General features: G+C 39.4%; 1 protein-coding gene and 1 pseudogene across 1 annotated transcript; one reads left to right on the plus strand and one right to left on the minus strand.

Moving 5' to 3' along the window:
* Positions 1–1,472: 1,472 nt before the first annotated feature.
* On the minus strand, positions 1,473–36,958 carry TMEM144 (transmembrane protein 144). Its single transcript, XM_052654824.1, has 11 exons — positions 36,850–36,958; positions 33,891–34,013; positions 30,894–30,993; positions 28,794–28,874; positions 21,546–21,627; positions 19,225–19,307; positions 17,097–17,215; positions 14,145–14,264; positions 11,918–12,015; positions 7,221–7,274; positions 1,473–1,556 (listed from the first exon to the last, which is right to left on the minus strand). Exons 1-11 carry the CDS (start codon positions 36,956–36,958, stop codon positions 1,473–1,475), a joined length of 1,053 nt encoding a protein of 350 aa, XP_052510784.1.
* Positions 23,716–24,184, plus strand: LOC128062369 (ubiquitin-40S ribosomal protein S27a-like; annotated as a pseudogene).
* Positions 36,959–72,089: the final 35,131 nt, after the last annotated feature.

The following is a 72,089-nucleotide window of genomic DNA, read 5'->3' on the forward strand; positions in this document are numbered from 1 at the left end:
GTAAGGGAAGCATTTCTTACAATGTATTCTCTGATCTATAGACACAGGCTTTTTCCCTGAAACAAGATGTAGTAATAATAGCTGAGAATTATACCATGTTTGCCAAGTGCCAGACAATCATGAAAATATAGATTTTCACTAATTTGAACTTCCTGATAACCATGTGAGACAGATACTAGCAATAGCCCCAGTTTACAGATGAGGAATCTGACTCAGAACATTGATCCCAAGTCACACAATTAAGATGAAGCAGAGGTGAGATTTAAACCCACACAGATCAGCTAGAGAGTCACACACATCTTGCCCCTCCAAGTAGCAAAGTAATGTGATATCATCAAGTGGGAGCGGGTGAAACTTACACTGCACTATTCCAGTTTTTTTCATACTATTATTTTAAGGGTTTGGGAACCACTGTAATAAACATTGTAATAGCAGTTCCATTTCAGTTTTCTTAAAGACAACTACCATGTTCTGTGATTTTCTTTGACCTAGCGTAAACCACCATTTAAAAATTGAAGAAAACCACTGGTTACAAGAGGGGTTTTAGAAAAAATATATTTCAGAAAAAAATTAAATTGTACATCTAATGGAGTGTATCGGTTCCTTAAAATTCTCACTGAAAAGCTAGAACCCTGCTTTAGCAATTCTAGAATTTCTCCACAAGTTAGAGTACATACATATATGTGTGTGTATTCATAGGTGTGTAATAAGCTAGAATCTTGCTTCAGCAATTCTAGATTTTACCCCCAATTTATAGTAGAACATTCATATATGCATGTGTATTTACAGGTGTATACTTGTAAACATATGTATATGTGTTACACACATATTCTCAACAGTGGGAAGTTTTTGTTCTCGAAGGATAGATTTTATCTGGAGATATCAAAGGCATTTTGAGCTAACTGGGTGGGTGATGGAGAATCGGGCAACGTTAATTTGAAGTAAAAGTAAGTCTGGGCTGAAAATAATGAAATGGCTTTTTTAACACTCACTTGTCAACTCTGACATTTACTTTTTCTCACAAAGGCTCCAGATATCTTTGGATCCTAATTCCATCATAATGTGTCTTCTTCCTGCTCCATCCCCCACGTTTTCATGCCTGTCTTCATCAGTGAGGCTCATATTTTGGAAATGTGGACACATACAAAATTCTTGACATATGAATGCCGCACTGTTTGCTAAATTATGCACCAGTAAACACATATTGTGGTCAAAGCAGCATCTTCAGATACAATGAGGTCAAGTCCTACCTTCATAAACAGTTCATTAGAAGAACTTCTCATGTTTACGCTTGACTGAAAGCTGGTTTTCCTTCAATGTCACATTTGTGGGAAAGAAAATCATTTACCCTAATCCAGGACGGATGAAGATCCACTTGCTGTGTGAACACAAACTCTGTTCTCAGCACAACCTCTTGTGTCCAGGAGAGAAGTGTTCTCAAGTGCTGCTGCCATCTGCTGGCCTCGTGGTTGTCAAATTTTAGAAAAAGCTGTGCATAAGGCTCCAGTCAAGATGATGCAAAATGCAAGCATCATCAGCAGGTAGTTTTTTCGACCCTGAGTAATAAAAAGAACAACTGTCATTAAGAAGACCTGAATCAAATATGTGAAAAGCACAAACTCTCAAGATTTCTGTGGACCTTACTAACCATCTGGTCTACCTCCTGTATGCTTTTCCATTATCCCTCTGTATGAATCTTCCAGATTCTCAGGCCCTCTGCCATTACCCATTCAATAAATACATGTGCACTCCCACTATCCATCCCCATGTTCTGGGATTAAAATGGAAAGCAAAACGTGCCCCTATTCAGCGACTTATGTAATGCGGGAGATGGGAATGAGTACCATGTAAACAGCGGTGGCTGTTGCGAGCGCATCACGTAGAAATCTTAAGAGGCAGATCTAGAGTTGAGTTGAGCTCCTAAGTATCAGTGAATTGGGGGAAGAGGAGGGCAGCAGATACAGATTTTGAGTAGAAGGAATGTGTGTGCAAAGCTCTGTAGTAAGAGAAACATGGTACTTTCCAGGGACTAAAAGGTCTGAGAGGGTGCAGCAGTGAATTAAGTGCAGCTCAATGAGGCTGGAGGCTATGCATGTGCCTGAGCAGGCGGTATCTTAGAGGCCATGTTATACTTTGGATTTACTTTTCAAGCAATGGGAAGACATGAGAGGAACAGGCAGAGCCAAGTATGTTGAAAAGACAGGCTTGCATTTTGTAAAGTCCACACTTCTGCAGATTAAAAACAGATTGGAGGGGGCCAGAATGGATGTGAGGGGACCAATGAGGAGGTGACCGCAGTCCTCCTGGGAAGAGAGGATGAAGTGCAGATGCAGAGACAGAGATCAAGCTAAAGGGCAAGGGAGAAATAGAAACAAAGATGACTCCCTCAGCTACATGTGGATGCAGAGACAGAGATCAAGCTAAAGGGCAAGGGAGAAATAGAAACAAAGATGACTCCCTCAGCTACATGTGGATGCACTGGTCTTAAAGGTGGAACCACGGAGGATGCCAGCCAATCTTCATATACCACTCTGTGTTCAATAGAAATACTGTATTTCTCACAAGTTCCATCTCTAAGAGTACAGATAGATAGATTCTAATCTCTCTCCCACAAGATAAACCCCCAGACACTGGAAAATAAGTGTGCTGTATCCCTGAAGCATCTTTTCCCTTGGTCAATATTTTAGCTCCCCTGACCATCTTTCATAGGGAACAATTTCAAGCTCCCACATAGTCCTAGCTGACTAGTTCTCCTCTGAATGATTGCCAGGCTAAACAGTCTATATGACTGTTTAAATGTAGACCCAATACTCTGAGGCAAGTGGAACAGGATCTCAATTACACTGAGATCTCCTGGTAGTCAAATCATATGATACTATTATCAGCTTTCAGTAAAACTAATGGCAATTAATATATAACCAAAATGTCAAAAATGTATATCCCCATTTTTCATCTGAATAAAGAACTGGGTTAGAGTAGGTGATTCTGCATCTATCTGATGACCAGAGGGGTCTTTTAAAGTTGGATTTGGCTGGCTGAATTGTCTGATTCACTGCCAGCACAAACGCTATGAAAGTCACTCTGGTATAAGTTCTACAAGTGAAAGACAGCATAAAACCTTGCCAAGCACAGGGCAGCTAATTTACTCACACCCACATACAACACACACAGACACATAAACACACACGCACACTCCTGAAGGCTTTAAGGTTTCCTGACAACTTTTTCTTAATGGCTGCAGCCTTTGCCTAGATACCAGAACTGGTGCAGAGTAGGCACTCAATAAATATTTGTTCCAAGAGTCAATACACTCAATTTCCAAATGTGCTGTGTGAATTAAACAACTGATGAGATCATTGACATAAGGAAAAACAATATACGGGGTCTCAATTATCAGCACTTTACAACCAAATTATGTGAATATGTTGTAAGCTCTCTGTTTTATTGTCTTTGGAGACACAAGAACAATGTTCTCAGAGACTAAAATTTTTTCCCTTTTAAGGTTAAGAATCTGAGCAAACTTCCTAGTCTCCTAGAGAAAAAGACCAATTATATTTGGGCAAAAGCAGTAGTTTTACTTTGTCAAAGGTGAATGCTAACTCTTAGAAAGAGCATGCTAACATTCTCCCCAAAGCAAAAAGTGTTTAACGTGGATTTCTGAGACAGGTACTAAGATAACAAATCATCTCATTTTTTATCTGGGAGTCGATATTGACTTGTATATTGTGGTAACAATTCCCTGCTTTGGGATTACTGTGGACATTCTGACTGAAGTGTGTTGCTAAAAATATACTGGCGGTCTAGCTTAAAATAGCTAAATATGAGATTCTAAAACAAACTTTCCAAAGAGGAACAGATATTAGATATAAAAGAATGTCACAAGGGAAAAGCATCCAACCAGAACACTAATGGCATTGAAATGAAATAAAATCTTTAAACTCTTCCACACAGTGCTCGGATCTCCGATTAAGTCCTCACTGTTGTAGGTTGTGGACTTTTAAATATGTGTCTTCAAGGACTGCTTTAAGACATAGCTGACAGGACCTACAAGTCACAAACATAAAATGTTTTGCTAATAAGGACCTACTGTATAGCACGGGGAACTCCGCTCAGTACGCAATGACCTATATGGGAAAAGAATCTAAAACAGGGTCGATACATGTAGATGCATAGCTGATTTAATTTGTTGCACAGCAAAAACTAATAGAACATTGTAAATTAACTATACCTTAATAAAAACTTTTTAAAAAATTGCTTTTTTTCCCCTCTAGGGTTTTGTTTTTAAGAAAAATAATTTTAAAAATTCAAATAGGATTTTGGTTTCAGTGTCTAGTTAAACTCTTAAACTCATTGGCATATAAAGCATTTAAAACTGTCCCTTAGGTCATCTGTCAAGAGGCAGTTAGGCATCTGCTTTGAATGATAAGTACTGCGGACACTCCTTCAGTTCTGCTTGGAGACAGATTTGTAAGGTGTTTGAACTAGAGATAAAAGGTCAACAAAACTCATTGAGCTTTCAGCTGTAGCCCTCTAGGCTCCTCTGTCCATGGGATTTCCCAGGCAAGAATACTGGAGTGGGTTGCCACTTCCCTCTCCAGGGATCTTCCCAACCCAGGGACTGAACCCATGTCTCCTGCTTGGCAGGCAGATTCTTTATGACTGAGCTATCAGGGAAGCGCAAAAGGTCAACAAAATTTGCTGTGCTTTCAGCTTGCCTTCCCTCTCTCTATTTGGATATATACTTGGCCAAACTCAGGCACTCACCTGCACATCTATAGATGGAACACCCTGGGATTTTATTGGAATTACACTGATGGTGAATGCAGATGCTGCCCAGTAACAACAGGGAGCTGTTCTATCAGGGATATGGTGATTGCTCATTTGTTATGACAATCTTTGATGTTCTGTAGTAAGCTTCTGCAGTGTAGGAAATTATTTCATAAATCCAGCACATTTCTTGCTATTTTCTTACATTTTTATCATTTTTGTTGGCATTAATAGCATTTATTTTTTTTCTTTTTAATTGGTTCTTGATGGCATATTGGAAAGTTACTAATTTAATATTTATATGTCAGTGCCTTACAAAGTGATCTTATTGGTTCTCCAGATTTGCAGCCGATTCTTTTAAAGAAGAGAATATTATATGCAAACAATATTTTTTCTTAGTTTTCTCTTATGTCTTAATTTTATTTTAGCCCACTGGCTATGATCTCCAGAAAATACTGAGTAACAGCAATGATGGAAAGATCTTTGACTTATAGAGAACTCATATTCTTTCAGTTCTATTGAGATATAATTGACAGAGAATGCTTATGTTTCACTTTAGTTATGTATTTACATAGTTTTTGAGAGACATCTTATATCAACTAAGCTTCCTCTTATTTCCTATTCCTCCTATTGTTAAAGGTTGTTCTCTCAATTAAAAACTGGTTTTTAATTTTAGTAAATACTTTTTGAATATATACTATTATACGGTTTCTTTTCTATCTAAAAACAGTACAATAAATTACATTATACATAACATGATCCATCATTGCATTCCTGAATTAAACCCTACTTGAAGTGAAGTGAAGTCACTTAGTTGTGTCCGACTCTTTGCGACCCCATGGACTGTAGCCTACCAGGCTCCTCTGTCCATGGGATTTTCCAGGCAATAGTACTGGACTGGATTGCCATTTCCTTCTCCAGGGGATCTTCCCAACCCAGGGATCGAACCGGGGTCTCCTGCATTGTAGACAGACACTTTACCATCTGAAAAGCCCCTCCTCTAACTGGTCCAGCTTTTTTTCCAGGTATCTTAAAAAGTCATTTTGTCTTTTACGTGTCTCTTTAAAAGACTCTCAAGAATTAACAGTAGGCCCAATGGTTAGATATTCTCTTGCTCAAGTAAGTTCCTCTATCTAGGGAAGAAGATTTTTAATTCAGTATTGTTATACTGTAAAATAATTTTTACATGCTTCATAATAAATCTATTCTTAGTTTATGTTTATTTATACCTACAGTTGTAAATAGGCTGGTGATTTTCTAAGGTTTCAGCATGTTATGCTGAATAATACCCAGTTCTTAAATAGGAATCATTATCCTTCATGAAGCAGATGAAATATTTGTGAGGAGATTTAGAGTGTGCTTTGGCATAAAATTATTTTTTTGTGTGTAGAAAGCAATCCTAACTAAAATAAGTAAAAAACATATTCAAAAGAATAACATCTATAAATGTTTTAAGTTGTCTTGTAAATTTAAAAACACAGCAATCAAGATTGTGATCCAAATATCTTCTAAACAAATTTATTACTTCTTTAACCTGAAAATCTTACTTGTATTAACATCTTATGACTTTCTAAGTCAACACATTTCATTTGAAATGAATGAAATGACTTTTTAAATCTAAAATTGGATAATCATTTTAAGAATTTTCCAGGGACGTGTTCACTTTATGGCTCCCAGAGATTAGCAACATCAGATCTTCTTAGAGATAGGAATTATTTGCTTCTTGTTAAGGCAAAAAATATTATATCCATAATGCCTTGACAGTGTCTCTAATTTATATTGTTTTCAGTAAAAACTACTATGAAATATCATTCACATAGCCTCAACTGAAGGCTTTTGCCACAAATAAAGGTAAAGGGGAAAAATCTTAAAAACAATTTTTAATGAAAACACAAACACACACATCCTAGAACTACTTGGTAAAAGCATTTTAAGTCACCATCATTTACACTTGAGACGGTGTTCTCCTATAAAGATGCTGGTTGGATGTGGAGGACTTTGAAAGGTATGAGATTCAACAACAACAAAAAATCTATTCTCAAATTCCATTTGCTTCAAGGATGTTTTAATTTGGGGGGGTAAAAATTTTCATCTTGTTTATCTAACATTTTTCACTAGATAAAATTTATATCTATCTTATTTTATTGGATGATTTAACCAAAATTTCTTAAGGGAAAATAAAGTCAACTAAAGCATTTTTCCTCTAAGGTTGGGGTGAAGAAAAACATATCCATAATAATTATCATATGGTTAATATTTTCTTTTCTAATTAGAGACGGTAACAATTTGAATATCTGACCTGTCAAATTCATTCACATGTTTTCTGCTCTTGGCTTTGGTGTTGCAGTTTTCAGAAATAACACACAGTATTAAATAAACAGTATTAAACACACAGTTTAATACTGAAGAAACACACAGTTTCTTGACTGGATCTACACATTTTGTGTACATACCTGTATTTCCTTAAACATGAAGACACCCCACATTGTAGCTATAAATCCTGGACCCTTAAATTAAAAAAAAATAATTAAATTGGCTATTTTTCTGTGACTGTACTCTACACAAATACAGTAAGTTGGACACTTTTATCAAATAAACTTTGATTGTAAATCAATATAATAACATTGTTAGGAAAAACTATTCATAATTTCAATTCAAACTTAACATTAAGTTAAACTAAGCAGCATTAGGAGAAAAATGAAGACCTTTTTCCTTTTTTTCTTTATGGTTTTCATTTTTATTTTTTTGATGATGATAGAATATTGTGTGCCATAGAATGTTTTTCTTCAATGTGATTTATAACAAAATATTTTCATAAGCAAATAGATAATCTTTTTCACTAGTTCCTCAAGATACTAGAAATGGGCTTAATAGGAAAAAAGTGTATGAATAAACATAACTTCCTTCAGCATGGGATAATTTCAAAGCTGAAGAAATTCTAATATGTTATTTTGGACCTTAAATATAGCACGTACTTTAAAGTTTTCCTTAACTGGAGAAGGAAATAGCAATCCACTCCAGTATTACTGCCTGGAGAATTCCATGGACACAGGAACCTGGGCAGGTACAGTCCATGGGTTTGCAAAAGAGTAGGACACGACTCAGCAATTAACACTTCAACTGATATTACTGGACAGTAATCAGCTATATCTCACATCTCACTCTAATGAATGCTAAAGATAGTACTATGGCAAGATGGAAAAATCATGATGGAAAAATAAACAGTGGGTTAGTGAGCAGGAGACAAAGATAGGAATGAAATAATATAGGACAAAAGAGAAGAAACGAGATGGAAAAAAGGTTTGCAATTTGAAAATTTTAAGCTCTTAAAGCATATTATTATTTTGCTGAGAAAGGAAAACATTGGAACTTAGATCAATTGCCGTCTTTGTGGAAAAGAAGTATTGCATCAGCATTCTGATGATTCCTTTTCAAGTCCTGCACAAACTCTGGAAGAGTTCCAAATGAACAATCCCAGCCTGTTCCCCCTGTTTCCCAGTTGTACATGACTGGATCAGCAGAGCTGTACTGCACTCCTGACGGGTAAGCCAAGCAATGGGAATACATTACATTCTGTTTATCAGGTTCCCAAAGAGTCAAGATCCAAACAGCTAGAGAAATAGGTCAAAGGAACAGTCTTCCACCCTGATCTATGGTCTTAAGCCTCGAAAATCCAAACCAAACAAGAAACACCTGGGCCCTTTAGCAATTCCACACTGACTTTGGGCAGGATGGGAGGGAACAATTGCACAGGGCACAAAATATTAATGTTATCATGCCAATCACACTTTATCCTCTTCAATCTGGAAACTCATTTCCCTTTCAGAGTACGTGGGCGAAGGAAGACTATACCAAGAGGCACCGTTGACCTCTGTAGGTTTTTGGCTGATGATTTTTTAAAATATGAGTTTGGACGTGGCCTAAGGGTTATTGCAAGGAGCAATGTAGTGCTTTGCTAGAAGTAATCCAGGCAGAAGTCAATGTGCCTGGCTCAGCTCAGGCATAGGAGATCCGAGTAAGGCTGCTGTTGGTCCCTAAGTCACACCTGAATCTTTGCGAGGAGGGAGGGCATCTTAAACAAAAGAGACAACTGTTTTGGCATTGGGATCATGTATTTTTCTGCTGTAAATTAACACAAATTACGCATTTGTAAATTGACCTTTGAAAAGAAGGTGAGCTGGAGCCATCTGGAGAGGCTGACCCTTCTGGAGAAGCTGATTTGGCTGTTAAGCTCCTTGAGGAAGACTGGAAACAGAGCCCTTTGTCCTGCTACATGGGCTTTTCTTCTTTCTTCTCCTTTTTGCTTTTTAATTGAATATTTGCCAAGGAACTGTATAGATAATGCTTTCAAGGAACGCCCGGTTTAGTCACCGATGGATTCTAACAATGGAAATGCAGGTCCTTGGGAGGAAAAGTATGCTGCTGGGATGTGAAAAATGTACTCTTGATGAAACAGGATTACCCAGATCCATACTTCCTAAAGCTGGGTGGTGGGCATTGTCGAAATTTTCCCTCAAAAAGTTAAGCTTAAAGCAAATCTAGCTCTATGTGGAAAATAAAGAGGAAAGTAAGATCCTGGAGGTTATGGCTGAACTTTTTCTGCATGTGGATAAGGCCATCTTTGAACTGAATAATGACAATGAAACCGAGCAAGAGCCCAGTAGCAGTAAAGACCTAGGCCCTCACCTCCCAGAGATACCTGTCCCTCCCAGGAGACAATCCTCAGGCACCAGAGGAAGCCACACCAGGGGCGTGAGATGCCTGCTTCCATCACAGTGGTCAGGAGTCATCCTTCTGACAGTCAGTCTCCAGATGCCACCGGCCCTCCACCCACACCCACCTGCCTCAGCAATATATTTCCACTCCATTTGGCTGTCATGTCTTGCCCTAAGTCTTCACTGTAATTTAATACAAGAAAGAACAGTAAGAAAATCATATCTATCTACTATAAAATTTTTGTGAAGAATATTATTTATTATTCTTCCAAATCTCCTGTATAAGGACCCACAGGATAAATTCTATCAAGAATTCAGTATTTTTTAAAGAACCAAAAAAAAAAAAAGTAGTGTTAGAAAATAATTTGTCTTTTCTGAGGAAATAATGTTACCAGTCAAAAAGAATTAACTGTCTCACTGTCTCACCCGCTTCTATAAGCACAAAGCAAAACAATGTTTAAAAAAAAAAAAAAGCTTAATCACATGACTGTTTAGCCTCTGTGCTATTTGCTTACTATCTCATTTTCCTCAAACTTTGATTTTCTATTTGTGTTTGTATTTCTCTTTGCCTGTGTGACTTAATTGTATCTGTGTGTTTTACAGAGTTGCCTCAAACTCATTTTGAAGAATCCACATTTGTTCAAGAATATAGCTTGACTGAATGACAAGATCACCGTCATATGACCAAGTTTAAGTCTGTCCGATGTGATTAATGACTTACCTATTTCAATGTGTGCCATTCTTCCTTACATAGTGGGGGATATAACCGTCACGCGGCATTTGCATCCCTAGTCGAGGTGTGTATCATATTGTATACTTTGCTTAAATTTGTTTAATTTCATTTGTTTTTAAGTATTTCACTGATAAGTTTTATATCCCATTGCCCATTACTATTTTTCCTGTTATATCGGTCAATTCTAGCACTACATATCTTTGAAAAAATGAAAAACAAACACTTTTGGGGGAAAAATTTGGGTTTTTACCACTCCAATGATGAGGACTTAAACTATTCCTTATAATTTGCTCAGTTTTGATAACATTTTCTCTCAGTACAGATTAAGAATGTCAAAATGTGAGACCTTTAGGTTAAAAAACCCCAAACCTTTATTATGTGAATTTAATTGTACACTAAAGCTAACTATTTTATGAACACAGTAGAACTGTCAAAAATATGCTATTTGAAACCCAGATTCCTATTAACAATGAAGGATGTTTCAAACTTTTATGTAGTTGTATTTTAGACTAGACAATGTATTTTAAAAATTCAGTTTTGTATGCTTGCGCAGGTGTGCGGCTAAAATGTTTCAGGCAAATTTTATTTATGATTATGATTTAGGAAGCAGGGGAGGCAGGTAAACAACTGAACAGTCTAAGATACCAAGAGTAGAAATAAGAGCGATCAATTCGTGTGTAGGCATGTCAGTCCTGGCACCACAAGGAACCTGAAACATTCTAAACTGGATTTTATCCTGAAGGCAGAAAGCTGTTCTGCATACAGTAAACTCTATACTAAGAAGTCTTGAGGTGTCCCGTGGCTATGTCCCTTCACATGGTGCTCTTAGCTACTGTCTCAATTTTCTCATCTTCAAATCGGGGACAATCCTATTAATACTAGTCCTATCTATATCAAAAGAAACATTTTTGTTTTTCTGTAACCTGACTATGTGCTACATGTCTGGCACTCAAAAATATCAGATGAAGCAAATTACATTATGAATGCATGATAAATGGCATCATCAAGAAACAATACTTTGCTTCAGCACTTTCTGAAAACCTTCTTTAAAACACTGACATACACTATGAAGAGGGGCTAAAGTACTCTCTGTCTCACAAGGATGCCATGAGATTCAAGTGTGACAATATACACAAAAGCATTTTTGTATCTATAAACTATTACATAGAGATACATATAGTTATTAATCAGATTCCCAGGTGACTCAGTGGTAAAGAATCTGCCTGCCAATGCATGAGACACAGGAGATGTGGGTTTGGTCCCTGGGTCAAGAAGATCCCTTGGAGGAGGAAATGCAAACCACTCCAGTGTTCTTGCTGGGAAAATCCCATGGACAGAGGAGCCTGGTGGGCTCCAGTCGATGGGGTCACAGAGTTGGACATAACTGAGTAACTGAGCACACACATTGCTATTAATAGCAAATTACAATGTACCCCAAAAGAAATTAGGCAAAATGACCAAACAAAAACTGCAAAGGTATCGAAGATGAACAAACTTGTTAAAATGAAGTTAGCAACATTCCCTTAGCAATCAAGGACATGAGATTAAAGGTGTCAGTTTATCCACATGAATCTGTTATACTGACTGTACTCCTGAAAAATCAAACTCCATGACAGACTTCAGTGATTCACTAAGAAAGCTTCAGAAAAGTGTGATTTACATTTGGAAAACAAAAATTTGGAAATGCAATACAGCTACTTACGGCAGTGATGATTGGAAAACTGACCACAGCACTGAGAGAGTGGTTCGCTATGAACCAACAGCAGGTGGCGATCGCCCAGAGGACTCCGGACAGGAACCCTGAAACACACAGACAGCACACGTTCGCCAACCACATACCTCTCCAGAAAGGTCCACACCCCAGGTGGAATGGGACTACTCAAGTGAAAATATCACACACTCCTATCAACACTGACAGCCAACGTGGGTTTTTGAGTCATGTTTATGACTATTTTGGAAAACAAATCATTTCTCTTTTTGTGACTGCACTAGGTGTAAGGGTCACCTTTTACCTTACTGACATTAAATCAAGTACCCAAAGTAATAGGTGCAGTAAAGACTGGGTAATGGAGCGGGACCCGGGGAAGGTACTGGGTCTGAACCTTTTCTGAAAACACCATTTACTCTAAGCCATGTACGTAAAAATATGTGAAATTCAGAATGATGCTTAAATAAGGGGTGGGGGACTTGGAATCTGAATAAAAATACCAGCTTAAAATGTTCAGGATACTTTAGCTAGACATTCAGTAAATATCCTACCATTCTTCTAAAACTGTGTAGAGAAGTAGTGGTACTCTGGCTTAAATGAATCAAGCCCTCAAAAGTGAATCTCTGATACATGCTTTGTTTGGTTCTTTAAAAAATTTTTACTTGTGGACCTACATTCCATATTGAATTATAGTAAATTCTTAAGTGAGAAATTATAATTTCTTATTATATACAATGTATTTTTATAATTAACTTAAAATATATTAATTTTAATCTTTTAATATATAATACATATTTAAATTGAATTATATATAACTTTTAAATAATTACATATTTATAATTCTCATTGTATATGTGTGAGTGTATATATATATATATATATATATATATATGTATGGTCTCATATGGGCTTCTCTGGTGGCTCAGATGGTAAAGAATCTGCCTGCAATGCGAGAGACGTGGGTTTGATATATATATATACAATTATATATAACTTTCTTTTTATAATTTATATATTATTTATAATTCTTATTATATATAATTTCTCATTATATATGTGCATATATATGTGTGTGTGTATATACATACATATATGAGCATATACGGGCTTCCCTGGTGGCTTAGATGGTAAAGAATCTGCCTGAAATGCAGAAGATCCATGTTCTATATATATATATATATATACACACATTACCATCAATGCCTAATAGATTAAATTCAAAAGCATGTATATTTGACATAACTTTTTTTACACTCTGAAATAATTTCTCCTAACTTTTTTGAGAAAAAAATACTTGTTTTCCCTAGTGACAATATAAAAATATGTGAAATTCAGAATGATGCTAGCTAAGGGGGAAAAAAATCTGGAACTTGAATAAAGATACTAGCTAAAATTTTCAGGACATTCAGTAAGAATTCTACCATTTTTACATCTATTAGCACACATTATACCATTACTATAATGTCTGAATTATAGTAAACATTCTGTACTATAAAATGGTACAATGGTGTAGTGGTATACTTTGGCTTAACTGAATCAGGCACTCAAAGTGAATCTCTGCATATGCTTTATTTTGTTCTTTAAAAAATTTAACTTGTGGATCTATATTCCAAATTGAATTACAGTAAACAACAAAATAATTGAGAAATTATAATTCTTCATCATATATATGTGTGTGTGTATATATATATATATAAAACCAATAATGCCTAACTGATTAAATCCAATAGCATGTTCATTTGACATACCTTTTTAAAACTCTAAAATAATTTCTCCTAAATTTTTGGAGAAAATGCCTACTTTCCCAAGTGACTGCAGATTTGTATTTGTGGACACCTTTAAGAATAAAAGAGCCCCAGCCTGCTGACTTTTAATGTGCATCCTTAGGGAAGAAGAAATACTAAAGTCTCATGCCCATCACACAAGGTATTTCAGCAGAGGAAACAATCTCAGACTCACTGGTCCAGTTCCAGGTTTAGTATTAATGACCTGGCATTTCAAATCCAGTTTCATAGTTTTTAAATCCTCCATATTTGGTGGTGAACTGAACCAGAGCAATTGAGGGAAGGAACACACATACACAGACATAGACACACACACACACACACACACACACAACACACAGAATGGCTTCATTTCCAGAAGACGAATATTCAAGCTAAATTAACAGGGAATGATGCTTTCAAAGTGTAGGAAGATTTTCTGTAGTAAAGATTCTTACCTGGCAAGACTGCTTCAGGATGTAGTTTAGGATTATTTTTCATGGCTACACAGTAGGCCAGAAAGTAGACTGTACTTGTGAGGAAGATGCCACTGAAGTGTGCAAAAATGTAGTCTAAATCTGGAAGTACAGATTATAAAAATCTCAAGCATATCATTTTAGTCATTTCAAATATATTTAGAGTTCCAAGAATAAAACAAGCTCACCAAAATTAACCTTAACTGTAAAGGAAGCATTCATTATATTTTATCATACTATTTTTCTGCATGCTATTTATATAGAATTTTAATTAACATATTTAAAATATAAAGAAGTTAGTACTACAATCAAATCTAAAAGGCTGGCTTTTGTATTATCTTGGAAAGTGAAATAAGAAATGACAAACATTATGTGAAAATAACATTCATATCTCATTTTTTAAGAACAGGTATTCAGACTTAATATTACTGATGGCTATAGAAACTAGCAAATCTCCAAGTAGATGGTATTTAGGGGGTAGTATGTAAAAAATTTTGGCAGAGCTGATTTTATAGGTTGTATTGATCAATCTGGAAACCAGTGTCCAGGTTGCAGCTATACAGAAGGATATTCAGGAAGTTATTCCAGAGGATTTAATTATTTATTATAAAACTAATTACATGGGGAAGTTATTACACAGATGGTGGCCTGAATTCTGAGAAACCGAACTCCACTGACTAAAGCAGATGGTCATTTTCCATTGAGATGGGTGTAGCAGGTTCTTGGCCGGGAAGGTCACTTTGGGCCCAGTGTTTCTCTCAATGAAATCTAGAGGATGGGCAGCCATGCTTAGAGAGGAGAGCTTGAAAGTCAAAGGGCTTGCCTATTCTTCTCAAGTCTTACATCCTGCTTCTGAGTCATATCACAACACGTCTGTCCCAAGACCATCACAAAAGGCAGCTTAATCTAGTGATCAGAAACACAGACGACCTGGTGAGACTCCTGAATCCACTATTTGCTAACTTGGAGACTTGAGTAAATTAACTTATATCTCTCTGTCTCATCTTATTGTAAAACCAGGTTAATAATGGTACCCAAACTGTAAAGCTGCTATGAGGGTCAATCAAGTTATTATTGTAATTAGAAGAGTGCCCAAGACACAGCATATACTACTTATGTGATTATTAAATAAATGAAATAAAAACTATGCCCCCTTGAATTAGTTTTGAATGAATCAAAAGAAAGTGTGTTTCTATCAAACTACATTTGAGTTGCCATAAAAAGATCCCTTAGACCTGATTGTACTATTTATGTGAAGAGATTGTTAAGGACATTGTTCATTATGCTCCAGGACCAAGAACAACTGTGCTTCTGAACAATCAGTTGTTTTTATCTTGTGTTTGCTGAATTCTGGGACTGATCTGATTTCCTTTGTGGCTTTAAGAATCTTAGAGCCAAATTTATGACTCATTACTAGCAAGTGTACAAGTGTGGTGCAGTTTTTAAGACTCGTTCATGGTTACATTTTACTTTGTCATTCATCTTCCCTTCCCTCTTAATTTTTCCTAAGTGATTCTATGTTTATTAGTTTTTAACCTTTAAAACAAAAAGAATAAAAATACAAAAAAAATTTGCATAAAATCTTAAAAAACACAGAAGGTAATAAAACTATGGGAACTGTTTGTGGGGCTGAACATATAAGGGGGAAAAAAATAACCATGGTATCTATTCGAAGTCAATCTGTTCAATTAGAGTTCAGATCCCAGTTTTTCCATCCATCTACCCATCATGACTTGCCCTCCAAACTTCTCCCTTATCTGAACACAGATGACATTCATTTTCCATACCACTGAGGTAGAACTGACTTAGCCATGATCTCTTCTTTTACCATCATAGATGTGAGCCACATTTCAATATAATCACAGGAGCCTGAACTAGATCCTCTCATCTCCTTCTGAGCCTGTAGAAGGCTGCTGCATGCAGTGTGGAGGTGACATCTGAGAGATGAATTCTACCACTAGAACCTGAGACAATTTGCAAGCATTACGTTGGGTCTTTCAATGTACTACTTTGTGCTTGAAAAATAATATCCTAAGCATATTTTGACCTTTACTTGATTTGAAAGCACTGTATGCCTCACTTCAGTTTCTTTTTTAAAGAGGAGACGAACACACAATTTCCCAGAGATCATCAAACTGGAAAATAACCTCCAAATCTTGCAGCAAAGCCAGAAACCATATATTAAGATCCAAGTAGCTGAAATGAATCTTGACTAAAATCGATTCCATTCATATGTGGAAGATCATATGAAAATATTGAAATAGTCCTTTATTTCTTTTAGTTTCCAGGGCCCTTCTAATTCACCACTTACAATGACAAAGTAAGATCAAATCTGATGAAAGGAAATTTATACTTTAAGATGGGATGAGAAAGCTTAAGCATAAAACTCTGTCTGTGTCTGTCTGGGCTTTCTCCCTCTCTAACACAAAGTGTGCACCTGCCTTTGACTTTAATCAGAGCTTCTCAAAGATGAGGGCGCTTGCTTGACCATAAAGATCAATTTCTTTCTTTCTTCTCATGCTAGTGATGTATTAATAACTTCTTAAAAGAATAACATTCTTTCCCAGCTCTGCAGGGGGTCATGGTGACTCGCTGTTCACTTTGTACTATGCTTCCCTAGACTATGGGTCCTTGGTGAACTTTATGTGAAATGTCAGTATGTCATTTTGATGTACATCCTTTGTCTCAAAAGTGCCTTCAACTTTTAACAGGTGGAATTGTTCTCAGAGCTTCAGAGAGTGGGTCTCCCGGGTGATAATGCTCAGTTTGGCTCAGACAAAATTTCCCTTTTTTCCTTCTTAACTTGATTTTTCATTGTATTTCCATCAACCAATCTATGTACCAATATCTACTACAGTCCGTTTCTTTTTATAGTCTTAAGTAGAAACACAGGTATTGAGTTTACTTATGAAGTAAAATGACTTTTCCTCTCACCATTCTGGCTTGCCCCTGCATATATACTATCATTTCTTTTGCTGTGGTCCTTGATGTAAATGATGGGCACAAATGTAGATCCATAGAGAATTCCAGATATCACTGCGAGACTGCAGCCCCTTAAAAAACAAATACATTTCTATTCATCTTGGCCCAAAGCAATATTTCTGCCAAACATAAATGGAATCATATCTAAAGCATGCTTCAAAATGCAAATCACATGGCATCATGTAGCAATTACCCATCTATCTCAATCGGGGTGATGAGCAAACGTCCCAGGAATGCCCTGCAGCATCCAGGTACCTTGCTGGGACACAGCTTCAGCCCTTCACTATCTAATGGTGGAAGGACATGATTTACAGACACTGTAGAGGATTATTATTATAAATTGTCGTTACATAGCTGAGAATATTGCTATCACAGTCTACAAGTGACATGAAAAAACATGGCTCTCTAAATTAGGACTTCACTGATGGCTTGGTGGTAAAGAATCTGCCTGCAGTGCAGGAGACTTGGGTTCGATCCCTGAGTCAAGAAGATCCCCTATGTGATCCCTGAGTCAGGAAGATCCCGGTAGTAGGAAATGGCAACCCACTCCAGTATTCTTGCCAGGGAAATCCCATGGACAGAGGAGCCTGGAGGGTTACAGTCCATGGGGTCCCAAAAAGTTGGACCATCCTGGGTGACTTGTAGAATCTTAGTTCCCCAGACCAGGGATGGAACTTGGGTCCACAGCCGCAAAAGAGCCAAGTCTTAACCAATGGACTGCCAGGAAATTCCTTAATAAAATAATTTGAATATTTCAGATAAAACATTACTTTTATAAAAAGAAAATGTTTTGCCTTAAGCAGTAGAGTCATGTTGGGCCTTCATATTTGGGCTATATCTGCTGAAGCAACAGTCTTCATTGACTGTGGTGGGAGGTAATATTTTAGAACAGTCCCTTTAGCTTAAAATAAAGGAGAATGGCATGAAACAGGAAAGAGTTTTAGGCAAAAACCATTCCTTTCTAAGCTTAAAAATAAGTTCTTAAAGTCTATTTTTGTGGTGCTTTGAGGAATATAAGACTGTAGGTACTCAAAAGACCAATGAGCTCTGTTCATGATGGAAACCTCTACATCGTGGTAAAGACCATGAATCCTGGAGGGTCCCAAACACAGACCAGACTAATGGGCTAGGCTGTCCAATGGACAACTGAAAGAGTGAACAAATATTCCCTTAATGAAGGTGATGCTTCGTAAAAAGTGTTTTGTTGGAGAGATCGATTTTATTTCAAAGCAAAAATAACATATTTTTTGCTTCCAAAGCCTATAGGTTAGTTCATTCTTTCCTTCATTTAATTGATTCAAATATTTTTTGAGCATCTGTTATGTGCCCAGCACTGCTTCTTTCCACTGTGAAGACAGTGTCTATACTAACAGAGGACATGCTTTCTGTTCTTAAAGTATCACCACATAAAGTCTAAAATAGCCCTCAATTGAAAAATGCAAGCTACATACTATTATGTATTCATATTTCTTATATAAACATATAAAGGTTCATACATAAAACGTATCATTCTCATATTTCTTTGCTAGCCCCCCGAACCCCTAAATATAGGAACTATTGTTGAGTCTGTCTCTCAGTCTTTACAGAGACAGTGCAGGGGTGGGGACTAGGACCTACATGGACACAAAATATTCTACCGTATTTGACAATAAATACATAAGTGGAGGGATTCCTAGGGCACAGTGGTCACCTTGGCTAGAGCTGTGGATTGCCTAATTCGACCGTGATTGCTGGGAGCCTATTAGTTGTCACACTCTGTGGCCTGTACTTTTCCTTTACTTTGCTTTTTTAAAAATCTTTCCTTTTACTTTAGGCATGAAAGTCCTGCAAAATGAGATTGCTTCTGTGAGTAACTTATTGACTAGAAACACTGCAGGGGTTTGGGAATTCCTTGAAGCACTGAGATCAAGGCCCTCTGTGCTGTAAAATTCCACAAGGGACCAGAAAGTCTCTCTACCATGAAGTTAAGAAGTCAAAGCTTGTGTGACCATTTTTATCTTGAGCTCAAATGGATACAACTCCACTCTGCTTATCCTTGCTGTAACCATATATGACACAGAATAACAGAACCTCTTCTTACACTAAGCGGCTTTGTGTGGTAGAAAGTTTATCCACCCAGGAACAGTCAGGATCAGGATCAGGATCTTGAGTTTTGTTAATCACCTAGTGAAAACATTGGGAAAAACAGAAAAAGAAAAAAAGAAAAACAGCATTCAATTAATAGCCACACTGGTGACAGGATTTTCAGTGTTTTTCTCTTCTGTCTTAAATACACTTTAAAATAAAATAAAACCATGTCACCCTGTATTCTGATTCTGTGGGCATCACTAGATCACATGTTTCTGATTCTGTTTCTCTTTTACTCAGAATGGTCTGGTCTCTTTTAAAATGTTTTTCACAGTTTAATAAATGGCTACTTTGACACACCTATCAAAACTAACGAGGTTATTAGTGCTTACATTTTATTTGCAAACTTTAATATTAATCTGTCAGAGGATGAGATGGCTGGAAGGCATTACCGACTCGATGGACATGAGTTTGGATAAACTCCGGGAGATGGTGATGGACAGGAAGGCCTGGCGTGCTGCGATTCCTGGGGTCGCAAAGAGTCGGACACGACTGAGCGACTGAACTGAACTGAACTGAACTGAACTGAATAATCTGTCAAGAAATTAGAACTTAAGACTCTTCTACTATGGAGTACTTAAGATCGACAGGCATATTTTTATCCAGATTTTTAAAATCTAAATTGGTTGCTTAAACATTTCCAGCCTTGTTTCAAGATTAGCTCATATTCTAACTTAGGAAAAATTTGCCCAAGTTCATAATATTTCTATTAAAGCAATCATCTTTGTCTCTTAGCTGAGGTTTCCTTGCTGCTATACTCCTAATAAAAAGAAACGAGAAATTAGAATTGAATTCTTTGTTATGTGCTAGGTCAAGCTTTCTTCTGACAACGATGCTTTCTTCCCCCATGAAGACCTCTGGATGTATGGCTGCATCATAATCAACACTTTATGCACCTTTAATCTTGGTTGGCTTACCTACTGCCAGCTTGATGGAAAAGTCTAAGGCAATTAGACTCCTATGTAGCTTCCCCCAAGTTGCATTTATTTCCTCCGCTCCTCCACGGTTTGAAGGGAGGCTGGTTAGGAGGTATCTGGAACACTAAAGTACACAAGGACACCAGACACCTTCTCCCCATCTCTCTTCTCCATCCTGTCTAAAGAGCTCCCTGATTAGAGATGCCCGTGGATGAATACATCTCTTTGCTCTTACACCTAAGCTACTTATTATTTAACTTAACTCCCCTGGTGACTCAGATGGTAAAGAATCTGCCTGTAATGCAGAAGACCCAGGTTCAATCCCTGGGTTGGGAAGATCCCCTGGAGAAGGAAATGGCAACCCACTCCAGTATCCTTGCCTGGAGAATCCCATGGACAGAAGAGCCTGGTGGGGGCTACAGTCCATGTGGTCCCAAAGAGTCAGACACGACTGAGTGACTAACATACTTAGTGTCAATTTAACTAAGGTTTCTGTCACCTTAGTTGAGAAGAGTTTTGATATGGGAAAGATAAGAGGGGGAAGAAAGATTAATTTTGAAGTAAGGAGTAGAGGCTGTGCCTTCCAGGGGGGCATTGCCTGAATGTGGGGGTGGGATATGGGATTGAGGCCAGCTTGCTAGCACTGGGCCCTGGCAGGTGGACAAGATACGTGACACAGGAGGACAGGAGTCTGTGCTCATGACCGTGGGGGTTTGCCCTGAAATCGCTTCTGTAAGGTGGAGCCACTGGGACTGGTGCTGTGTGGGCTGTCTTGGAAAGACTGTCCCTGCTTAATTTAGGTTTGTTATGTTCAGACTCATTTAGCTTCTTTAAGGTCAAAACACAGACTCCTTACATAGTTCCTGTCTTCTCCTTTGAGTGGAAGAGATATGGCAGAAAAATGAGAAGAAAACCAAGTCTAATTCCTACATGCATATGACCTGATTTACCTTTTCATTAACTTCCTCTGATCAGTTACCTGCTGCCCTTCCTGGAGTTATTAAAACCTCCTCCCTCCTCTCTTCTATGTACGTTTCATACTTCTCTGTAGTATTCAGAATTCCTGTACCACGACATCCTTAAGTTATTACAAAATATGGGCTTGTATGAACATCTCCTACTAGGGATCTACCATTAATAAAAACAACTAGACCTCTGTGTTCGTTGAGAAATTTTACTGTGGAAATATGGATTGACTGCTACGTAAGCCTACCCATGATAAATATGCCAAGATATTTCAGATAGCCTTGATTTAACAACATACCCCACCATCCTCTCATCTGAGTTCAAATCCATGCAGTTTCCTTTTATCCTAATCTCATGTTTCAGATCAAGGTGGTTCTCATTCTGTACTCACATGCTCTGATATCAGTGGTGTGGTGTCCACGGAATATGTGTTATTTGGTATTTCACTTTTGATGAACAAAAATATGAAAGCACTGTAAAGAAAATAAATTTTAGTGACATTTATCATAACCCTGGTTCACATTAAGATGCCTGCATTTTAAGGGAAAACAGAGCTAAAATGAAGACCTAATGATATTACTTCCAAACTTCCTTTGCAGGGATCCTGCCATTTCTCCAGCACTGACATTCTCTGATGTCTCTCCTCAATCTTATTTTAAAGTAAAAAAAAAAAAAAAAAGAAAGGTGGATTCTTAACCACTAGACCACTAGGGAAGTCTTCTCACTATCTGTATTTGTAAATAAAATTCTGTTGGAACACCAAGGAAAAAAAAAAAGCTAAACTCATAAGCTTCCCTCCCAAATCAGCTCTTTCTCCCAGTTTCCTTGTTTCAGTCAATGACCCCATCCTTCTTTTTATTCCTGCTTAGTGCTGGAATTGCATGGCAAGAAAAATACAAATGAAAACTACATTGAAATATATGTCTCACCTATTCTATTGACAAAACCCCCAAAGCTTAACATGCTTGAACAACCTGGAGGAGAAAAGCACCACTGACATGAGTGCAGACTGTGCGACCCCCAGGGAGGAGACTCTGGGGCCAGGAACCAAGGGCACAGGTGCGTCCACTCCTGCCCTTACCAATGCTGCTCCAGGCCCTGTAACACAGGCACAGCCACACTCAGGTGAGCTGATCTGCATGGTCGTGTGATGGAAGACAACACAGCCATACAAAAGGAACGAGGCTACCCTCTATGTTCTGACATGGAAAGACCTCCAGACTATATTTTAAGAGATAAAAACACATGTAAACCTAATGATCTTTTTTGCCCTTGAACCTCTCTCTCCTAATTTACTAACTATTCATGTCCAGCATCTTTGTAATAAATACCTCAATGACCTTGACTTTTAAACTATGCAGAAATGTTAAAATGTGTTAAAGTATTTAATTAACTGAAGGAAAGTTACAACTCTAGTATTCTTTTGCTATTTCTGTTTTTAAAACACTTGCATGGCTCAAAAGTGAAAGCAATATAAGAAGTTTTCAAAGCACACATAGACTGAAATTGTATAGATAGGTGGGTGCAGACTGGGCACCCAGATATGCTATCATGTGTATAAAAATTAAAAATGTCTAGTGGCTTCCTTACTTCAGTCTCTTGCTTGCCTTATACACTTAACTGGCTCCATACTCCATCCCATAGGAAATTCAAGTTTCCTTTTGATTTTTTAAAAATGTGTTTATTTATTTATCTTGGGCTGTGCTGGGTCTTTGTTGCTGTGTGCGGGCTTTCCCTAGTTGTGGCAAGTGAGAGAGACTCTCGCTAGTTGTGCTGTGTGGGTTTCTCATTGCAGTGGCTTCTCCTGTTGCAGAGCACAGACTCTAGGGACGTGGGCTTCAGTAGTAGTTTTGACGCACAGCTCTATTTGCCATCTGGCATGTAGGATCTTCCCAGATCACAGATGGAATCGTGCCCTTGCACTGGCAAGCAGAATCTTAACCAGTGAACCACCTGGGAAGTCCTCCTTTTATTGCTCTCTACTTCATGCCACACCCAACCTTCCTGAACACAACTCCCCCATGGACTTCTTTCTCTGACCAGTCCCTGCTCCAAGCTTTCATGTCTTGCTTGCCAGCCTTCCTTAGCTGAGCATACCATATTCTCACCTCTTATCCAAACTACAGAAGAGGTGACTACTGACTGTGAGAGGGGAGCTCTCCCCAAGCCAATCCTCCCCAAATCCTCCTCTTTTCTGAATTCCTGCAACACTGAGAACCATCATCACACAATCCAGACTATTTTCCGTGCAATCTTTTTTCTCTAAAGATGTTCCAATTCCATAGAAAATTGAACAGGAACGACATTTTCTATCTCTTTCAAGGTCCTCAAAGTACTTGTCTATCTTAATTGTTAAATATGTAAACATGTGTGTGCTCATATATATGTTAATTCACAAAGCTAATATTAAGACACTACCTTTGCATTTTCTCCACAAAATTACCATGAAAACTTTCTACTTTGTATAGACCAGTCTGTTTTCTAATAACAATAGAGAATGATATCTTAGAAATACTTGAAGGAGCTTCAGATCTGCCATCTGCGGTGGAATGACAGCCAAGATGCAGATTTTCGTGAAGACCCTGACGGGGAAGACCATCACTCCTGAGGTCGAGCCCTCGGATCCCACAGAAAATGTAAAGGTCAAGGTCCAGGGTAAGGAAGGAGCTCCTCCTGACCAGCAAAGACTGATCTTTGCTGGCAAGCAACTGAAAGATGGATGTACTCTGTCTGACTACAACATTCAAAAGGAGTCCACTCTTCATGTTTTGTTGAGACTTCGTGGTGGTGCTAAGAAAAGGAAGAAGAAGTCTTACACCACTCCCAAGAAGAACAAGCATAAGAGAAAGAAGGTTAAGCTGGCTGTTCTGAAATACTATAAGGTGGATGAAAATGGCAAAATCAGTCGCCTTTTATGAATGTCCCTCAGATGAATGTGGTGCTGGAGTTTTTATGGCCAGTCATTTCGACAGACATTATTATGGCAAATGTTGTTTGACCTATTGTTTCAACAAACCAGAAAACAAGTAATTGTATATTGGTTAATAAAGATATGAGCTAACATAAAAAAAAAAAATACTTGAAGGATCCCGAGAAAAGTCCTTGAATGCTTCTTCAAACACCTGTACAGCTTTCCAACAAATCAGTTAATCTCTCTGACCTTCAACTGTTTTCATCTAAAAAATGGGGAGAGACCCACTTTACAGAGCTGTGATGAGCAACTGTCCTCCAATAATTATGTTTTGGTCTATACTTCTCAATAGTGTATAATTATAGTCTTTGATAATTAAAAACAATTTAAAAAAATGGTCACAGAATTCTCAAGGTACTTATTGGCACATGATAAAAGCTCAAAATTTGTTAATCAGTTGAGAATTTAACTATAAACTGGATGGAAGAGAAGGATGCTGAGCGTATGAAAGAAATCAAGACTAAGCCAGCCATCTGAGCCTGGGTGACTAGACACAAAATGGGTAAGTCAGAAAGAAGAATCCCAGCTAAGTCAGGTCAAGAGAGGATATGGTGGCACTAAGTTAGGGCAAGGTAATGAGGTATATCATATATGTCAATATATTAATATGAACATAAAGGTAAATAGATCACGTGGTCTTCTGGGCTACAGATGCAAAAAACTTGGTGCAGTTTGTCAAACACAAAGTTCCATGAGAAAGTCTAGACATCTTGTCAAAAGCATGGGAAGCAAAAAAAGGAAAAAAAAATCAATTATATTACAGGCAAGGGTGCTTTTCTACATTTTCAACCTTTCCAATTTCCCTAGATCCGCAACTTTCTATTATGAAAACTCACGTGCATGTGTATTTACACTGACAACTGATTTCAACAAGCATTTATTCTGAGTCAGGCACTGTCTGATAGTGATGGTGGGGGAGATGGTACAAAGAGCAGACTTTGTCCTTCAGGATCCCATGGTTTAAGAATAAAGATGGTTGTGTGAATAATACAAAACAGACCTGGGGGATGTGGATAATATCAATAAAGGAAGGGCAAATACAGTAGGAATTTAGGAAGAAGAAAACATCATCAGATGGGAAATCTTAGCTGAAATTTCAGGGTGGCCAATGAAACAGAGGAAAGGGCTCTTGGGGCTGAGGGAAGTGCCAGATATGCTGTGATAAGTAATTCCAGGTCAATGACGTGACAACACAGGAGAAACCATGCTGGAAGGAAGCTCTAGATCTGTAACTATGGGGGACGTGCCAGACTAAGGAAACAGACTTATTGTGAATCCAGGGGGGAGCCTTCAGAGGTTCTTAAACAGAAGAGTGATGTCCTGATTTGAGAGCTGATACAAGCAAGTAATTCTGACCAAGGAAAGAACAGAACTAGGGAAATGAGATGCGAGATTTTTACAACTGTATACAGGTGAGTAGATAGAAAGGGGCCAAGGCAAAGGAGGGGAGGAACTTGTGAAACATTCAAAAAGAATTTTACAGAATTACATATGGGGGGTTATAAAGGAAAAAAAAAATAAGCCCGAGTTTCTGAATTTGGATGACTGTGACTGATATCTTCCATGCAGAGAAGAAATGCAAGAAGAGAAATCAGTTTTCAGGGAAGGCTAAAGTAAGAAAAGTATTCATCTTTTTAAGACAGTACTTTTAAAATTAATTAATTTATTTGAACATACATGATGTGGGAATCTTAGCTCCCTGACCAGGGACTGAACCTGTGCACCCTGCATTGGAAGAACAGAGTATTAGCCACTGGACCACCAGGGAAGCCCTAAGAAAAGTAATTCTGATTGAAAATGTTGCAGGCAAAGAGAAAGGAAGCAACAGCCCAGGGTTTGCACAGTCCTGGCCTTGTTCCTGACCTGGCAGGGTCCCCTTCCACAGGGAACCCCACCTGAAATGGAATAGGAGGTGCCCAGAGAGCATGTACCTTAAGATGACTAGCCTGCTCCACAGTCCCATGTAAGGACCACAGCTCTGAAGAAAGGTAGGGGCTGGAGTCCAAGACCTGGGTTTCCTCATAGAGCCATTCTCCAAGGAAAACAAGTGAAGAAAGTAAAGAATGGAGACAGATTCAAGGATAATCCAGAGCCTGCTTTTAACTGAAAAGGAGATCTGTCTTTTTATGAATTCTGACTCCTGGATCTTCACTAAAGCATGTCTAAAAGAGTGTCTTAACTTTGTTTCTTGGCATCAGTTCCGCTTCTCTCCTGAACCATGGAGCCCAGAAGACTGAAAACTATGTTTTCCCAAACTGTGCTTCATTTTGGCTGTGCCAGCAGGAGACACATGAATAAGGCAAAAGTAGGGAGGCGCTATATTGCCTTCGTGGGGGCTCCATTGGTGGCAGTAGCTCAGGACAGGGGAGTCTGTCCCCACAGCGCCAGCAGGAACAGGGGCTCTGGGGCTTCTGGTGAGGCCACTTTCCTCCCTCTGCTCCTTTGGCCCTTGTAACACTTTTGTCAACAATTCCCTCTGTTAAATCCTCTGCTGCTTAGGATGCCTGGAGTGGTCCGAACGTGGAAAGTGACTGATCCTTACAATAGATATTATGTAGGAAAAATATAATGCTAGACCTGACCCAAGCAACCTGTAAAAATGATGGTCAGGAGGACTGAAGCAATCACTGCAATTTTAAAAAGAAAAGCAACATCCTAAACCAAGATGACCATATGTCAAGTTTCCTTATACTGACCATGAGACTCCAAGGTATTTCAGTGAATTCCACTCAGAATAAACTAATTTATAAATTTCTCTTAGGAAAGCATACATTTTTTAAATAAATAGAACCTTTAATTAAACAGAGGGAAAGGAAATTTCTCACACCCTGTGAGGACGGTAGAGCCAACAGAAAGGAAAAGGCGCCTCTTCCTTCCTGGCCAGGACTCAGTCAGGGAAAATCCATGCACTCCTTGCTTACTCCAGCCTTCCCAGCTTCATTCTCCCCTCTACAGAATTCTCCTCCCCTTGATGTGGGAGACTGGTACTGGCTCGTCATGGCTGCAGACCCCGAATGGCAATTCTCTGTTATCCCGAATAAACCCATTTTCGCTGGGGACGATCTGGCCGTGTAGTATTTATTTTAGGTCAACAAAAGAGAGCCAGGATGCACCACAGGCAGAGACCATTGCATCTCCCTGCCTCAGATCAAGCTGCAGGCCAAACTGGGAGACTCCCCAGGCACTCTGACTAGCTGACTGCAGGGATGGACACCACAGGTCCAAAGAGGAGAGAGTAACTGAGTATACAAAAATTACTAACAAAAGAATGACTGCTGTAATTTAAATTACCCAACATATAGAGTATTAGCTACGTGCCTACCATATTTTATTTCATTTCATGCTCAAAATGTCATATAAGGCTGGTGCAATTATTATCCACACTTTATCTCCAGACAAAGAAACCAAGATTTAGAGAAATTAAGGTCACACAGGTGGAAGTGGTAAATCATGAATAATCTGTCATTTCAAAGAATGTACACTTTCTAAAGGAAGAAGGAATATGGAAAAAAAAAACAACGTCTGATGGACTGGGTAAATTGGTCTTAAATTACCATTAAGTCAAGATAAAAGCATGCCACATTCCAATTCTAGGGAGTAAAGAAATGGTTTTTGAGAGAGCTATTCAAAGCTCGAATGCTATGTGAATTGTACAAAATGCACAAAATTGCCTCTAACCAAAAATGTCAAGAATCTGCTATTGTAGAATAATCTATGTTATTTCCTCTCTGATTGGCCTGGAACCACTCTTGAAGGCAACATTTCAATGACAAAGAGATTGTTTCTGAATGTGACTGGGTAAAAGTCATCACCACAGGAGGAAAAGAAATATAGTGTTCTTTCCCTGAAGAATAAAAAAGTACTAAAATCTTCGCAGGCAGTGTTATCCATTATGTGAGGTACTGACAGGAAATATAGACGGCGTCTAGAGAGGAGAAGGGAGTGAATCAAAGGTGACCTAACTCAGCAATGATTTTTATGGACTGAACGCTGCCATGCAGACACTCAGAGTCACTTTCACCCTCGTTCATACAGTGACTATAACTAGACATCCCCAAAGAGGTAGCTACAGAAGTGTGTGTTGTCACAGGTGAGAGTGTGCTTATCTGAGCAGGCTGAGGAGATGGGAGTGAGGCCACGGGAAAGCAGAAACTGAGTGGCAAAGAATCTGTATGAAATAAGAAGAGAGCACCAGTAGCTATTTCAGAGCAACAGGAAGCCAGCACAAAGCTGATTCATGTAGGATTTTCTAGTTTGCAAAATATTGGGTTGGCCTAAAAGTTCATTGGGTTTTTCCATAAGTGCATATGGGAAAATCTGAATGAGCTTTTTGGCCAACTCAATACATTAACTGCCATTTGATCCTCATTTATGAGCCATGTTTTAGGACTTTCTGAAAATTACAGATAATGAAAGTGAGCTTGACAACAGCCGAACAGTTTCCCGGGGTCTCGGAGCTTTCTAGCTGTGAAGCTGGGGCTCCGGACCCCAGAGCTGACATTTTCTATCCTCTGAAGTCATGGCTGTCAATGTAAATGAAGGATCTGAGGAAAAAAATCATGCTGATTGATGAGATGTGGATATAAAACAATGCAAACACATCAGGATCTTTAAAAATGGTTCTTGATGTTGGGAGGAAGAATTAAATGATGACACATGGCCACGTACCTTACTACAGACAGCCCAGCTCCAATATAATTGAGCAGTGGTTTTGCCACTTCTTCTGCGTTCATTCCAAACCAGCCAAACCTGGAAACGGAGAGAGTCACAGCAAAGCAGATGTTGCACTGTTTGCAGAGACATGGATGGGCCTAGAGACTGGCACACGGAGCGAAGGAAGTCAGAAGGTAACATACCATAAAAGATCGCATATTAGCGCATATGTGGAATCCAGAGGAACAATACAGATGAACTCTTTGCAAAGCAGAAATAGACACACAGGGGTAGAGAACAAACATATGCACATCAAGAGGTGGAAGGGGGTGGGATGAACTGGGAGGCTGGGACTGACATATATAACCACTAGGTATAACACATGTAACTAACGAGAGCCTGCTGTATACAGCACAGGGACCTCTACTCAATGCTTTATAATGACCTATATGGGAAAACGATCTAAAAAAAGCGGATATATGTGTAGGTATAACTGATTCACTTTTCTGTACAGCAAAAACTAATGCAACATTATGAAACAATTATCGTCCAATAAAATAAACAAATTGTAAAAAAGCAATTGAATACGTGCGCATCACGCTGTTTAAGGCCATGGACTCAAGGTTAGATTCCTGATTCAAAGCCTAGGTCCATGATTTATTAACTGTGACTTGGATAAGTTAACTCCCTTTATTGTGTCTCAACTTCTCATGTTTAAAATGGGGATAATTCTATCTATAATTATACCTAATTACAGGTTTCTTATGAAGATTAAATGAATCAGTATACATAAAAGTATTTGTCTAAAAGAAAACTCCTTTTCACGCTAAGACTAAGAAATAAATAAGAAAAAATAGGTTAAGTGGCTAACTGAATGCTGATAAATTGACTGCAATTTCGTACAGAATTTGAAGTAAACTTCAGTGACTATTTGGTTAAAGATCTCTACTCTTTGGCATTGCTTTAAATTCTGTTTTTAATCCCTTGATCTTGCAGTGACCATTACCAATACTCACTGTGAACCATCCAAGGATGAGAAAAATGGAGACAAAAAGAAGAAGAAGAAAACAGCAGACTGGGGGTGAAGAAAGGACAGGAAAGAATGTCTTGGAGGTTAGTTTGTTTCATTATTACTGAGGTTGCTGTAGTGCTTTGAGTAGGAAGAGGAGCTGGAAAAGTAAGGTTAGAATAAAATCCTCCTTCTATTGATCATCCCAAACTCAACTGGAATGTTCATCTTAAAGCTGACAGAGGGTGGTGCAGTCCAACAGGACTTCTCTAATGTTCCATGGCTGTTCCATGGTTGCACAGGGCAGCTTCTAACCGGATACAGTGATGGAGCACTGAGATGTGGCCAGTACCACTGAGGAACCGAATGCTTAATGTTATCACATTTTAAGGAATTTAAATATACACAGCCACATGTTTCGTGGCAACCGCATCTGACAGCTCAACTCTAGAGCTGAGGGGTTGGCTACCTTTCCCATAAAGGGCAAGAGAGTAGATATTTTAGGCTTTGTGGACTGGATGGCCTCTGGTAACTGCTCACCCCTGCCTTTATGGGGTAAAAATAGCCATGCTGTAAATGTTCCTAAAATGGATGTGTTTGGCTCTGTGCCAATAATATTTTATTTACAAAGTGGAAGCTGGGCGATGATTTGCTGACCCTGGCTCAGACCCTAAAGGGAAGAATATAGGCTCTAGAGCTACTAGACCTGGGTTTGAACTCGGCTCATTAGCTCTGTGACCTTCAACAAGTCACTCATCTTTTCGCGTGTCAGTTATCCTCTAAGACAGCACCTACCTCATCTGTTTGTGGAAATAAGATTAGAATGATGATGTGTACAACACATGAAACAAAACAGTCACACACAGAAAAGGAAAATAAATATCAATGCCCTTTCTTTCTCCCTATTTCATTCTCTAAAGAAAATTATTTATCTTGATTGGCGTGTTAGATCACTTCTTTAGAATTAAGGCAAACAATTCAACGTAGCACATGTTACGTGTATGTCTTACAAGAAGTGACCTTTGTGAGGGCAGGAATCAGTTGTTTGCTTTACACAGAATGTGAGTGAAGAGAATCTGAGTTGAAAACACCCTGTTTTGTGTTACCTTGAGCTTGCCCATCCAGTTAAGGCATTAAATGATCCCCAGATTAAGATTCCAAGGCCCAAACCAATGGTTTTGATAATTGGGACAACAGCTATGTTACCTGTAGATGAAATATACAGAAGAAAGGTGTTATTTTTCAATACAGAAAATCTATTTATAAATTAAATTAGTTTTAACTTCAGATGAAGCTTATGGGATTTGGACAAACTTAGTAAAGCCTAATTCCTCATTTTAAAAATAAAACAACCAATGTTTGGCATTAACCTCATGATTATGATTGCTAAAAGAGCCAGGCTTAGGGCAAAATCCTACAAAGCAAATGTTAAATTAGCTCTTTGCTTAACTGCACCAATGTTCTTCATCTTTAGGGTACGTCTCCATCATGACTTTTTTTGCAGAAGTTGGCCAATGATAAAATTAATGGTGACCATCCTCTTAGACTGGAACTAGACCAATCATTGGCAGATGTCCTTGGCTCAATATGGCCCCAGACTTTGCTCTCTCATGCTCATTCACTTGTCTTTGGGATTGCCCCAGCCAGTGCTTTGTGCTCTTGAGGGTCACTCAGGACCAAAGTCATGGTCATTTTTTTTTTCCCCCAGTTCCTGACCTGCTATCTGACTCAATCAATATCCTCTTGAAAGGTTTTCTTTCTTGGTTTTCAAGATGCCTTCATCATCAGCTTCCCTCCTGTTCCTCTCATTCTTTGGCTGTTCTTTCTCATCATACCATCTGGACAGAGGTACCCTCTAAAAATTATCCCTAAAATACACTCCTCCTCTTGCTATATTCTTTGGGCACTTGACTAGTTTCATGATTTCAGCTATCAGCTAGAGACACATGCTTCCAGCACTAGCCTGGACCTTCTCCAGAGCTTTAGTGCCAATAAGAGATTACCGACCAGATGTCCCCCCATTGTGGGAATATTAGGAACTTTAAACTAAAAAGGTTCCAAGCTGAAGTCATCATTTTCCCTTTCATCCATGTTCTTTTCCCTTTTCTCCTAATCCATGTCAATGATATTGTCACTCTCCTAATCACTTACAATAAAATCCCTACATCACTGTTAACTCTTCCCCTTCCTCTACTAACCATATCCAGTCAGCTACTGTGCCCTACACTGTGAGATGGTTAGATAGCATCACTGCATCAATGGACATGAATCTGAACAAACTCCAGAAGATAGTGGAGGACACAGGAGCCTGGTGGGCTGCTGTTCATGGGGTCCCAAAGAGTCAGACACAACTTAGCAATCCAAAAACAGTACTGTGACCCACATCATCCCAGTCTGCAGCAGTTTTCAAATTAAACTTTTCCCACCAACTCCTTGGACCATAAAGAAGCCCGAGGGCTGAAGGACTGATGCTTTTGAACTGTGGTATTGGAGAAGACCCTTGACAGTTCCCTGGACTGCAAGGAGATCAAACCAGTCCATCCTAAAGGAAATCAATTCTGAATAGTCATTGGAAGGACTGATGCTGAAGCTCCAATACTTTGGCCACCTGATGCTAAGAGCCTGACTCATTAGAAAAGACCCTGATGCTGGGAAAGATTGAAGGCAGGAGGAGAAGGGGACAACAGAGGATGAGATGGTCGGATGGCATCACCGACTCAATGGACATGAGTTTGAGTAAACTTCAGGAGATGGTGAAAGACAGAGAAGCCTGACATGCTGCAGTCCATGGGATCGCAAACAGACACAACTGAACGACTGAACAACCACAACAACCAACTCCTAGGGTGAACAGCCGTTTGAATATAAATACTGCAGCGGCTGTCAAGATCTGCAGGATGAATGCTTGGTCTCTCTGTTCCCCTCTCCTATTCAAAATGATGATCACAATCGTACTAAAGTAGACATGAGGTATAATAATTATAACTCTAGCAAGGAAATGGCAACCCACTCCAGCACTCTTGCCTGGAGAATCCCAGGGACAGCGGAGCCTGGTGGGCTGCCGTCTATGGGGTCGCAAAGAGTTGGACATGACTGAAGCGACTTAGCAGCAGCAGCAGCAGTGCAAATTTAACTCTTTTGTCCTCCAACTCATCATCTTCACTAAATCACTTAATTCTGTAGAGATTTAAATTAATTAGGAGCCCAATAAGGTTTTTTTTTCTATTTTTTTCTTTTATTTTTATTTTTACTTTATTTTACTTTACAATACTGTATTGGTTTTGCCATACATTGACATGAATCCACCACGGGTGTACATGCGTTCCCAAACATGAACCCCCCTCCCACCTCCCTCCCCATTACATCTCTCTGGGTCATCACCATGCACCAGCCCCAAGCGTGCTGTATCCTGCATCGGACATAGACTGGAGATTCGATTCTTACATGATAGTATACATGTTTCAATGCCATTCAATAAGTTTTTAACATTTAAACATCTATTTGCTTTTAATCAAATTACCTTTAGAGATCCTTGATTTTCTTTGTTAAAGAAAAGAAAACTCTCCTGGGGTTATATTAATAGATGAAAAATATTTCTGATAGGCCAAGCAAAGGCATAAACTCTAGTTATAAAATTTCAGGCAATAGTGATAAGGCAACAGAAGGAAGATTTTTGTTTGTCTTTGTTTTTCTGCCAGTGCTTTTGAAATGATACTGTGTTTGTGTTTGTCTACTTTTAAGGACAAGTCCTAGAAATGCTATTAGTAGAGTGGCTTATTTAATAAGTATTTTCTGATAAACATGCTAGAGAAAGGGCAGAGCACTTATGCTTGAACAAATAGCAAGTGAAACATTTTTCCTATAATAATTTTATATAATAATATAAATATAATAATTTTGCTATAATTTTCTAGCAGGAACAAGAAAGAAATCATTAAAAGGAAAGTGTCAGGAAAAATATGAGTCAAAAATATGAACCAAAAATATTTATGGAGCATATAAATGAAAGACACAAAATCATTAATTTCTAGTATCTATCATCATTTCCTTCTATTATGATCATAGTATCAAATGATTAAAGGATAAGTTATATCATACATTACCTGTTGCCCAAATGCAGCCCCCAACCATTGCAAAAGGCCAAAATTTAGGGCAATGTAGTATCAGATTTACCACCAAGGCAACCAACCATATGGCAGCACAAAGTACCCACTGGAGAAACATTCCTAGAAATAAAAAAATCAGTGTCAGGGGGTCAACCTGATATAAGAAAGTTAGTGCTTATAGTTAGTGCTATATCAATGAGATGTTATAATAACAGTCACAATTTATTGCATACCTATATTCCAGATGCTTTACACCTCTATTATAACACCTGTAACTACTACGCATCATACTTAACCCTAGTTCAGAGACAGAGAAAACAAATCTGAGATGAAGCAACTTGTCCAAATAGCTAACAGTTTGTAAAACTAGAATTCCTTACTTGGCTCCAAAGCTAGTTCTACATTGTGCATTCCTGCTTAACAGGGATCAAGAATTTTCTGCCAAAGAGTAAGGGCAAGACCAAGTCAATATAATTTTATTCAGATGTCATACTTTGTGCCATTCCTGACCAAAGAGAATGGCATTAAGAATTTCAGAATAGCACAATAGTAATTTGAACCTTTGGAGATCATATGAGTCACTCTGAGATAAACATAAAGTCCTTTACGGCCACGTGTAGGATCCATGCTCTTGGAGTTGAGTGTCTGTGATGAGGCAGACATTCCAGACTGAGAATTAGCCTTTCTACTCCCCTTCCTATGCTCTTGGCTGCTATCTGTCAGTTACTGGAAGGTCATGCGGTGATATGGGGTATATCTGTACCTTTCTGAGGCTCAGAAAGAAGGTTCAGGGATTAAAAGGACACAGAAACATCAACCTTGGAAGAAATACTAAGGTTGTTATAACTCAATGGTATTTATAGCACTTCAGACTCTATTGGAAGATTTTTGCTTATTTCTACTCAATCTCATGGTGGAGGAGAGAAAAACATCTGCTAACCTCTAAAATTAGGAACACAGAGATGAAAGGGAACTTCATTTTATAAGTCCTTCATTTTACAAATCAGAAACAGAACAAACGAGCTGATCAGGCTTCCCGGGATCACATGGTTCTTGTAAAAGCTCGAAAGCCAGGTTCTCTACCCTTTAGCATCGTTTTTGTTCTTTTAGTACTTTTTCATTCCTGTTCTGACTCCAGTGGGAAAAAGAAGAAAGGCTATGGAAGGAAAGGCTCTGCAACTCTATTGTTCAGGTAGTATAAAGACATAAGAAATTGGGGTGAGAACATAATGCTTCTCACCAGACTTTCACCATAACATCCTCAATTCCTTTTCTTGGCTTTAATAGGAAAAGCAAGTGGATGAAAACAACTATTACTTCTCCTCCCCTGAATTCACATTACAGTCAATTCTATGATAATGTGACACATATGTTTCAAAAATCACTACACTAGGTAAAATAATGTGATAAAACCCACAGAGCTCATGGGGGAAATGGGACTAAGGACACAACACTTGAAAACTTCATAAAAAAAGGTATTACAAAAGATAGGAGGGCTTCCCTGATGGTTCAATGCTAAAGAATCTGCCTGCCAATGCAAGAGACACAGGTTTGATCCCTGGTCCAGGAAGACCCCACATGCTTTGGAGCAATTTAGCCCGTGTTCCACAACTATTGAGGAGAAGGCAATGGCAACCCACTCCAGTACTCCTGCCTGGAAAATCCCATGGATGGAGGAGCCTGGTAGGCTGCAGTCCATGGGGTTGCTACGAGTCGGACACGACTGAGTGACTTCATTTTCACTTTTCACTTTCATGCACTGGAGAAGGAAACGGCAACCCCCTCCAGTGTTCTTGCCTGGAGAATCCCAGGGATGGAGGAGCCTGCTGGGCTGCAGTCTATGGGGCTGCACAGAGTCGGACACGACTAAAGTGACTTAGCAGCAGCGACAGCAGCAGCAGCCACAACTATTGAGACTGTGCTCTAGAGCCCAAGAGCTGCAACTACTGAAGCCTGCACACCCTGGAGCCTGTGCTCCACAAAGGAGAACACTGCAATGAGAAGCGCTCACACCGCAACAAGGAGTAGCCCCCACTGCTGCAACTATAGAAAAACCTACCCAGCAGCAAAGACTGAGGGCTGTCAAAAATAAATAGATAAAATAATTGTTTTAAAAGAAAGCCTAACAAAAAATGGTAGTACAGCTTTATACTGGTTAAGTGATTAAGAAATTCACAAATTCTGTAATAAATATTGCACTTTACCTTGTAAAAGACATGAAGTTTACTTAAGCAAATAAGTGTCAAAGGTGTTGCAGCCCATGAATTATTTGCAAAGGTTGGGAGGGTTTGAACACCACATGTGGATGGGTGTGGTGGTTTGGGGCAGAGGGTGTGAGCACATTTTGTGCATTGCTATGCACCTTTATCCATCTGGGTGCAGTTTTCTATGTTCACGTTTGTCAGTCAAAATTGTGTATGAGCAAGCACAAAATTTGTGTTATGAGCAAACTGCTTCCTTTTATATCATGTGTGTTGGATTTTAAAAAGCAAGTATTATTACAGAACTGACTAACTTTCTTCCTTTGTAAACATAGCTTTTGTTGCTGTAGTTGTTCAGCTCCTTTGTCCACAGGATTGTACAGGCAAGAAGACTGCAGTGGGTTGCCATTTCCTTCTTCAGTGGATTTTCTCAGATCAGGGGTCGAATCTGTGTCTCCTGCCTTGGCAGGCGGATTCTTTACCACTGAGCCACCAGGGAAGCCCATAAACATAGCCGGTATGGCTAAAAAGCTTCCTTCATCCTAGCTTCACCATGAAACAGAATATTAAGGTTATCCTATACTGACTAGCACTTGGATAACCTGGCATGGGCATTATCAACTGCTTTAAACTCTATTCACTTGGCATCTGGAACAGCAAAATTCATTTTTACAGTCATCATTTAAAGAAGACCTAAACAGTGAACTTCATATTTAAAATTAACCTAAGGTTAACAATGAAGAAAATAGAATTACCATCTCCAGTCTCATATTTTTTAAGAGGTACAAAGTTTGAGCCAAATAAAAGGATGGCTACAATAGAAGCGATGAAACCAGTGGTGAGGTCTGTCGCATTACTGTTCATGGCTCTGGAGCTGTCCAAGAGCAAGCTGGTTCACTTTTGACTTGATCTTCTTTTCAAGAACTTCTGATATAAAAGAAATAAAAATGAAATAATTAAGAAGTTGTGAATCTGTGAGCACGTTATGATCAATACATGATACTATTCAGTTTTTCAAAAGTATGGTAAGAGTCCTTCATCTAGATTAAAAACTTAGGACATTATGAATTTATGTCCACACCCCACATTAATTCATTTTCTTCTTTTATTTTGCCAACAAATATTTTCTGACTACTGACCTAAATTAAAAAAAAAAAGCAAACTTTGTCTTCAGAGTTTGAAAAACCTAACTTCTTCCAAGATCTGGCTACAATTTGTATGATATTTTAGAGAAATTCTCCTGTGTGGGTAGACTGGTAAATGAAGACTTGTGGACCAAAATTCTATTCATTTCAACTGGGTCTTGTGACAGTTAAGTGACAGCACATGTGAAGACGGAAGGTACTCTGAGTACGTTCTGAGCACAAGCTCCTCTGCTATTTGAAACACAAGCTTAAGGGCAGAATTAAGTTGTATTGTTGCTACATACTCAGGATCCCCTAGAGGTAAAGTCATTTTTCTTCATCAGTAGCACCCTTTCAGTGTGCAATAGTTCAAATAGTTTAGTTCATCAAACTATCTTTTATGACTTAAAAAAAAAAAATTGAACAAATAGAAGAATCTCCTACAGACCTCTTCAACAATCTCCTAAATCTCTTGAAGGTGGCCAACATGGTGGAGTGGGAAGACTCTGAACTCACCTCCTCTCATGGACACACCAAACTCACAATTATTTACAGAGAAACTATCAATGAAAGTGACCTGAATACTAGCAGAAACAATCTTTTACAACTAAAGAAGTAAAGAAGGAACCACGAGGGGATTTCCTGGTGGTCCAGTGGTTAAATCTCTGTGCTTCCACGGCAGGGGGCATGGGTTCGATCCTTGGTCAGGGAACTAAGATCCCACATACCATGAAGTGCAGCAAAAAAGAAAGAAAGAAAGAAAAAAGAACCCAACAGGGATGGGAGGAAGGGTAGAGACACAGTAGAGTTGAGACCCATACCTGTTTGTAGGTGACCAAAAAAGAGTATGATATTCATAATTGCTGGGATTCTGCCAAGGTGAGGGGCCCAAGTCCCACATTGGGCTCCCCAGACTGGGGCTCCTGCAGGGGGAAGAGGACCCCATGCTTTGGAGAGGACCCTTCCAGCTTTGAAGGCCAGAAAGACTTATATTTGGGAAACCCAGAGGGCTGTAGAAAACACAGACTCTGCTCTTAAGAGGACACACACAAAATCTCACATGCTTCAAGACCCAGAGCAGAGGTTGTCATATGAAAGGAGCTGGGTCAGACCCCTTGCTAATCTTAAAGAGTTGCCTGGTGAGGAAGGAGGCAACTAACGCTCACCCTGGGGACGCAGATGTTGGCAACAGCCATTTTTGGGACCTCAGTCTGCCGGGAAGATGCTGGAAAGCATCATTTTGAAATCCTTCCACTAACCCGGCCTCACCCAAAGGCCTGCTGGCACCATTCCTGTGATGACCCAGGCCAAGCAACCAGCAAGGCAGGGACATAGCCTAACCCACTAGCAGACTAGCAGCCATAGGTAGGCCCCTGCTTAGTCCCCAGTATTCCCAGGACTTGACCCTGCCTACTGACACCGGCACTGGGACCACCAGGACCTGGCCCTGCCCATTGGCAAGTCCAGAGTAGCTCCAGAACTTCTTGGCTTGCAGCTAGCTCCACAGGACTTGACTCAGCATTAGGGGGGCCTAGAGCTAGTCCTAGCCCACCAGTAGAACACATGAGATTTTGCATTCACCTTTCAAAAGCAAAGTCTATTTCCACCAGTGCAGAGCACTGGCTCCATGATCTCCTGGTCCATTTCAGTCAGCTGCGTTAGGACCTGGTCTCACCAACCAGCAGGTGGGCAGCAGCTCTGGGATGACCTGGGCCCCATAGCCAGACATGCTGGGACTTAGCCCCTCCTACCAGTGGCCAGCAGTCTATGCACTAGGCAGGGCCTGGCAACATCTGATTTGAGGGCCAGCCACACCTAGCAGTGTACCCATAGTAGTTGGCTCTAACACAAAAGAAGGGCTCAAGCAGTCCATATAGGGGGCACCACTAGAGCTCTGGTGATCAGAGAGGAGTGTTATACTGGGATGCATAGGATGTCTACTACTTATGGCTACTTCTCCAAGATCAGAAAATATAGCCAACCTACCTAATATGGAGTAACACAAACAAAGAACTGGAAAAATGAGGTGACAGAGGAATAGTTTCAAAATAGAAAAACAAGGTAAAACTAAACAAGAAAAGCTAAGTGAAGTGAAGAAAGAAATTTACCCAATGAAGAGTTCAGGTAATGATCATAAAGACACTCAAGGAACTTAAGAATGGATGAAACAATAGGAATTTTAACAGTGAGCTTGAGCTAGAAAATCTGAAGAACCAAAGAGAGGTGAAGAATACAACAATTGATATAAAAAGTACACTAGAGAAAAATGACAGTTGATGATTAGATGATACACGGGACGGGATCAGCTAACTGGAAGACAGAGTAGTGGAAATCACCCAAGCTGAACAGAAAGAAAAAATTAAAAAAAACTAAGGATAGTTTAAGAGATCCTTGTTACATCAAGCATCTAACATTCACATTGGGCTCAGTCACTTCAGTCGTGTCTGACTCTTTGCAATGTAGACTACAGACCCCCAGGATCCTCTGTCCATGGGATTCTCCAAGCAAGAATCCTGGAGGGGGTTGCCATGCCATCTTCTAGGGGATCTTCCTGACCCAGGGATCAAACCTGCACCTTTTATGTCTCCTACACTGCGGGCAGATTCTTTACCTCTGAGCTACCAGAGAAGCCCGGTACTCACATTAAGCAGTGCCAGAATGAGAAGAGAGAGAAAAAGGGTAGAAAACGTTATTTGAAAAAATAATAGTTGAAATTTACAAACAGCTCACGTAGCTCAATATGGAAAAATAAATATTAAAAAAACGGGCAGGAGACCTATAATATGATCCAGCAATCCTGGGCGGAGAAAAATGTGGTTCAAAAGTATACATGCACTACAATGTTCACTAAAACACTATTTACAAAAGTCAAGATATGGAAGCAACCATCAACAAACGAAAGGAGAAAGAAGATATGATACGTATATACAAAGGAAGATTACTCAGCCATAAAAAGAATGGAATAATGCATTTGCAGCAACAGGGATTGGACCTGGAGATTATCATACTAAGCGAAGTAAGTCGGACAAAGACAAATATCATATGATATTGTTTATATACTCAATCTAAAAAAAAAAAAACTGATACAAATGAACTTATTTACAAAACAGAAACTCAGAGAACAAATTTATAGTTACCAAGGGAGGAAGGTGGAAGAGGAGGAATAGTTAGAGTTTGAGACTGATAGGTATACATTGCTATCTTTAAAATAGATAACCAACAAGGGCATATTTTTAAAAAAATAAATAATAATAATAATAGCTGAAACTTCCTATCACCTTGGAAAAGAAACAGAAATCCAGATCCAATAAGCAAAAACATCCCAAACAAGATCAAATCAGAGAAGTCCACACTAAGACACGTTGTAAACAAAACAGTAAAAATTACAGATAAAGAGAGAATATTAAAAGCAGCAAGGAAAAAGCAACTAGTTACATACAAGAGAAATTTGCAGGCCACAGGGAGTGGCATGATATATTTTAAGTGATGAAATCAAGATGGCTTTATTCCAGGGATGCAAGGATATTTCAATATCTGCAAATCAATCAGTGTGATATACCACATTAACAAATTGAAGCATAAAAACCATATGATCATCTCAATAGATGCAGAAAAATTTTTTGACAAAATCCAATATCCATTTACGATAAAAACTCTCAAGAAAGTGGACAGAGAGAGAGCAAACCTTAACATAATAATAGCCATATATGATGAAACTGGGGCTTCTCTGGTGGCTCAGAGTTAAAGATCCGCCTGCCAGTGGAGAAGACACAAGAGATGTGAGTTCGATCCCTGGGTCACAAAGATCCCCTGGAGAAGGAGATGGCAACCCACTACAGTATTGTCTGGAAAATTCCACGGCTAGAGAAGCCTGGCAGGCTATAGTCCATGGGATCGCAAAGCGTTGAACACGGCTGAGCATACCTACACACTCAGCTAGGTGGTGGTATGTGCAGCAGGCACAGGCAAGAAGAACCTACAGCTAACAACACTCAACGGTGAAAAGCTGAAATCATTTCCTCTAAGAATAGGAACAAGACAAAAGATGCCCACTTTCATCACTTTTATCGAATGCAGTATCGGAAGTCCTAGCTATGGCACTGTGGACAAAAAAAGAAATAAAGGGAATTCAAATTGGAAAGAAAGATGTAAAACTGTCACTGTTTGCAGATTATATGGTAATATCTATGCTGCTACTGCTGCAGCTGCTAAGTTGCTTCAGTCGTGTCCGACTCTGCGCGACCCTATGGACAGCAGCCCACCAGGCTCCTCTGTCCACGGGATACTCTAGGCAAGAATACTGGAGTGGGTGCCGTTTCCTTCTCTAAAAATGCATCAAAAACGTGAGAACTAGTATACGAATTCAGTAAAGTTGCAGGGTACAAAATTAAAATGTAGAAATCTGTTGCATTTCTGTACACTGGTAATGAACTATCAGAGAGAGAAATTAATTAAACAATCCCATTTACAACAGCATCAAAAAGAATAACATCTCTGGGAATAAATCTAACCACAGAGGTGAAAGATCTGTACTTGGAAAACTATACGACATTGATAAAATTGAAGATGACACGAATGGAAGGATATAACACGCTCATGTATTAAGAGACTTAATGTTGTTAAAATGACCATACTACCCTGGGCAATCTACAAATTTCATACAATTCTTGTCAGAACAGCATGACATTTTTCACAGAAGTGGAGCAAATAATTCTAAAATGTGTATGGAAACACAAAAGACCCCAAATAGCCAAAACCATCTTGAGAAAGAACAAAGTTTGAGTTATTATGCTCCCTAATTTCACACCATTAAGCTGCAGTAATCAAAACCACATGGTACTGGCACAAAACTGGCACACAGATCAATGGAACAGAATAGAGAGCCCAGCTATAAACCTACAAACACATAGTAAACTATTTTATGACAAAGGAGGCAAGAATGTACAATGGGGAAAAGAAAACCTTTTTGATAAATGGTGTTGGGTAAACTGGACAGCTACATGAAAAAGAAATATCAAATAACTGTGTTGTGTACCTGGAAATAAGAGAGTGATATAGGTCAACAAAGCCAGTGGAGGTGATGGAATTCCAGTTGAGCTATTTCAAATCCTGAAAGATGATGCTGTGAAAGTGCTGTACTCAATATGCCAGCAAATTTGGAAAACTCAGCAGCGGCCACAGGACTGGAAAAGGTCAGTTTTCATTCCAATCCCAAAGAAAGGCAACGCCAAAGAATGCTCAAACTACCGCACAATTGAACTCATTTCACACACCAGTAAACTAATGCTCAAAATTCTCCAAGCCAGGCTTCAGCAATACATGAACTTCCAGATGTCCAAGCTGGTTTTAGAAAAGGCAGAGGAACCAGAGATCAAATTGCCAACATCTGCTGGATCATCAAAAAAGCAAGAGAGTTCCAGAAAAACATCTATTTCTGCTTTATTGACTATGCCAAAGCCTTTGACTGTGTGGATCACAATAAACTGTGGAAAATTCTGAAAGAGATGGGAATACCAGACCACCTGACCTGCCTCTTCAGAAACCTATATGCAGGTCAGGAAGCAACAGTTAGAACTGGACATGGAACAGACTGGTTCCAAATAGGAAAAGGAGTACATCAAGGCTGTATATTGTCACCCTGCTTATTTAACTTCTATGCAGAGTACATCATGAGAAACGCTGGCCTGGAAGAAACACAAGCTGGACTCAAGATTGCCGGGAGAAATATCAATCACCTCAGATATGCAGATGAAAACACCCTTATGGCAGAAAGTGAAGAGGAACTAAAAAGCCTCTTGATGAAAGTTAAAGAGAGTGAAAAAGTTGGCTTAAAGCTCAACTTTCAGAAAACGAAGATCATGGCATCTGGTCCCATCACTTCATGGCAAATAGATGGGGAAACAGTGGAAACAGTGTCAGACTTTATTTTTTTAGGCTCCAAAATCACTGCAGATGGTGATTGTAGCCATGACATTAAAAGATGCTTACTCCTTGGAAGGAAAGTTATAACCAACCTAGATAGCATATTCAAAAGCAGAGATATTACTTTGCCAACAAAGGTCCATCTAGTCAAGGCTATGGTTTTCCACTGGTCATGTATGGATGTGAGAATTGGACTGTGAAGAAAGCTGAGCACTGAAGAATTGATGCTTTTGAAGTGTGGTGTTGGAGAAGACTCTTGAGAGTCCCTTGGACTGCAAGGACATCCAACCAGTCCATTCTAAAGGAGATCAGTCCTGGGTGTTCTTTGGAAGGATTGATGCTAAAGTTGAAACTCCAATACTTTGGCCACCTCATGTGAAGAGTTGACTCATTGGAAAAGACTTTGATGCTGAGAGGCATTGGGGGCAGGAGGAGAAGGGAATGACAGAGGTTGAGATGGCTGGATGGCATCACCGACACAATGGACATAAGTTTGAGTGAACTCCGGGAGTTGGTGATGGACAGGGAGGACTGGCATGCTGCAATTCATAGGGTCGCAAAGAGTCAGACATGACTGAGCGACTGAACTGAACTGAACTGAACTGATAGGTCAACTATATCTCTATTTTAAAAAAATTAGCCACTGGGAGGAAATATGTCAAAACAGTAAAGACAGTTACCACTGGAGAGTAGGGATTATGGGTGAATTGTAAATTTTTACTTGATGCTTTTATGTGTTTCTAGTAGAACATATGGGCTCCCATGGTGGCTGAGCTGGTAAAGAATCCGCCTGCAATGCAGGAGGCCTGGGTTAGATCCCTGGGTTGGGAAGATGCCCTGGAGAAGGAACGGCTACCCCCTCCAGTATTCTGGACTGGAGAATTCCATGGACTGTATAATCTATGGGGTTACAAAGAGTTGGACACAACTGAATGGTAAGCAGAACATACGTTGCTTACAAAATGAGAAACAAAACAATGTCATTAAGAATGAAAAAAATTAATCTCTTAAATCCCTTCAAGAGTAATGTTCTTGAAAAATACCTTCAGGACCATCTGAAAATCCAAGGTCAGCAGTTGTGTCCTGCATGATACTATAACCAGCCACTAGAATAAAGGGAAGCAGCTAACTAGCTGTCTGTGCAATCGGGTAGCCATGGGTCACATAAGGATAACTACATTTTCATTAAAATTGATTAAATTTAGCAAAAGAGAAAAATTCAGTTCCTTAGTTAAATTAACTACATGTCAAGTGCTCAACGGCCACACTGAGCCAGTACCTATCACAATGGACAGTGCAGATTGTATGCAGAACATTCCTATCACTGCAGAAAGTTCTACTGGACAAGACTCCTAAGCTTATTAAAAAGCTCTGGTTTACTATGAAGAAAAGGACCAAAACTCAGAGAGCCAAGACCCAGACATTTTTCACAAGATAATATCTGGAAAAGGTTATTGAACATTATTCACTTTTTAGCTGTAAAAGCTACATGAGAAAAATGCAACAGTCGTTTTATCACAGGAGGTAACCAGAGTCATGCCACAATACCACTCTGAAATCATATTTGGCACACTGACCTTTTGTTTCACTCACTTCTGTATATAAATCCTCTGGAATGTAATTTAAAACAATCCACCTCTTCCCCCCCCCCCCCAATTTAATATTATAGTGATATCTTCCTATGAATATGTAATGAATAAAGCATTTGATACATCTAAAATCACTTTTATTATTTTATTTTACAATAATAAACATTTACTTTCAAGGTGTTTCATTTTGTTCACTGTCAAAGAACAATGCTCTTTGCAGAGAATATTTTATATACAACTATCTACTTATCTTCTTTGGTATTATTACAGGGATAACTTCAATACCGATCAATAAATTTTAGTAAGAAAGCTATTTGAAATTTTGTGTGCTTTCTTAAAATGAAACAAAATGCCGGTTGGACAATATCCTCCATGAGGATGTAGTTGAGAAAGAGGTGCTGACATATTTAACACTGACAGACTAAAAAAAGTCAATAAAAATGCTACAAATCTTCTGGTTAGATGCAAAGAAAGTTTCAGCCCTGTGGCTTCCATCAGTGGCTTACCTGAGTTTGGTTCAAAGATCAAGCTGGTGGATTGTTGCTAAATATCAGAGAGGCAATAGTTCAGAGAAACAGGAGATATCCAGGAAGGATATCACAGGACTAAAGACACATGATTAGTTTCAGCTAAGAAAGCAATTTTGTTTCCATTTTAACTAAACTCAAGGAAGGGGCTGGGGTGGAGGGGAGTCGGAATCCTTGATAAGCACATTGCAAAGAGAATGCCCACCCTTAAAAAACAGCAAAGTGAGCAAAAAGATGGTTCTATTGAAGAATACTGAAAGCCCAAAACCGCTTAGATTTCCTTGAAATAATAACCTGGTATGCTAATCACAATGGATACACTGCATTTTGACTGCTGGGTGAACATTAACTGAGTTACTTAGTTATTACGGGCAGATGCAGACAAATGAAGTTTACTGCCTGCGCCTCTGGTACATTGCAGAAAGCATGCGATCTAATCTCATCGTGGGTTGGCAATGTTTATTATCTTTAAAGAAGAGTCTATTCTTTCTAAATCAATGAAATTTTTTGTGGAAAAGAAAACACCACTCTAGCACATTACTCCCAGGTTTTTTTGGTGCAAACAGCGAGTTAACCGGAGAAGGCAATGGCACTCCACTCTAGTATTCTTGCCTGGAAAATCCCATGGACGGAGGAGCCTGGTGGGCTGCAGTCCACGGGGTTGCTGGGAGTCGGACACGACTGAGCGACTTCATTTTCACTTTTCACTTTCATGCATTGGAGAAGGAAATAGCAACCCACTCCAGTGTTCTTGCCTGGAGAGTCCCAGGGACAGGGGAGCCTGGTGGGCTGCCATCTATGGGGTCGCACAGAGTCGGACACGACTGAAGCGACATAGCAGCAGCAGTATCAGGTTAACAAGGCTCAAACTTTTAATTATAATGTTTAATTTAATTTAAATAATTGAAAATATTTAAATTAACATACTCTCGACTAAAGTTTTTAAATGGCTATCTACTGATACATTGTTAAACCATATTTATTTATTTTTGTTGTAGTACTTTTGATTTACTGAATAGTACTTCTTTAAATCTCTCATGGTAATTTAAACTTTTTCCTCTAAGTCCCTCCTAAAAATTGAAACCTTTTCCTCTAATTCTCTCCCAACAATTTAAACGTCTATAGAGACCTTTTTTTTTTGGCTAGTCTTTGGTACGCTCTGATCAATTTTGCTTGCTCCACTTCACCTAAGATTTCGGTTTTAGTTTCATGTTAATTTCCTCAAATCTCCTGGCAGGCTGCGCCGGTGTCTTGGCTAAGATTAGCAGTCTTGAATTTACTTACTCTGAGACTTGTTTTTTGTTTTTTATTTCAATCAGGAGCATGTTCTAAAAAATCATCGGACCCTCCCCTGCCCAGCTACCCGGGTTTCCTTAAGTTGCTGTCCCCACGCTGCTCTGTGCTCCGGGCTGGGCTGAAATGCCCTGGCGCTCTGCAGCGGCACAGCCACCTCCCCAGCGCAGAAGCCGAACCAGCGCCGCCTTACTCTTCCGGCGCCCAACCAGCTTGGACTTCCTGCGCGACCTTCCTTACCTGTTCACCTGCAGAAAGTGAAGGCAGGGCTCCTGCACCCACGTTCCCAGGCTGGTCTGGCCTCCTTTCCTTCCCGGGAGGCAATGACCTGCACACCTGGCCGCAGAGGACTGAGAAGAACTTAACAAAGGAGATCCCGGACCTGCGGGGCGTTAGGTTGGGAAACACCTTCCTTCAGCTGCCGGGCAGTGCAGGTCACGTGACTTTGTTGTGCGGTCAACAGGCCCCTTGTCAATCAACCAGCAAACTAGAAAGGCTTTTGTGTATTTTAAAACGTGATTGTTTTAGGGAACTCAAAGAGTCACCCTCACTAAATCTCCCAGAGCATGGTATGATTGATACTGTTAATGGATAAAAGGACAAGGAATTTCACAACTGTTAAAGATTATCTAAAGCTGTGTTTTCTTTTTTACAGAATGTGAAGAAATTCATCTGAACCACCAATGTCACTAATATCTCTTGTAACATCACAAGATTTTACTTGACATCGCCACCCTTTATAAAAGCTCCCAGACCACTTATCTGTATATTTATTGGGTCTGTTTTGAGGAGCAGGTGAGAACACATCTACTAGGCTCAAGCTTGGCTGCCCATCGCAGTCCTCTGGGGAGATTTTCTGTCTTGTTTCATTTTTTAAAAAGACTAATACCTGGGGGTTTTCCTCGTGGCTCAGTGGAGAGGAGTCCATCTGCCAAGGCAGGAGACATGGGTTTGCTCCCTGGTGAGGGAAGATCCCACGTTCCATGGAGTCTGTGCACCACAACTACTGAAGCTGTGCTCTAGCCTGGGAGCTGCAGCTACTGAAGCCTGCCTTGTGCCTACAGCTTGCACTCTGCAACAAGAGAAGCCACTACAAGAAGCCACCCCCGCTCATTCCAACTAGAGAAAAAGCCTGCACGCAGCAACAAGGACCCAGGGCAGCCAAATTAAAAAAAAAAAAAGAACAAAAACTAATACCTGGACCCTGCTCCAGGCCAATTGAAGTATAATCTCTAGAAGTGTGATTGGGACATATTTTCTTTTAAAACTTCCTTCAGGTTAGTCTAATGTGAAGCCAGGATTGAGAATCCCATTCTAGATCAATAATTGTGAAATTACGTTGAATTACCCAGTGAATGGGTCACTAAGCATCTTAGTGACATCTTGATTTAAGATTTTGAGAAACACGGCTCTAGTCCCCCACTATCAGAGATGTGACCACAAGCGGAATTTAGCTATTTAAATTTAAATTAGGATAAAAAATTCAGTACGAGTAGCCACATGTGTGGATTACAGACCATTTCTATTCCTGCAGAAGTGTCTAGTGGACAGCACTGTCCTGGACTGTCTGTCCTGGGGATCAGCCGTGACTTGTGCCCAGTCTATCCTCGTGAAGATTCCAGAATAGCAAGGGACAGAGCTATGAACACACAGGTTCGGAAAGAGGAAGTTCAAGGAAGGCGTCTCTGAGGAAGTGACTTTGCACTGAGACATTTCAACGGTTGGTAATGGTTGTGGAGTTACAATGAGAAAGCCTAAGGACAGTTCAAAGACAAAGGAAACCCTGGAAGGAAGTCTTGTTTTAAATATCAACCACATTTATAAGCTATCATTGTAATTAAGCAGATGGGAAGGTAAAGTGTCATCCCATTTAAAGAATTAAAGAAGCTAAGGCTTTTCACTTCAGGGAAAGAACAAATTTAACAGTTCAGAAAAACTGTGGAGAAACAAGTTCCCCTTTCCACATATCCATAGCCACAGATACACATATACAAACTGTCTCTCTTCCAAAAATGCAGAGCCTAAATATAACCTAGAATTGCTTCTTTTTGTGATTACAAAAGACCTCAGTGAATGATCACATGATTACGTCTTGCTCCAAATTCCCTGAGAAACTGAGACTCCCATTGTTGTGAATTCCCTAAAATCTGAATATGAGTTAGGGACTGAGTCAGGCTTGAGAGATATTATGGAATATCCCTCTCCAGGGCTTTTTATGTCAGGCTGCAGAGATATCTGAAACATGGACAATCCAAATGCTTTTTTCAAGTTGTTTCATGTGCATTAATGCCCGAGCATGAAGTTTTGTGTTGAAGGAGTCTTAGTAACCTCCAGAAGATGTGGCTTACCTTCACCTTCTGACCCTTTATTTTGGCAAAGTCATTCATTCTCTCTCAACTTCAGTTTTCTAGTATGTAAAATGCCAATAATAAGACCTGTGTACTTTGCCCTTGTGAAATAAAATTCATATTTTATGGCAAGACAGGAATTCCCAGATAGCTTAGGGGTAAGGAATCCATTCTCTTGCCGTTGCAGGAGACCATCACAGTCCTCTGGGGAGATTTTCTGTTTTGTTTCATTTTTTAAAAAGACTAACACCTGGGGGTTTTCCTCGTGGCTCAGTGGAGAGGAGTCCACCTGCCACCTGGATTCAATCCCTCGATCAGGAAGATCCCCTGGAGAAGGAAATGGCAACCCACTCCAGTATTCTTGCCTGGAAAATCCCATGGATTGAGGAACTTAGCAGGCTAAAGTCCATAAAGTCATAAAGAGTCGTACATGACTAAGTTGCCCACACATACACATACATGGGAAGACAAGAAAATTTTAAACATAAAATTTCTCCTCTGACCATTGACTGCTCCGCACTCTGCATTGTGGATGTGCATTTATGCATGGACCAGACCTCCCAAACCAGCAGGAACACTTCTGTTCAGTTCAGTTCAGTTCAGTTCAGTCACTCAGTTGTCTCCATCTCTTTGCAACCCCATGGTCTGCAGCACACCAGGCCCCCCTGTCCATCACCAACTCCTGGAGTTTACACAAACTCATGTCCATCAAGTCGGTGATGCCATCCAACCACCTCATCCTCTGTTGTCCACTTCTCTTCCCAACTTCAATCTTTCCCAGTATCAGGGTCTTTTCAAATGAGTCAGTTCTTCACATCAGGTGGCCAAAATATTGGAGTTTCAGCCTCAACATCAGTCCTTCCAATGAATATTCAGAACTGATTTCCTTTGGGATTGACTGGTTGGATCTCCTTGCAGTCCAAGGGACTCTCAAGAGTCTTCTCCAACACCACAGTTCAAAAGCATCGATTTTTCAGCACTCAGCTTTCTTCACAGTCCAACTCTCTCATCCATATATGGCTACTGGAAAAACCATAGCCTTGACTAGACAGACTTTTGTTGGCAAGGTAATGTATCTGCTTTTTAATAAGTTGTCTAACTTTTCTTCCAAGAAGCAAGTGTCTTTTAATTTCATGGCTGCAGTCACCATCTGCTGTGATTTTGGAGCCCCCCAAAATAAAGTCTCTCAATGTTTCCACTGTTTCCTCATCTATTTGCCATGAAGTGATGGGACCAGATGCCATGATCTTAGTTTTCTGAATGTTGAGCTTTAAGCCAGCTTTTTCACTCTCCTCTTTCACTTTCATCAGGAGGCTTTTTAGTTCCTCTTCACTTTCTGCCATAAGGGTGGTGTCATCTGCATATCTGAGGTGATTGATATTTCTCCTGGCAATCTTGATTCCAGCTTGTGCTTCATCCAGCCCAGCATTTCTCATGATGTGCTCTACATGTAAGTTAAATAAGCAGGGTGACAATATACGGCCTTGACGTACTCCTTTCCCGATTTGGAACCAGTCTGTTATTCCACGTCCATCTCTAACTGTTGCTTCCTGGCCTGCATAAAGATTTCTCAAGAGGCAGGTCAGGTGGTCTGGTATTCCCATCTCTTTCAGAATTTTCCACAGTTTGCGGTGATCCACACAGTCAAAAGCATTGGCATAGTCAATAAAGCAGAAGTAGATATTTTTCTGAAACTCTCTTGCTTTTTTGATGATCCAGCGAATGTTGGCAATTTGATCTCTGGTTCCTCTGCCTTTTCTAAATCCAGCTTGAACATCTGGAAGTTCACAGTTCATGTACTGCTGAAGCCTGGCTTGGAGAATTTTGAGCATTACTTTACTAGCGTGTTAGATGAGTGCAGTTGTGCGGTAGTTTGAGCATTCTTTGGAATACTTGCTCAATCATAAAGAGTAACATTCTTCCAGCATTGATAAGACAACTCCTTAAAAGATAACATTCTTCTCAATCTTGTAAAGGGTCATGTAATCTACTATGATGATGTTTAGTCTGGATTATATAAACTGTCAATAAGATGTCATTTGATATATAGCTCTTTGTCTCAAAAAACTTACATAACTGTGCCTTGACTTCTGAGATGCTCTTCCTGGTTATAATCCTCAAACTGGGCTCAAATAAAAATTTTCATTTCTTTCTTTGATTGACTGATTAATTGTCCATCAACACCCTTTTGTGTGGTCAAAATATATAATGGATATAAAATATTATTATTACGACTTTTGGTTTCTGCTCTGACATATGAAGATCTTGAAAATTGTCACTACTGCCACAATAAGAAAAAAGTTGAACCAACTGAAAATCAGTGATTTTTTTTTTACACCCACCAGAGAACTGAGGTCACTGGCCAAATCACCTGTCTGGAAATTGAAGCAGACAATCCCAGCTGACTAGGAGCAGAAGCCACTGTGGCCAGTCACGGATAGGGGCAGTAATCAGAGGACAGCTTGAGACCAAGTGTGAACTTGACTGAGAGTGGAAAACTCTGAGGCAGCAGGATTTAGGCTTAGGTCAACGCCCACACTTTCATGATTTTTACATTGAGGAGCTCTACCGGTTTTTCCTGTGAAGATAAGAGAGGAATTCCCTCTTGGGTCTGGCAAGGAGGTGGAGCAATAGCTTTGAAATGCACATAGAACTTCCTGTCCCTGAAACAAAGACTGCATGAACACTCAGTTGCTCAGCCATGTCCGACTCTTTGGGACCCCATGAACTGTAGCCCACCAGGCTCCTCTGTCCATGGGATTTCCCAGGCAAGAATACTGGTGTGGGTTGCCATTTCCTTCTCCAGGGAATCTTCCCCACCCAGGGATCCGAACCGGCATCCCTCACATCTCCTGCAGTGGCAGTTGGACTCTTTACCACTGAACCACTTGGGAGTTGAAACAAAGCTAGTCCTCAAGGGTCATTTCTGTATCAGAGCTCTATCTGACCTTGAGGGAGAATAATTAGGCAACTTCTGCTCCTTCAAGCCTGTCTCACGTGAGGAGAAAAAGAACTGCTGGTTCCCACTTGGATATTTGAAGATTTTGCAAGTTATCATGCCTGTCATCACAAGAAATCTGAACAACTATTCATAGCCCAGGGATTCCAGCTCGCTAAAAATGGAGATTTAATCAAAAGATTATAGAATGCATCCCCTTCCCAATTCCTGATGATCGTATTAAAAGTTTCCCATTACAGTAGCAGTGGATTATAACTGAGAGCTGCAGGACAGAGACACAGTTCAGGAAGAAGTTTCTAAGGAAACAGAAGAGCAGAGAAGACAAACAGCATTAAAGGAAAGTGAAACCTCTGCTCAGCAAATACTAAACACAGCTTAACTCGTGGCCATTTTGACATAAAAGGTCACGCTAAAGACTTGCTTATCTCAGTTCCTATTACCTGATACATTATGCCTGGCTTATAAAAAATTGCGACACATGCTGAAGGGTGAGCAGTCTGAAGAAATAGAGCAAGCATCAGAAGCAGACTTGAAATTGGTAGAGGTTTTGAAATTATCAGAGTGGGAACTTAAAATACTTACAATTAATATGCTAAGAGGCTTACTGGAGAAATTAGACAACATGTAGGTACAGATGTGCAACATATGCAGAGAAATAAAAACCTCCAAGGATCAAAAGAAAGTGCTAGAAAACAAAACACTGAAACAGAAATGAAGAACACTTTTCACAGCTGAGAAATAAACCATGAACTTGAATCTATGTCAATAGAAACATCTCAAACTTCAGTATAAAAACAGACTTTTTAAAAAAAGAACAATATTCAAGAACTATGAAAAACTACAAAAACGTGTAAGATATAGGTAATGTGAATACCAAACAGAAAAGAAAGGATACGAATATTTGAACTAATAGTGCCTGAAAATTTTCCAGAATTGATGGTAGATACCAAACCAGAGACTCATGAAGTTCAGAAAACACCAAATGGGATAAATACAAAATTATCTACACATCAGTATATCATATTCAAATTGCAGAATGTCAGACAAAGAAAAAAAATACTGCAAAAAGCTGGAGGAGAAAATTACCTTACCCATGGCAAAGCAAGAATAGAATTATATCAGATATCTCTCCGGAAAACAGGCAAATGAGTGGAGTGGAACATTTAGAGTGCTGAAAGAAAAATCCACCAATGCATGATTCTGAATCAAGTTAATTAATTATCCTTCAAAAGAGAAGAGGAAATAGACTTTCTCAGACCTAAAAAAAAAAAAAAAAAAAAAACGAGGTGGGAAATCTCTCACTACTATATCTGCCTTGGAAGAAATGTTAAAATAAGTTCTTCATAGATAAGAAAATGATATAGTCAGAAACTTTGACCTACATGAAGAAAGGTAGAACATGAAAAAAAAGACTAAACAAAGGTAAAAATAAGATTTTTATGTTTAATTGATTTAATAGATAACTTCAAAATAATAATAGCAACAATATATTTGATAGGGACAGAATAAAAGGACAAAGTAGGTGATTATATCGTTAATCCCACTAGGGGGTTGTAAGTAAAATATATATATATTATATATATATATATTATATATATATATATTATATATATATAGTATATATATATGACCCCTGTAAGTTAATGATCACTCAAGAAAACAAGTTTGCTAAACCACAAAGCCAACCATATTTGCTTAGCAATAAAATCATGCAGTAGAAGCATGAGACATTCCCCAAAACAACCAAGCAGTGGTGCCTGAGAACCGCACGCTGCCCAGTGTGCTCAGTAAGTTAATGATCTCTGTGACATGCTGTCTGCACACATACGAAACAACAATTTCTGCAACTAGCTTGAGCATGTAGGGACAAGGAAACTTCCTGCTCAACCTGGAGGAGAAACTGCCTACTCAAGAGAGACAGATAATGTCTTCCTCTCCCTCTCCACTTTTCCTTTGATTATAAAACTAGAGCCCAGTAGGTTCTCAGAGCATAGCATTTCTTGCCCACCTGCTTGTAAGCCTCACAAGCATCCAATTCTAATGCGTCACTTCTTATCTACCACTTTGCTCTCATTGAATTCTTTACACCGAGACCTAAAGGACTATGGTAACGAAGTTCTTTGGAGCACTCCTGAAATGACACTTAAAGATTTCACATTGGGTGATTATAGCTTATGGGTAAGAGAAATGAATGAGAGAGTATTGTAAGAGATAGGAAGGAGGAGCTGGAAATAGTTCATAATAAAGAAACTGCATTACCTGTGGAGAGGTATAGTGTTATTTGAAAATGGATTTAGATTAGTTATAATTGTACTGTATATTCAGGCAATTCTTGAAATAATTGTGCAGAAAGAATAATTAATATGCTAAGAGAGGAGAGAAAATGGAATCACATAAATCCTTAATTAAAACTAAAAAAAAAAAGCAGAAAGGGGGAGGGAAGAAAAAAGAAAACAAAGCACAAAAGCAATAAGTAGAAAAAAGTTTACGGTAGATTCAATCTACCTCTATCAATCACTTTAAATGTGAATTTTTTAAATACACCAACGAAAAAATAAAGACTGACAGAGTGAATAAAATATAGGACTCAGTTACATGTTGTTTATAAGAAACCAACTTTAATTATAAAGACACAGATGAAAAAGGATAAAGATACACCATGGTAACACTGAGCAGAGGAAAGTTGGATTAACCATTTTAATTTCTGACAAAACTGACTGCAGAACAAGGAAATTTTTAAGGATATATAATGATAAAGGGTCATCTCCCCAAGATGACATGACAATCCTGTGCCTGCATCTCACAGTACAGCATTGAAGTATATGAGGCAAAGCCAGATAAAACTGCAGGGACAAAGAGACTTAAATGCACTGTTATAGGTGGAGTCTTCAGCAACCCTCTATTGGTAGCTGACAGACTCAGCAGGCATAATATCAATGAGGATATAGTTGAATTGAATGCCACCATCATCATCTGGGTCTAACTGTCAGTTGTATATTTCACCCAATCTGAGGAGATGATGCATAAAACATGAACCTTATACAGAAAGTTCTTCAAGTGCATATAAAACATTAACCAGAATAGGCTACATTCTAGGCTGTACAGCACATCTCAACACATTTAAAAGAATGAGTATCACACAAAGTATTGAGAGAGTTAAAGCTTAAGGCCCTTTAAGGGGGAGGTGAACATTCTTGCTCATGCTTTCCTTAAGCCTTGTGCAACAAGGTATCTTGTCCGAGAACTGGCCTTTCTTTAGGTCTGGAACTAATGATCACACAACACAATGTATATGGAAATGCTTTTTATGTTAATGATTATCATTGTAACAGATCTTGCCTGGGAAACTCTTTCTGGATACTTGTACCCATGACTGCACAGCAATAGTATATCTCATCCAGAGACATTGCCCAATTTATCTCAGGATGTATGCCCTGGGAAAAGGTCTGGTGGAACCCTTACAACCTCGAGGTATTCTTTTTATCTATTATCAGCAGCTAGTTGAGAAGTATATAAGGTTGTGCTTAAACTAGTGAGGCAGGTACTCTCCTGCCCCCTTCTGATGACTATGTCAGAAGCTTTCTCTGTCCTGTCACTTTAAGTAAAATTTTGCACACAAAACTCTGAGTGATTGAGACCTGTCTTTGGTCCCGGAGTTAAATCTTCTCCTTCAGATACCATGAATCCAGCAGTACCATTCACCATAAGCTATCAGTATGCTCTCAGAGCACACAAAAAATTAAGTTACAAATAAGTGTGGAAAATACCCAACACATTTCCGAATAACTCATGGATCAAAGAAGTGCTCTCAAAATAAAATTTATTTCAAGCTAAATGAAAATACTGCTCATCAAGCTTATGGGATGCAGTGAAAGCAATATATATAGAGGAAAATTTATAGCACCTAATACATACATTAGAAAAGAAATATTGAAAATCAACAATCTAAGTTTCCATAAGAAGAAACTAGAAACGGAAGAGTAAAATAAGTGCAAAGTAAGAAGAAGAAAGAATAGAAATCAATGAAATTGAAAACAAGAAAACATTACAGAAAATAAAGCTAACAACTATTTATTTGAAAAGATAAATAAAATATATAAATCTCTAGCTTATGCTAACTAAAGAAAAAAAAAACAAATTACTGTCACTAGAAATGAAAGTGAGGACATTATTACTTATCCCAAGGATGTTAAAAGGGTAATAAAGAAATGTCATAAACAGTCCTATGGGCATACATTTGATAACCTAGATTAAATGGACCAATCCGTAAAAAGAAATAATTGCCAGAATTCAACTAAAAAGAAGCACACAATTTGCATAAGAAATGTTATGTAAAGAAACTGAATCAGTAATAACTTTTCAAAACAGAAAGCACCAAGCCCAGATAAGTTCAAAGGTGAATTCTACCAACATTTAAGGAAGAAATGTATACTTATTATCTATACTCTTTCTGAAAATAGAAACAGAAAAACACTTCCTAACTCATTCTACGAGACTCACTTCAGTTCAGTCGCTCAGTCGTGTCCGACTCTTTGCGACCCCATGGTCTGCAGCACGCCAGGCCTCCCTGTCCATCACCAACTCCCGGAGTTCACCCAAACCCATGTCCATTGAGTTGGTGATGCCATACAACCACCTCATCCTCTGTCATCCTCTTCTTCTCCCACCTTCAATCTTTCGCAGCATCAGGGTCTTTTCAAATGAGTCAGTTCTTCACATCACGTGGCCAAAGTATTGGAGTTGCAGCTTCAACATCAGTCCTTCCAATGAACACCCAGGACTGATCTCCTTCAGAATGGACTGGTTGGAACTCCTTGCAGTCCAAGGGACTCTCAAGAGTCTTCTCCAACACCACAGTTCAAAAGCATCAATTCTTCGGCACTCAGCTTTCTTCACCGTCCAACTCTCACATCCATACATGACCACAGGAAAAACCATAGCCTTGACTAGATGGACCTTTGATAGCAAAGTAATGTCTCTGCTTTTGATTATGCTGTCTAGGTTGATCATAATTTTCCTTCCAAGGAGCAAGCGTCTTTTAATTTCATGGCTGCAATCACCATCTGCAGTGATTTTGGAGCCCAGAAAAATAAAGTCTCTCACTGTTTCCCCATCTATTTGCCATGAAGTGATGGGACCGGATGCCATGATCTTAGATTTCTGAATGTTGAGCTTTAAGCCAACTTTTTCACTCTCCTCTTTCACTTTCATCAAGAGGCTCTTTAGTTCTTCTTCGCTTTCTGCCTTAAGGGTGATGTCATCTGCATATCTGAGGTTATTGATATTTCTTCTGGCAATGTTGATTCCAGCTTGTGCTTCCTCCAGCCCAGCATTTCTCATGATGTACTCTTCATATAAGTTTAAAAAGTGCTATGAGGCTAGCACTACCCTAATAATAAAACCAAGTAAAGACATCACAAGAAAAGTACAGACCAGTATCACTCGTGACTATATGTAAAAAGATCCACAGAAAAACATTAGCAAATAGAAGCCAACAATATTATAAAAAGAATTATACCCAATGTCCAAGTGAGACTTATTGCAGGTATGCAAGAATGATTTAATATTAAAAAACCAATTAATGTAATGCATCATATTAACAAACTAAAAAAATTTGCATGATCACATCAATAGATATAGGAGAACCATTTGATGAAATCCAATACCCATTCATAATGAAAATACTCAGTAAACCAGAAATTGAGGAAGGGGAAATTTCTCAGTTTGGTAAAGAACATCATTAAAAAGCTACAGTTATGATCATACTTCATAGTGAGAGACTAGAAGCTTTTCCACTGAGATCAGTAACAAGATAAGGATAGCTCCTCTCACAACTACTTTTTAATACTGTAATAGAAGTACTAGCTAAAACAATATGACAAGAAAAAAATAAAAGATACACAGATTGGGAAGGAAATAATACAACTGTCTTTGTTCATGAATGATTTGATTTTGAATGTAGGAAATCCCAAAGAATTACAAAAAGAACTCCCAGAACAAGTAAGCAATTATAGCAAGGTTCCCATATACAAAATTAGATTATATATGTCAATTGTTTTCTATATGCCAGCAACAGACAGTATAAGTTGAAGTTAAAAGTACTATACCATTTACATTATCATTTGAAAAAATACTAGTATAAATATAACAATATATATATATAAGCCCTATATGAGGAAAAGTATAAAATAATTTTGAACAAAATCGAAGAACTAAAGAAATGAAGAAATATTCCATGTTCATGGATAGAAAAAGTATTGTTGAGATGTCACTCTTCTCAAGTGGATCTGTAGATTATAAGCTAGCCAAATAAAAATCCTAAAAACTTATTCTGTGAATATTCATGAATTGATTCTAAAGTTTATACAGAAGGATGAAAGACCCAGAATTGCCAACACAGTACTGAAGACAGCAAGGAAAAATGCTAATACCAAATTTCAAGGCCTACTGGAAAGTACAATAATCAAGATACTGTGGTATTAGTGAAAGAAGAGACACACAGATCCATGGAACAGAATGGCAAGCCCCAAACAGACCCATATGTAGAGAGTCAATTGTTTTTTATAGAGAAGCCAGTAGAGAAAGAATAGTCCTTTCAAGAAATGGTGCTGGAACACCATGTGCAAAACTAAGTTAGCTGCAGACCTTATAATTTTTACAAAATTTTAAGACAAATCATATACCTAAATATAAAACTTAAAAACTTGTAAAAAATAGCATAGGAGAAAACCTAACTGACAGAAGTCTGATGATGAGCTTTTATATGCAATGCTAAAACCACAATGAATAAAAGAAACAATTAATTGAACTTATTAAAATTAAAAATAGTGCTCTGTGAAAGATGTTAAGAGAATGAAAAGATAACCCTAATATGGGAGGAAATATCTGTAAAATTCATGTCAGACAAAAGACTTGTATCCAAAAATATACAAAAAAACTCTTAAAATTCAATAGTAAGGAAGTCAGCAACACAATTTAAAAAGTGGACTCAAGAACTGAACAGATAGCTCATTAAAGATTTTAAAATAGCAAATAATTATATAAAATGATGCTTAGTATCATATGTTACTAGGAAGTTGAAAGTTAAAATATTTGAAAGTTACATCACACTTTTAAACCACTATACACCTACTGCTGCTGCTGCTGCTGCTAAGTCACTTCAGTTGTGTCTGACCTACTGTGCAACCCCATAGACGGCAGCCCACAAGGCTCCCCCATCCCTGGGATTCTCCAGGCAAGAACACTGGAGTGGGTTGCCATTGCCTTCTCTAATGCATGAAAGTGAGAAGTGCAAGTGAAGTCGCTTAGTCGTGTCTGACTCTTTGCGACCCCATGAACTGCAGCCTACCATGCTCCTCCACCCATGGGATTTTTCCAGGCAAGAGTACTGGGGTGGATTGCCATTGCCTTCTCTGATACACCTACTGCTGCTGCTAAGTCGCTTCAGTCGTGTCCGATCTGTGTGACCCCATAGACGGCAGCCCACCAGGCTCTGCAGTCCCTGGGATTCTCCAGGCAAGAACACTGGAATGGGTTGCCATTTCCCTCTCCAATGCATGAAAGTGAAAAGTGAAAGTGAAGTCACTCAGTCGTGTCTGACTCTTAGTGACCCCATGGACTGCAGCCTACCAGGTTCCTCTGTCCATGGGATTTTCCAGGCAAGAGTACTGGAGTGGGGTGCCATTGCCTTCTCTGATACACCTACTAGGATGGTTCAAATCCAGAAATCTGACAGTAGCAAATTATGAAAATGTCTTAGAACAATAGGAACTCTCATTCATTGCAAGTAGGACTGCAGAATGGTGTGGTTACTCTGAAAGACAGGCAGGTGGTTTCTTACAAAGATAAGCAGTCTTACCATATAATTTGGTAAACATGCTTCTAGTTATTCACACAAAAGTACTGATACATCTAATCTTTCTAGCAGCCTTGTTCATAATTGCTAAAAATTATTAGGCAACCAAGATGTCTATCAATAGGTGAGTAGGTAAGCAAGCTGTGGTACATCCATACAGTAGAATATTATTTACTAATAAAAAGAAAGAAACCATCAAACCACAACAAAAACAGGAAGAAACTTTAAATGCATATTCTTAAGTCAGAGAAGCCAATCTGAAAGAGCTCCACACTGTATGATTTTAACTATATGATATTCTTGACAAAACAAAACTATGGAGATATTAATACTAAAAAGACCAGTAGCTGTGAGAAGTTCAAGGGGAGGAGGGGAGTGATGGCAGAGGATTAAGGATAGTGAAGCTATCTGTATGATAATGTAATGGTGGGTACTTGATATAATACATTTGTCAGAATCCATAGAACTGAGCAATGTGTAAAAAGTAACCTCTAATCAAATAACAGACTTTGTTTCATAAAAATGTTTCAATAATGGTTCATCAACTATATCGAAGGTATCACACTAATGCAAGATGTTATTAACAGGGGAACTGTGAGAGAGGAGGGATGAGGTATATGGGAACTCTATCCTGTATGATTAAATTTTTCTGTAAATGTAGACCTGTTCTAAAGATAAAGTGGGAGGGGGATGGATAAATAGGAGTTTGGGACTAACATGAACAGTTCAGTTCAGCCAGTTCAGTCGCTCAGTCCTGTTTGACTCTTTGCGACCCCACGGACTGCAGCACACCAGACCTCCCTGTCCATCACCAACTCCCAGAGTTCACTCAAACTCATGTTCATTGAGTTGGTAATGCCATCCAACCACCTCATCCTCTGTTGTCCCTTTCTCCTCCCACCTTCAATCTTTCCCAGTGTCAGGGTCTTTTCAAATGAGTCAGTTCTTCACATCATGTGGCCAAAGTATTGGAGCTTCAGCCTCAACATCAGTCCTTCCAATGAATATTCAGGACTGATTTCCTTTGGGATTGACTGGTTGGATCTCCTTGCAGTCCAAGGGACTGTCAAGAGTCTTCTCCAACACCACACTTCAAAAGCATCAATTCTTCGGTGCTCAGCTTTCTTCACAGTCCAACTCTCATATCCATACATGACCACTGGAAAAACTGTAGCCTTGACTAGGTGGACCTTTGTTGGCAAAGTAATATCTCTGCTTTTTAATATTCTGTCTAGGTTGGTCATAATTTTTCTTCCAAGAAGCAAGCGTCTTTTAATTTCATGGCTGTAGTCACCATCTGCAGTGATTTTGGAGCCCCCAAAATAAAGTCTGACACTGTTTCCACTGTTTCCCCATCTATTTGCCATGAAGTGATGGGACCAGCTGCCATGATCTTAGGTTTCTGAATGTTGAGCTTTAAGCCAACTTTTTCACTCTCTTTAACTTTCACCAAGAGGCTCTTTAGGTCTTCTTCACTCTCTGCCATAAGGGTGGTGTCATCTGCATATCTGAGGTGATCTTGATTCCAGCTTGTGTTTCTTCCAGCCCAGCGTTTCTAATGATGTACTCTGCATAGAAGTTAAATAAGCAGGGTGACAATATACAGTCTTGACGTACTCCTTTCCTGATTTGGAACCAGTCTGTTGTTCCATGTCCAGTGCTAACTGTTGCTTCCTGACCTGCATACAGATTTCTCAAGAGGCAGGTCAGGTGGTCTGGTATTCCCGTCTCTCTCAGAATTTTCCAGTTTATTGTGAAACACATAGTCAAAGGCTTTGGCATAGTCAATAAAGCAGAAATAGATGTTTTTCTGGAACTCTCTTGCTTTTTCGATGATCCAGCAGATGTTGGCAATTTGATCTCTGGTTCCTCTGCCTTTTCTAAAACCAGCTTGAACAATAGAAAGTTCACGGTTCACATATTGTTGAAGCCTGGCTTGGAGAATTTTGGGCATTACTTTACTAGCATGTGAGACGAGTGCAATTGTGAGGTAGTTTGAGCACTCTTTGGCATTGCCTTTCTTTGGGATTGGAATGAAAACTGACCTTTTCCAGTCCTGTGGCCACTGCTGAGTTTTCCAAATTTGCTGGCATATTGAGTGCAGCACTTTCACAGCATCATCTTTCAGGATTTGAAATAGCTCCACTGGAATTCCATCACTTCCACTAGCTTTGTTCGTAGTGATGCTTTCGAAGGCCCACTTGACTTCACATTCCAAGATGTCTGGCTCTAGATGAGTGATCACACCATCGTGATTATCCGGGTCATGAAGATCTTTTTTGTACAGTTCTTCTGTGTGTTCTTGCCACCTCTTCTTAATATCTTCTGCTTCTGTTAGGTCCATACCCTTTCTGTCCTTTATCGAGCCCATCTTTGCATGAAATGTTCCCTTGGTATCTCTAATTTTCTTGAAGAGATCTCTAGTCTTTCCCATTCTATTGTTTCCCTCCACTTCTTTGCACTGATCACTGAAGAAGGCTTTCTTATCTCTCCTTGCTATTCTTTGCAACTCTGCATTCAAATGAGTGTAGCTTTCCTTTTCTCCTTTGCCTTTTGCTTCTCTTCTTTTACACCTATTTGTAAGGCCTCCTCAGACAGCCATTGTGCTGTTTTGCATTTCTTTTTCTTGGAGATGGTCTTGATCCCTGTCTCCTGTACAATGTCATGAACCTCTGTGCCGGGGTCCAGCCCCGGTGGATCCAGGGAATTCGAAGGGTGGACGGCGTTGGCGTGAGAAAAACTTATTTATTGACTGATATAAGATTAGATTAAGAAACAATAGTGTAGTAGGAAAATTAAGTGGAGGAAGAGGGCTGAATAGCTTGGATTATGCGGAAGACCAATAAAATTCCAGACAAGGAATTTGCACCATCTACGTTGGGCCACCGGTGCTCGCTTGAATATCTAAGGCTGCCTCACCTTAGGCTCCCTTTCGTGCGAGTCTTAACAGCCAGGGCAAGTAAGTAGACCTGGAGAGCCTCCGCGCCCCAGGTGGAAATTCAGCCTGAAATTAAAGTAAAGAGGAAAAGAGAGAGACATGGGGGAAACCAGTCCAGCAACTAGCTCCAGCCCCTATTGTTCAGGAGGCCTTTTATATTTTTGATAAAACATGGGGATCAATGGGTAACACAAAGTTGTGCAGCGTTAGCAGTTCAAACTCTTATCAAAACCAGGCTTCTCTCTCTGCATACCTAATTGTACACACAAGTCTTAGGTGATTTACATCATCTTCTGGCTAAAAAGGGCCAATTAGCATTTTACAGCCTTTTTGTGATAAGGGTTTGTCAACCAGAGGGCTTATTTGTGTTGATCTTCCCAAGGTCTGGTGCCACTCTCAGAAAGCACTAAATAAAGTTACATTCTCACACAGCAAAGATACAGCAACTTATAACAAGTAGAGGGAGTACAGTGATTTACAGCAAAAGAGAAGAAATTAACTCAAAAGTCTAGTGTTGCTAACATCAAAACTACTATGTATCTTTTTCTATATCCTGCTTACATTGAGTAACATCCTTCCAGGTGCCTAAAAGATAAAGAATATGGAGGCCTGGCAGCAGTCATTGAGTCAACAGTGAAAACCCTCTACCAATTGTTAGGGAACAAACGACGGGCTCTAGGACCTGAGTCATGTTTACCAGAAAGAGACAGGATATGCGCTCATCCTGCCTGACCAATCATGTAACTCCAGCTTCTCCTGTAACTGAGACAAAGAACTGCCTGTATGTAAGGCGCCATACTCCTTTGTTCGGGGCTCCAGCCGGATTTCACTGTGCTGGAAGAGACTTGGGCCCTAGTGCGCTAGAAATAAACTCCCTTCTTGCCTTTGCATTACTGTGGTGGACTTGCTCTCTCGGTTGATTCGGAGATACGGGCTCGGTGCATAACACAAAATAATTTTTAACTCTTTAGAAAAGGCTCTGTATCTTTAAGATGCTTTCAAGCTTTGTGCCTCTCGTGATTGGGGGGCTGTAAGCAATTCACAGGCTGTAAGAAGTCTGGGGAAACTGTTAGGCAAGCTAGAGAGCTATCAGAGGGGGTTTAACTGAAACATCCCTTTCAAATGCAGAAGGCTAAAGCCCTGAGTTGACTTTTTTCCAGAGAATATCAGAAAAGTAGAAAAGCAGAGTAGAAAAGCTGGCAGATTCTTATATTTTGGGGGGGTGGGTGCTCAGGAAATTCCAGGGGGAAAACCTGAGGTCTGATTAGCCTTGCCATCAGAGGTCTTGCCGCATGACCTTGTCACGGGTGGAATTCCTCATGCTGGCTCCCGGCACCTCTGTCCATAGTTCACCAGGCACTCTGTCTATCAGATCTAATCCCTCAAATCTATTTCTCACTTCCACTGTATAACCATAAGGGATTTGATTGAGATCATACCTGAATGGTCTAGTGGTTTTCCCTAGTTTCCTCAATTTAAGTCTGAATTTGGCAATAAGGAGTTCATGATCTGAGCCACAGCCAGCTCACAGTCTTGTTTTTGCTGACTGTATAGAGCTTCTTCAACATGTACACACTACTGTATATAAAATAGATAAACAACAAGGACCTACTGTATAGCACAGGAAACTATTTTAAGTATCTTGTAATAATCTATAACAAAAAATAATCTATATGTATATGTGTGTGTGTAAGTGTGTGTATAACTGATTCATTTTGCTGTATACTTGAAACACTGTAAATCAACTATTTACAATGATTGAAGGCAGAAGGAGAAGAGGGGGACAGAGGATGAGATGATTCAATGGCATCACTGATTCAATGGACATGAACTTGGGCAAACTCTGGTAGATGGTGAGGGACAAGGAAGCCTGGTATGCTGCAGTCCATAGCATCACAAAGAGTTGGACATGACCTGGCAACTGAACGAAATCAACTATATTTCAATAGCAAAATAAATAAAAAATAAAATCTTCAAAAATATTAAGTCTGTGATTATTTTGTGAAAGTTAACACTATTTCGTATGCTAGGTAAAGTACATAAATATGAGAAGATATATATATATAGACAGATAGATATGTTTTTTAATTTGATTATCTTTTTTGACCATTCACTGAATACAAGAGACAAGTTTATAAAGTGAAACATGTAGTGAGAAGTACCATTTTATCCTTTCCCTTAGACTCAAAACCAATTACTTCCCATTTTGATCTCTGAACACCTGTTTATCATTTGATGGCTCTTCTGGGTGAGTATGGATGTAAGATCTAGGCTACCTTTCTCCTTTCCATAGTTGCTAAGTGACCTTCTCAGATCCTATAATATGTGCTATCCTGATCCCAAATTTAGACTCTATACAGAATGAGGAACTGTGAATTGTGTGAAGGCAGAAAAATCCTGTTTATTCACTAGATAGTGCAATCATTCACTTCAGTGTTGAAAAGAACTCTCCCGGGGTTCTTTGCAAAAGAAGGCATCAATTTAAAACAACTAATATTCGAGAAGAGTTTTATTATATCAGGAAAGCAAGCAAAAATTTCCAAGAATAACGTGACACTAGAAAAATATGCTATGAGCATTGATGATGCAAAATGTTAAAAATAAATGTTCCTTTCCTGATCCAAAGCTTATTTATCATGTAAACTATTTCACAACAAAGCTCACTTCAATGAAAAATAAAACAATTACATTTTATTGAGTTTTTAAAATAGGGTTCACGAAAAAGCTAGACCTTTATTCTTCAAAAAGCTCAATATACTGAACCAGTGATAGTTTTAATCACCTATTTTGAGTTTAGGAGAGAACTAACACTATTTATTTGCCTTTATTTATTTATATTAATTTTATGAAGTCTTGGAAGCAGTGTAGAATGAGAACATAATAATAGTAATGAAATATAAACAACAGAGAACTTCTAAATGAGAGAAGAAAAATCAAGATGAAACAAAAGATACAGATTCTAAGAACTCATATATTTGCTATGCAAAATAGTATTAAATTTTAGAGGCATCTTTATAAGGTGGGAGCCAGTCACAAAAGCCTGTATTTGAGGCATTTTTAAGGTATTATTTTTAAAAATCTTTTGACCATGCTGAGAGGCACATGTCATCTTAGTTCCCTGACCAGGTATCGAACCTACAACCCCTGCAGTGGATGCCCAGAGTTTAACCACTGGACCACCAGAGAAATCCCCTTAAGTTAATATTAATTGGATATGCATGCATCCTTGACTCTCATGTATTCATCTGAGAAATCTTTATGGAGGACACACAATAAACTGGGGAGTGTATCCGCATTGGGAAGAGACAACAATCCATGCACCAACATAGCTCTCAGCCACCCAGTGCAGAGGCTTCATCTATAATGAAAGTGAAAGTGAAGTCCCTCAGTCTTTTCCAACTCTTTGCGACCCCATGGACTATAGCCCACCAGGCTCCTCCATCCATGGAATTTTCCAGGCAAGAGTACTGGAGTGGGTTTCCCTTTCCTTCTCCAGGGGATCTTCCTGACCCAGGGATTGAACCCAGGTCTCCTGCATTGCAGGCAGATGCTTTACCGTCTGAGCCACCAGGGAAGCCCATCATATATGATATATGAGGCCTATTAAACAGTAATGCATGTGAAGGAAAAACTAAAGAAAGAGAAAGAAGAATGTGCATGGCTGTGGGTATATGTGGGGAGTTGCGTTTCTGGAAGGGTCATCAGGGAAGGCCTCCCTGAGAGTGGAACACCGAGGGATGGGCTAGCAGGGGGAGAGGGAAGGGAACAGTGATGCCCTGATGCTCCTGAGGAAGGCAACGGGGTCACTGTGGGTGGGCCTGGGGTGGTGAGAAGAGGGTGGAGCCAGGGAGGAAATAGGAGGCAAGCAGGATATGAAGGGGGCTTCTCAGGTGGTGCTAGCGGTAAAGAACCTGCCTGCCAATGCAAGAAATGTAAGAGATGTGGGTTAAATCCCTGAGTAGAGATGATCCCCTGGAGGAGGGCATGGCAACCCACTCCAGTATTCTTGCCTGGAGACTCCTATGGGCAGAGGAGCCTGGCGGGCTAGAGTCCATGGGGTCGAAAAGAGTTGGATACAGTGAAGTGACTTAGCACACAGGCAGGATAGGAGGGTCCTTGTGGGGTCTCCAGAGGACCCTGCTTTTCCTCTGGGGAAGGTGGGGAGAAGTTCAAGTCCTGTGATCATAGAAGATGTATTAGTTATTTATTGCTGCATAACAAATTGTCCCAAATACATTATTTTGGGGAACATTAGACATTTGTCCTCTCTCACAGTTTCTGTGGGCCATGAATTCGGGAGCATCTTGGGTAGGGTTCTCACTCAGAGTCTCTCCTGAAGCTCCACAGAGATGCTGGCTATGGTTCCTGGCATCTGAAGATCTGGATGGGCCCCGAGACTCCACCTCCGAGGAGGCTTGCTCGTGGGATGGGCACACTGGCTGTCTCTTGGGGGAGACCTCAGTTTCTCTTCATAGGCCTCATCAGAGGACTGCTTGAGTGTCCTCATGACACAGTGTGGCTTCCCCAGGGTGAGAACTCCAAGAGGGTGGAAGCCCCACTGTCTTCTATGACCTAGTGTCTGAGGTCACACACTGGGGCGTCTGCACAATTCTGTTGATCACATACTTCAGCCCTGACTCCATGTGAGAGGGGACAACTTCATATAGGGCTGAGGTTCATTAGGGGCTGTCTTGGAGGTGGATGACCAGGGGAAAGAAAGGAGGGAATTCCTGGAACAATGTCCTCCCAAGCAAAGGGATCCAGTGCAAAGGAGAGAGAGGAGCCCTGCTGGGTGAACAGGAACATCCTGACCAGCGATAGCATACAGGTGCAGCGGCAAGAGGGAAGATGTGCTGTTTTTGTTATTGTTGTTGTTCTACTTTTTTTCCCTACGTCTCAGTGAAGTAGAAAAAAAGGTCATACGTCAAGAATGAGGACTGGGAAGGAGGTTTTGGAAATTCATCAATATTTCAAGTTTTTCAGTATCTCTCAAGCGATGCAGTGGTTGTTGTCCCTAAGCATTGCCTGGTCATATTGCTAAGGAGGAAAGAAAAACACCTTTTTTGATCATTGTTGTATTATATGAGGCACCAGCTGGGTTTGGGGAAAGTAAAAGAAGAACCAAGGAGTTTAGTCATTGGTTTTTGTTTTTCATTTCATATTTGTTTTTTATTTTAAATACAGTGATTTTCTTCCTCTTTGTTCTCAAGAATTTTCTATGTTTATAGCACGGAAACTTTTAAGTTATAAACATCCGTTGGTGTGCAGTTAGATTATTTTGTTACTTTGGCTTACAGAATGGAATAAAACACAGATAATTAAAAGTAAATATTTGAAATATAAGACACATTCTTTTCCTTACCTGATCAGCCTAAGACCACCAGCGATAAACCTGTGGACTACCAAAGTCAGGTTCACTGACTTATTGCCATGTGGGGACATTTTACGAGAGAAAAAGAGTAATTATGGGATTTTGCAAGAATGGCATTTAGGTATAATGTAAATGAAGGCAGTATCTTTTTTTTTTTCCTTTGACCATGCTGTGTAGCATATGGGATCTTAGTTCCCCAAACAGGGATCAAATCTGAAACCCATTCAATGGAAGCATAGAGTCTTAACCACTGGGCTTCCAGGGAAGTCCTGAAGCACTGTTTTGATGGGCTCCAAGCAAAGTCGGACTGTGTGTAAAGGGGTCACCATCAGTTACAGCCTATGAAATGGACCTGTGGATGTGTTTCCTTGGAAATGAAGTTAAGAGAGATGTCAAATGCTATGTCCAAGACTGCCATGCAAAACTCTGCACATGGACTACAAATCAAGTCCTGTGGTGCAATGATTAAACTCCTTCAGACCAGGCTTGGATATTTCATCTTACTGAGATAATTTCAAGCAGAAATGTTCCTGATAGTCCATAGCTTCAGAAAGTAAGATTTTTTTTCAGTATGAAATTTGTGGTCACTCCAAGAATTGGGTTGCTATGACATTTTATGGCTGTTGTGTGTATTTGGAAGGATTACCATTTTCTGATAAATTTGCACCTGGCTTTACCTGAAGTTCAGAACCTGGATTGGTGAATTGTAAGGAAGATGCTTATTCTTAGTCAAAGTCAATTTTTAATTTTCTCCAGAGGATCTTCCTGACCCAGGTATTGAACCCATGTCTCTTGCATTGCAGGCAGATTCTTTACTGTCTGAGCAGCCAGGGGAGCCCTATATTCTGTATTATTATAATTCACTAAATCTCAAAATCTTTTTTTTGTGATGGTTAAGTGTAGTTTAATGATATAAAAAATGGCAGTAACCTGTATGTTCAACAATAGGAAAAGGTTAAGTAATTTTATATCATGTTATGAAATATACAGTCATTAAAACTTTATGTGACTCACTTCCACTATGTGTAAAGAGGTTATCTCATAAGGTTGTTGCACAGATTAAATGAATTAATATGTGTAAAGTAAAGCTCAAAATCTTGGTGCAAATGTCATTCTCCCTTCCTGTGTACTCTTGGTCAAGACACTTAACGAGTTTGTACCTCATATTTTTAATTCGAAATATAAGGAGGTTGAAGAAATTCCGTGCCAGTTGGTTTATGAAATTAGACCCCTTTAATGTTTAATACTGAAGTTACCATGCCTCCTGCAGTATGTTGACAAGACCTCAGCATTTGGGTTCCCACACCATCCCTCAGCAACTGCCAGTCCCTAAAAGGAGGTCTCCCAGGTGATCACAGGGCCCCTGTGACACTTTCATCTTCTTTTCTTGTTCAGTTTCCCCAGGCTACCAGCTACCAGCATCGAGTTGTCTGGGGAAGACCTGCAGCATCTGTGACGGATGGGATGGGCACCACACCTGTGCTCCCATAGCTGCAGCTCCCCAGGCATGGGACACCGTTGGTTCAAGAAGCTCAGAGGAAGCCCCTCCTCTCAGGACATCCTCTGGGCCTTGAAGCAGTTCTGCTCCACCTCATTCACCTGGCTGAGCTGCTTCTGTCTTCTGGGCCTCATCACCTGCCCACGATCCTCGATGCTTTGAACAGGTAAGCAAATGAAACAAAATCAAAGAAACAAATCGACCAGTAACAACCTTAATGATAAAGAAAGGATGTCTATATTCCCAGAGATCCAGCTCATTCTACCTTGCGTGGCGACTGATCAAACCTCAACATCTAACTTCAGCCTACAGATCATCGCATCTTGGTCAGAAATAAAGGACTTGCCTTAAGTGTGTAGTCAAAGGGCTGGTCTGCTGATCTTTGTAAAAACAAGGTAATGGCACGGTCCAGGTAATTTAAACTCTCTGTGTTTGGAGATCAAAATCTTCTTCTAGTATCACATTTAATTAAAAGTTTTTACTTGATTTTACTCATCAAAAATATAAAGTTTGCTGAGTCCAATCTTATCTGGGATAAAGTAATCTTTAACTGCCTGCCGGTGAACGCACATGGCCTCTTTTTGCTTGCTTGTCGGTGTGAACGTATTTTTTTTTTCATGTTTATTTATTTATTTGGCTGTGTCAGGTCTTAGTTGCAGCACTCAGGATCTTCACTGGGTCATGCAGGATCTTCTGTTGTGGAGTACGAGCTCTCTAGCTGTGGCTTGCAGGCTTTAGTTGCCCTGCGGGATGTTACTTCCCAGACCGAGGATCAAACTTGGTTCCCCTGCATTGCAAGGTAAACTCTTAACCACTGAACCACCAGCAAAGTCCTGTGTGACTGTAATTTTTCCTCAACATTGTTTCCAGTTGATGAATTCACAGGGTGAGAAGGAGGTAACACAACAACCTGTGAGGGAAGGACATGGGAGCAAGGTCATGGGCCAGCTGATGGAGACTGCTGATGAGAACTGGTTCTGGGGTCAGATATGGAGGCAGAAATGGTGTCAGATATAGAGGTAGGAGAGAAGGCCACTAAAGGGGCCCTAAAAGGAAGCCTTCTGGTTGGTGGATAATTACATTAATGCTAACTAGTAATTACTGAGCATTTACTATAGCTGTTTACAATAGACCCTTCTCTTCATTATCTTGTTCAATTCTTAGACCAATTGGGTGATGCCATTACTACCTCCATCTGATGGATGAGGATGCTGAGTAAAGTTTGAAAAGTGAACTCAGATTCACACAGAGCATCAGTAGCAGTGCTAGTTCTCTAGTCAAAATCTCTCTGATTTCATTGCTTGGGTTATTCATTCTTAATACAGTTTCTAAAATGTTATGACATGGATGCCTCATTCTGGCCTCTAAAAAGATCTGAAATGTGCATGTAAGTATCTGAGTAAGTAAAAATCTGTAATGCATCTATACAGCTTGACATGTATGTTCAAAAATTCTCTAAGCTGGCTTCATCCACTGCTGATCAACTACAGCTTTACTCGCTTTGTTCCTGACCTCAAAGCTCTGCTAATCTGACTGTTCCCAATGTTTTTATACTTTTCAGGTGGATGTCCCGTTTTCAAACTTAATTTATCAATTTCTCCCTTTAGGATCTCAGCTGGGTATAACTCAGTTTTGGGGACCAAAATCAAAAGTAAGAGGCGGCTCCACAGCTCATATTAACACAAGAAAAATACCAGATGTGTTTGAAAAGAACTGTCAACAATAAGCTATGGGCCCCGTAACTCAGACGGTAAAGAATCCACCTGCTGTGCAGAAGACCTGTGTTCAAACCCTGGGTCAGGAAGATCTCCTGGAGAAGGGAATGGCAACCCACTCAAGTATTCTTGCCTGGAGAATTCAGTGGACAGAGAATCCTGGCAGGCTACAGTCCATGGGGTCACAAAGAGTCTCACATGACTGAGCAACTAACACTTTCACTGATATGGGAAGTTTATTAAAAGAAATTTATACTGGATATAGCAAGCCCATTTCTGGATATGTATTAGAAGACAATGAAGTCTATATCTCAAAGAGATATCTGCCCACTTGGGTTCACTTCAGTGTAGTCAAGATAGGGAAACAACCTACATGCCCATCAACAGATGAATAAGGAAAGAAATAAAGAAAGAAAATGATATAACAACATTACTATACATATATTACAATGGAATATTATCATCCATAAAATAGAAGGAAATCTTGCAATATGAGGCAACAGGGATGAACCTGGAGGATATTATGCATACTGAAATAGGCCAGTCACAGCAGGAAATAAAGGGCATAATCTCACTTTTATGTGAAATCTAAAAAAGCCGAAGTAGAGAGTAAAGTGGTGGTTGCCAGGGGCTGGGCGTTGGTGGGGGAAATGAGGAGATGCTGGTCAAAGGGTTGGAAGTGTCAGTTTGAAGATGAATACATTCTGAGATCTGATGTATGACAGTGTGACTATCCTTCATATAATATTGTATATTTGAAGTTTGCTGAAAGAGTAGATCTTAATCATTCTCACCACACACAGAAATGTAACTGTGGGAGGTGATGAAGTGTTAATTAGCTTGATTGTGGATCATT

The sequence above is a fragment of the Budorcas taxicolor genome, chromosome 17 (assembly GCF_023091745.1).
Source record: "Budorcas taxicolor isolate Tak-1 chromosome 17, Takin1.1, whole genome shotgun sequence".
Classification (NCBI taxonomy): Eukaryota; Metazoa; Chordata; class Mammalia; order Artiodactyla; family Bovidae; genus Budorcas; species Budorcas taxicolor.

Excerpts from the sequence above, each read along its gene's own strand:
- TMEM144 (XM_052654824.1), bottom strand. The coding sequence starts at position 36,958 with ATGAACAGTAATGCGACAGACCTCACCACTGGTTTCATCGCTTCTATT. Across the intron at positions 30,994-33,890 it reads GGGCTGCATTTGGGCAACAG|GTAACATAGCTGTTGTCCCA; the intron begins GTAATGTATGAT and ends TTTCATCTACAG. Across the intron at positions 19,308-21,545 it reads CACCACTGATATCAGAGCAT|GTGATTAACAAAACTCAAGA; the intron begins GTGAGTACAGAA and ends TGTTTTCACTAG.